We start from the raw sequence: 63,167 nt of genomic DNA on the forward strand, positions 1-63,167 counted from the left end.
CCCTCCCTCCATCCCTTCTCTCTCTCTCTCTCTATATATATATATATATCACCTCTCATGCACACACACACACACACACACATCTCAATCTCTCTCCCCCTTCCTCTGCCCCTTCCCCATGCTCCTAGTACTCTTATTTTTCAAGATTATCCCCTTTTTGAAGATGATGATTATCTAATGGGTTTGATTTTGATGAAAAATATTTAGCAATATTTTTCTAGGAGGCTAAGAAAGTAAGCAAAGAACCTCTGTGAAGCAAAAGGAACTTTTTATAATTGCACGGTACTGAAGACACGGTGGTTGCAGTTGAAGACCTAGTAGAGAGAAAGGATTGGATGGACAACTAAAGTTCTCAGTTGAAACCTCCAGGGGCTCCACACAAAGGCTCCAACTTCTGTTCAGTTGGATTCCTGATTTTACGAAGGCAAGTAAACCCCACTGCTCCAAAGATGACACTCAGAGCCACCGCAGTTGCCCATGTACAGCGCCTGTATTTAAAAACAAGTACGAAGCAAAAGACAGTTGTAGTGATGAAAAGTAATGGGGAGGAAAGAAACGGGTCCATAGAGCCAGAGTCATGGGGTCTAGCTAGTGGAGTGATTGGGGATGTGAAAATAAGGATAAAAATGAGTGCAGGTGGATAGGAGAAAGATAAATGAGGCTAGATCAAAATAGAGACCTTGGCCAGAAAGCTAGAGAATTGGAGGGTATGGAGGGGAGGAAATGGAAACACCAGAATGGAAAACTACAACTACAAAGTAGGACTTAGGTTTTAAAAAATTAGAATATTATAAAAAATTAATAAGTTGAGAAGTAGCACCTACCTTTGCCCTGCTCGTGGCCTTCCAGAGGGAGCCATTGCTCCAAGGACAACAGCAGAATAAAGCGGGTCTCATTTCTGTTCCACGAAGGAGCTATTATTTTATTCTCTTCGACCAGCCCTACACACACACACACACACACACACACACACACACACACACACACGTGTCTACATAGGGCCTCTAGATGGTATCAGAGAACCCATAGTGGTAATTGGTCCTCTGGAAGCTTCAGGACCTCCTGAGGGCAGATGGGTGGTCTTCAGGGAGAACGACCACACTCACTCTGCTCTTCAGAGACTCAGAAGTTGGGAGCTGTCCCCTCCACTGACACTGAGGCCTGGGGCCCTCTATAAACTGCTTGGTCTTGACCATTGGAACGGTAAACTACCTCTCTCCTCATGTTGCTTCAAGCTGTCTCCTCACTCGCTGACCCCAGTGCTAGTAGATCCCAGGCCCTTGTCCACAAATGAGGTTCAGACTTCATCTTCTGTGCTAACCTGCTGCCTCAGTGCTGTCCGATACCTTAGCAGGCATCCACCTCTTTATAGATTGTGCTCTTGAATCGCTGTTGTCCCACATACTCCAATAGCTTTCCACAGAAGAGTTTTCCCACCTCTTCCCCGAGACAGGCATTTGGCTGGGAGATCTTGCCTCTCCCTGTCAAAGTCCTAGGGACCTAAGCTGGAGCACTGTCTTTGCCAGCGCCCTTTCCTGCATAAAACAAGTCCAAAATAGGTAAAAACCCTTGACTTTCTTCGTCTTCCTTTCCTGTCTAGTTGACACCCAGGGTGACTTCTAGGGTACTAAGACATCGAAATGCCAATGACTAAAGAATAAATCTGATTTGAATGATTTCTTAGAGGGACACAGAGCATTGAATATTTTTTAGCTTTACCAGTGCACATTTTTTAATTTAAATAACATTTTTTTCTTTTACTTTACACACTAGCTAGTTTCTCCTCCCTCCTCTCCTCCCGCCCCCTCCCCTTTCCCACCCACCCCCTCCCCATCTGCTCCTCCACCTTCTCTGCTCAGAAAAGTGCAGACTTTCCATGGGCTTGTGCAAAGCATGGCGCATCAAGTTGGGGCAGGACTGAGCTCCTACCTTTTGTCGAGGTAATCGGGCATGGACAACAGGTTACCAAAAGCCAGCTAAGCACCAGGGGGTGGTCCTGCTCTCACTGTTAGAAGCCTTACTAAGAGACCAAGCTACAGGATTGTCACACACCTGCACAGGGCCTTGCCAGTCCCATGCAGGCTCCCTAACTGTTGGTCCAGCATCCTTGAGCTCCCATGGAGCTCAGGTGATCTGTGGTTGTCCTGTCATGACCCCCTGGGTGGTACAATCCCTCCTCCCTTTCTTCTGCAACTCTCGGAGCTCAGCGCAGTGCTTGTCTGTGGATCTCTGCCTGCTTCATCAGTTACTGGATAGAGCGTCTCTGAGGGCAATTAGGGAAGTCACCAATCTGCTTACAGAAGATGGCCAGTTCAGGCACTCTCTCAACTCTTGCTAGAAAGCTTAGTTGGAGATCTTCCTTGTGGGTTCCTGGGGGTGTCCCTGAAGCCAGGTTTCTCCCTGACCCCTAAATGCCCCCATTAAGATGTCTCTTTTGTTACTCCTGAACCCAGCCCATCCAACCTGCTCCCTGTAGTTCCCATCCCTTCATCCCCCCCATCCCCACCCCTGGTTTGCCCAGGAGATCTTTTCTAATTCCCCTTCCCAGGGAAATCCATGTATCCTTTTTTGGCCATCCTTGGTATCTAGACTCTCCAGGGCTAAAGATTGCAGTTTGGTTATCCTATGCTTTACTCCTAATAACCACTCATGAGTGAGTCAATACCATGTTTGTCTTTCTGGGTCTGGGTTGCCTCACTCAGGATGATTTTTTTTCTAGTTCCATCCATTTGCCTGCAAATTCCATGAGGTCATTATTTTTTTACAGCTGAATTGCACTCCACTGTGTAAAGGTACCACATTTCCCTTATCTGCTCCTGGGTTGGGGGGCATCTAGGTCATTTCCAGGTTCTCACTATTGTGAGTAATGCTGTTCTGAACATAGCTGAGAAAATGTTCTTGTGGTATGGGTCTATGTCATACACCCACACACACACACACACACACTGCCATATCTGGAGCTGCCTTTCCTGTTATGATAGATTGTAACTCTGAAACCAGGAACCAAAGTAAATCTCCCCTTCCTTATACTGATTGTTCTCTGCCAGGTGTTGTGGTCACCAAAAAAAAAAAAAAAAGTGCAACTAATATAGAAAGTATCCTGGACCTCCCCAGCAGTCTTCAAATTGGAGAGAGGGAGGCAAATGAGTTATGCCAGGGAAACAGTGCCAATTGGCTATTACTAGCTAAGGAATCAGAAGGGGGACTGATTAAATAATTTTATATTAAGAAGGAATTGAATGGATTGGATCCAGGTAGCTAAACAATGGCTGTCTCACACGGGAGCAGCCAAGAATCCAATAGTTGCTCAGTTCCTAAGGATGGGTGTCTCATCAGTCCCAATCTGGCAAGAAAGGCCTGGAAGATTCCAGAAGAGCTGCTGGTCATCAGTCAACATGGGAAGCCCATATTAGAAGCCGGTTCTGATATCAGCTAAGTAGGATTGCTGGACTAGTCAAATTTCCTTCTTCCATGTTGTTTTATCCGGGCTGCCACTAGATGGCGCTCACATTTAGGGTGGGTCTTTACATTTCAAAGAATTTTACTGGAGAGAAAAAAAAAAAAGTCTTTCACAGCAGTGCCCAGAAGGTTGCATTTTAGTTGATTCCAGGTCCAGTCAAGTTGACAACCAAGACTGGCCATCTTGGGGACTTTCTCAAGGAATGAGGGCCGTTTCTGTAAACTTTAAAAAGAGAACAGACTCTGCCAAGGAACGTAGTCTTGCTCACATCTTGAGACCCAATTCAGACTTACAATCTCCAACGCTGGAAGAAAGTAGATTTGCATCATCGTAAGCCACACACTGTGGCAATTTCTTAAAAGAGCAATAGAAGGGAAGGGACAGAGCCAAGGTGGCCATGGCACACACAGCTCCTCTGATAGACTAGCGGTGGAGATCGAGTCTCCCCGTCACGCTAGCTCTGGGTATCCTACACAGCCCGCAGCTGATGGCTGATGACCCCCAGCAGCCATTCAGGCCTCAGTGCACGGGTGAGAGACACCACTGCCAAGACAGTCCATCACCCCCCCACACACCCTCCATCTGATGGGGGACTTCAGCCAATCACATGCTGCTTAAGGTGTGTCCCCCTGGGGCCACACTTAACAGATAAAAACATCCACGAGCGCTTGCTCCTCCTCTCTTTTGGTTCCCTGAGCTCCCAGTGTTCACGGGATCTTTGGTCGTGTAAGTTTTTTTCTTTTTCCTCAATTATTAAAAACTAAATCTTTTATATTGAGCTGGTCTGGTTATTTATCAATCGACCACGCCCCTTCATCCATCAGCCTATGAAACCCCAAGTCCAAGCCATAGTTCTGCCCTGCTGCAAGAAGGCGTCTACAGAGCCTGCTATATCTCTGGAATAACCACAACACAAAGGCAGGTCTGATGGGAAGATGCTTTTTAAAAGTGGATTCCCAAATTGGAAGAAAAGATGGTGGAGTAGATGCTTTTGCCTGAGAACGCGGAGCTAGAGACGTGTTGGGGAAGGGTATGGGAGAGCATGGCCCCAGCAGATAAAAACGTGCCATTAGTAAATGCCAGCACGTAGAATGGAGCCGCCCCTGCTGCTCACCATGCTGGGAGGAGAACACAGACCACAGTGCTGCCTGAGGCCCACTTGGAGGGGAATGAAAGAATAGAGAGTGGGGGGATGGAGGCATTGAAGACATGGGGGACATCATGGAGCCACTACAACTGCAGACATGTTGCTTGCCCTTCCGGGAAGATGGGAGCATGAGTTTGAGGCACTGCCCACAAGCTGCACACAGTGCCTGGTGGGCTTCTGGGCAGCCAGCACCATAGACAGGTAGGTGCTGGTGGCCTGGAGCCGATCTTGTCCTCAGATGCACTGAGCAACTAAAAGACCACCCTGACTGGGCAACAGCAGGCTATCTGAGATGAATGTGGGCAATGGTCCAGGATTTATGGTGCTTTAGAAGCTAGAAACCTTGAACCAGAGCTGTAAAGCTGATCAAAAACTATACTGTGTGGCATGCTGCAGTTTGCAATGCCAATTTAACACATATGCATGAGATAGAGAAGTGGGAAAGATGGAAGAACAGAGCAGTGGGTGGGCGGTAGAGAGAGGCAGAACAGAGGTAATAGGTGTGGGAGAAGGCTGCGACGGATCAGGGTGCATTACGTGGAAATTGCAAATAACCAATAAAAATAATACATTGAAAAAAAAGAGCAGTAGAAAACAAATACAGTAAATTTTATAGAAAGTACATATAAAATAAAAGAAGTATACTCGTCTTAAGTAAACAGCTTAAATTTTCGCCTTTTGTCCATTAATCCACAGATGTATCTAGCTCAGGCTATGGAAAATACATAAAGTTGGTTCTCTCCTTCAGCTTCCCAGGTCACAACCCCTATAAGAAGAAAAGGTGTTTAAATCTGCTTACATAAAGCGCTTTGACAACTGTGTGGGACTTTCCTTCCCATTAAGTCATTCTGTAGACACTACCTGTGCCCTACAATTATGCTATGCTACCAACCAACAGTTAACGTGGACTCCATGAATTAGTGGTACACTCTCACAAGAACATTTTACAAAACCCAGGAGAATGGCTTCTGTGCAAATGCCAGTTTGTTATGAAAGATTCCACTCAAGAACAAGGAGATGGAGAGAGGCATAAGGCAAGGGAGGAGGACTCTAGTGGCATCCACACTGTTCACACAAAAAGACAGCTCTGACCTTCACAGGAATAAGAGTTTATTCTAGAGTCAAATATGAGTGACCATGGCTTAGGCATATGAACTGAAGTTAGCCCCAAAACTGTGCTACAGTGTTGTAGCACGTACATAAATTTTTACTGCAGAAGAACAAAATCACAAATCAAGAATTTTTTTTCAAATACATTGGTAGAAACGCCAGATAGGTTATGAGGTGTTGCATGACTAATAAAAACCCAAAGATAGATATTAGGGTTCAAGCTGATCAGAAATGCAAACCAGTCAAGCCACAAGAGAGCTCTTACCTCTACGAAAGCTTCAGACTGAAAGAGAGAGTTCCTGTCTCATCCTGTCTTTTATTCCTCTCTACTGCTGGGAATAAAGGCCTGCACCACGGCCGCCTGGCCTCTATGGCTAACTAATATGGCTGCTGGGATTAAAGGTGTACACCACCACTGCCTGGCCTGTATGACTGACTAGTGTGGCTAGCTTTGCACTCTGGTCTTCGGGCAAGCTTTATTAGTTAAATCATAAACAAAATATCACTATGATGAGGATTACAGGAAGGTAGGGAAATCTCTATTATGGGTATTAGATTTTGTCAGAGGACATTCTTAGACTATTAGGCTCACAGACACCAGAGGTCTTTTCAGAAGGTGATTTGATAGACACACTATGTCTATTTAGCAAAACAATAGTAATAGCCTACCTAGTAGGGTCTATACCCTGCCCCCGACACAGGCATTTGATCAAGTATAGTACCGAACATGGATTTTCTGCTGTGCAGTGCACCTCAGATCCAACCAGAAAGCCATTGGTTACACCCCTGATAGTCATGGCACTACTCTACCAGTAGGTTCTTATTACCCTCCCAGCTCTTTGCTTGCTTTCTGTTTTAATATAAGATCTTACCAAGTTTCCCATCTGACTCCTGAATTTTAGGAAAATGAATGTGTTTGACAGGTTAGGTCTTCTTCATGCCATGACAAAATACCTGCCAAGACAACTTAGAAGAAGGGTTTGTTGTTGTTGTTGTTGTTGTTTGCAAAATTCCAAGGTTTCAGTCCACCGTGGTTACTGAGGGGGGTGAACCAGGGCAGGGTAAATTATGGCACACAGGAATCAGTGCAGAGTGGAAATAAGGAAAGGCTCAAAGACATAACCACATTGACCCACTTCCTCCAGCTAGCAGAGTTATACCAGCTCCTGATGTGGGAAGTTCTTCTGTATATGTGTGTCTGTTATTATTGATTGATGAATAAAGCTGTTTGGGCCAATAGACCGGCAAAATATAGCTAGGTGGGAAGTCCAAACAAAGATACAGGGAGAGAGAAGGAAGAGTCAGGGAGACACCATGTAACAGCCCAAGAAGAGAGATGCCAGCAGCAGCCTAAGGAGAAAGATGCCAGAAGAGAGACAACATCATGGTCATGTGGCAACACACAGATCAGAAGAAATGACCTGTTAGAGAGCTAGCCAGTAATTCCCTGGGTCATTGGCCAAACAATTATATTTAATATATGAGCCTCTGAGTGATTATTTCCTAAGTGGATGCTGGAACCCAGTGGGCAGGAGAGAAGCCAGACCAGAGGGACCAGGCAAGACAGAGAAAAGCTTCCAGCCGCAGTCTCCCAGCAATCTTGAATCTAGCATGGGTTAAGCTATCCATTCATCTAATCAGAGCTATCATTAACTAATTAGCTCTCAAAATCCGCTAAATGAACATATTTACAGATGTGTTAAACTGATCCCCTATGCTTTGGGCATCTCTCAATTTAGTCAAGTTGGCATTATTAACCGCTACAGTTCAGCAACATTGTATCCCATGGCACAAGCAACAGCGCAGTTGGAGATGAGCTGAGGTTTGGAAAATAAGCAGTATTAACTATTGAAGGGACCTACATTTCATATGGGGTTTCGGGCTCAAATATATATATAGTAGATTGGTAGTTGTGAGGTAGGAAAGCCTATTTGGAGGCTCTTGAAATTATTCCAGACAATAAATGGTAGAGAACACAGAAATAGAAATCTCTAAGAAGAATGGTCTTAACATGCATTAAGATTGGGTGACTAGTGAGCTCAAGGAGATCATGTAATCGAGGGATGTGCTAGCAGAAAGCTAAACCTGATTTATGGCTCTAGTTCCTCATTTTCTTTTCTCACCTGGAATAACTCTCTAACTAAATGTTAGAGTATGTGGACACTTCGTCTATAATTCGAGCACTCTGAAAAAGAAAGCGAAATCTGTAGCTAGAATCAGAGTCTGTTCTTGCAAGGACAGAACATTCAGAATGACATGTGCCCAGCTTACCAAATGACTTGCTGATCCACTTAAAGAATGCCACACAGTGCTCAGCACTGGGCTTCACGGCTCACATGCTGGACCCACAGAGGTGGCGATAGCTCCAGCAGCATTGGAAAGCAGAAGCCAGGGCTGTTGTCCCTGTATGTGGGCTCTATATCCACCGCTGTGACCACCTCATTCATGTTCCCTTTGTGCTACTGCTGTGGGAATTTCAGACAAGGGCCGACTCACACAACAGGCCAAATGATTCGGGGGTGGAAGCTTCTGGGGACATTAGGATGTGACACACACATGTCTTCACACTCTACACCCATTCCCTGATGTCCATGCATATGCGTCTTCTCTAGAATCCCTTGGCTCTGATCCTTCAGTCTGAACAATTAGAGACCGTTCACTACAGTTCATGAGTTCCTATCTATGTTATCACCTTGGCTCGCTGCTCCACCCAAGACAAAGGACCCCAGACACTGCTCAAAGCACTGCCAGGGGACGGTGCCCTTAGTTATTCTTTCTAGGGCAACTCTTGTTAGATTTTAATCGGAATCTCCTCATCCAGTCTCTACTTCCTTGCACTTTTTGTTTGTTTTAGTCATGACCTTTCCCTTTCTCAATAAGCTTCTTTCATACCTGTTCCTACCTTGGAATCACCTCCTCTAAGAGTCCAGCTGGCATTCCTGTCCATGTAGAGACGTGACGTTGAGCGGAAGGGAGGAAGAGCAGAGGTAGGCTGAGACTTTACATGGAATGTTGTGATAGTTATTTTATTCAGGGGGCAGTGATAAGAAAACCGGAAGGGGAACTCAGCTTGAATGATGATGAAAAGCTCAGGATGGAAGAGCTAGCTCTCTCCAACCTTGAGAATTTTTGGAAAATCTGTGATATCTCCAGACTTCTCATGGAACGTTGTATAGGCACAATATCAATTTGAGTGCTGGGGGAAGAACAGCTCTACAAGGCTTGCTACGGAGAATATTAAATAAATGGGAGATTAAAATAATACACCCAGGAAGCACGAGAGGAGAGTGAAGGCAAAACACAGTGCCAACTGAGAATCTGGAATCCAGCCTTGAATTCCATCTCCGTCGATCCGGTTGCAGGATCTTGGCCAGTCAGATTCACCTTGATGATTTGTGGTGTCCTCATCTGCCCAACCATAATAAAAAGGGTTAGTGTGAGTATGAAATAAAACAATACTTAAAACAACATATCTAATACAGTTCTTGGTCCAGGCTACATAGCCTGTAAATAGCCGTCAAAAAATCTCAGGAAAACATGACGTTCCTCAAGTGATAATAATTGTGGGTGTTTTCCCCAAGAAGACTTGCCAGCAATTCTATGCCCATACAAACTATACCATCTTTACCCTTGCAAACAAACCATCCAACTCACAAATGTTTTTGCCTTTTTTTTTTTTTTTGAGTTTTTTGAGTCAGCTTTTCTCTGTAGCTTTGGAATCTGCCCTGGAACTAACTCTTGTAGTCCAGGCTGGCCTCAGATTTACAGAGATCCACCTGCCTCTACCTCCCAAGTGCTGGAATTAAAAGCATGCGCCACCACTGCCTAGCTAACAAATAGTTCTTAAGAAGGCAGGCAGATTGGAAGCCGAGCATTGTGACTCAGGCCTTTAATCCCAGCACTTGGGAGGCAGAGGCAGGCAGATCTCTGTGAGAGTGAGGCCAGCCTGGTCTACAGAGAAAGTTCCAGGTCAGGCTCCAAAGCTACACAGAAAACCCTGTCTCGAAAAATAACAAATAATAATAATAATAAAAGAAGAAAAGAAGGTAGCCTGGGTCCTTCACCATTCTCTCACACATAAATACAACATTGTTATATTTCAAGTGCCACCTACAGACAAACTTTGAAAAGGGGCATATTTACCAAACACATAGGTATGTAGTATTTTGACCCTACACGTGCCTGCCACCTGACACATTGATGCTGAGCACTTAGGATCATCCTGTTCACTGCTCACTTAAATCTACACCTGTGCCACAACCAGACTGTGGAGAACCTCAAAGTTGTTTAGCTTCTATTCAAATGCAGTTGGAGGAAACTTGCATTTACAGCCTTGACTTTGGGGCTTCTATTCACAACTGTGTAATAGCAACCACAATCACATTGGTGCCATAAGCACGCATAACAAAGAGACACGCATAACAACGGGAAGCACTACACAAGTAAAGCATATGAGACCCCTGTAGACTTTTAGATTTCACGCCAGAACCCATATCTAAGCACTTACATATTATTCCCCTTTGCTAAGATCTCAGTTTCCATACTCCAGATTGCAATTCAAGGTAAGGGATGTCTCTTGCTGCCTTTGAGCTTGGCATAGCCATGCAGTCAACCAACAAAGACTCAGTTCTCCCTAGAAGAGACATCTTTCATTTGGTCCCTACCATTTATTTAAGCCTATTTAAATGAGTCAAAGCATGTCATATGTAAGCAAACAACCCCTCAATCCTATACAGCTACTGCTCTATATAGAAATATGATGAGAAGCTGATGAACAATTCACTCAAGAAACAACAGTGACTTAGACCAGACAAGGTCTGTAAGAGTCCATTTAGACTATATGTTGGCGGCAGTCTTACTAGGATGCACTAAGCAATCCACACGTCTCCATCTTCCTTCCTCAGCAAATGGTTCCAGTTTTCATCCAATAATTAGGATAACATGCAAGAATCACTCCATTTGTCTTTCTTCTCACTCATGCCTCCCACATGACTCACTGTGTCCTGTTAATGAGACCGCCACCAGTATGTATTCCAAATGGAACCCCTTCTTACAATTGCAGGATTACCTTGTCTGGCCTAAGTCATGGTTGTTCCTTGAATGAATTATTCATCCGTTTCTCATCATATTTCTAGCTTCACCTTTTACCCTCTACAGTCTATTCTCCCTGCAGTGGCCAAAGAGACTTTGAAAGATCAGCCAGATAAGGGAAGAAGGCACACTGCCAACCATCTAGGTCAGTCACCAAGAAAGACAAGAAACAAATGAATCAACTGGGTCCTGAGTCTTCTGCTCATACGCTGCCTTGGGTGTAACCCACAAATAAAACAGGCAAAAAAAAAATTCCCTTGTATGGTAATACACTGACAATAAAAGAAAGATCCGCAGTAGCATGCCACTTAGTCATGTCATAGCATGCCAGGATGTGCCATAACATAACATGTCATTTCTGACACTTAACTGGACCCTTAACAGGATGGTAAGATGGGATTCTGTTTCTGATAATGCTGTCTAAGTTATTGGACTTGAAGATGCAGAATCTAGAAGAGAAAAATAGGGTTCAATGATATGTCAAAGAGCAAGATCATGAGTTTATATCTGTTCCCTTACTTCTTACAGAGTGAATGAAGTCAGCATAGTTAGGGTGCCGGTGAGGTAACCATGACTGCAGACTACCTCATCATAAAACGGAGTTTGTTTCCTGCTCACTATGTCTCCAGTGTGGGTTGATGGCACGCCATAAACCGTGATTTTCTTATCCCCGCTTTAGGAAATTCCCAGACTAACAGTACAAGGACTATGAGAAGCAGCATTAATTTGTTTACTGTTCTTAATAATGCAAAGGAGATGTCTTTATCTCACTGTTACGGGTTCATATGCAGGGCTGAGGGAGGCTTGGCCTGTTTGGTGGCTCTAATAACTCCCTGCTAAGGTGAAAATAGAAAAATTCAGAATCACTTTAAAAGCTTCTGCTTCCCAGTTGATGTGCAGTTAGAAGTGTGTCGCCCCGAGAACTGTGTTTACCCATACCTAAGCGAAAGCAGAGGGGGATTCCTGAGTCCTTGAGCTCACCATCCCACCCACCTCACTGACTTCTTTCTGGTCTTCCCTGAGCTTGGTCAGCTTCATGAGTCTACACACATCTGGCCATCTATTTCCTGAGATGCCACTCAGAGGGAGCTTCTCCAGGTAAAAGAAACTGAGCCAAAGCTAACTGACCAGAATTGTCGAATAAGAAAACTCTTTTCTGCATTCTAATATCAAAGTAAAGAAGCAGTTCACAGCAAGGCGTGGAAACCTGAGGAGTTTTGGGTATGGGTTGTCTTAAAAAGCAATTTTTTTGGTGGTGCTAGGGATCGAGCCCAGGGTCTTATACATGACACACAAGTGCTTTATCACTGACTCATACACATGGGCCCGGAAATCCACTTCCTTCCACGTTCACCTGTGTCCTTTCTATAGTAAGACAAAGCTCTTAGTTGGTAAAGACAGCCTCAAATGTCCTCATATGGCACTTATGTAGTTAGGAGCCTAGGCTGACATCTTTTGGAAGGCTGTTCAGTCAAATGCAATGGTGAGGGGGGCATCTGATAAATATTAAAATACAAGAACTCTCAGCCTGAACATCACACTTCCAAACGTCCTGGTTTGTGCACATCTAACCCTCAGATCTTCGCTACTTCAAAGGTGAGCAAGGGTTCTTCATATCCTGCTGGCTTCCCCCAAGCCACTCTCTCAAGAATGCCAAGTGTAACATGGGAGAGTTGGCAAGGAGATTCAGGGGTGACTACTCACATTGAACCCAAATTGAATACAAAGTCTTCTGACACACAGCAAATGACACAACACACAACTTAGCACGGGCCGACATTCCTGTGTCCCTGCAACACTAACAGCCATCTAGACACAGGTATTCATTCCTCGCAAGCATGTGCTCCTTCCTCTGTGCTTCCTTCTGCCCACTCCTTTCTATCCTCTTCCTCATGCCCAAATACCCGCTGACCTCTCTTCTATCACTACAGATCAGTGTGCACTTTCTAGAAATTCATGACATTGCAGTTATACAATATATACCTTTCTTCAACAAGCCAACTTGTTTTGTCGTTTACCCTTGCTATGCATGCCAAGAGTTCACTTCTTTTTTATTGCCGTGTAGTGTCTTATTGTATGGATCTATACACTGTGCTTTTCTATTAACTTTTATTTTTGGATATCTGGGGCATTTTTTTTTGTTTTGACAACTACAAATGATGAACACTCATAAAAGTTTTGTATGGATGTAAGCTTTTATTTCTCCTGGATGTAGATCAAGGAGTGGAGAAGCTGGTGTATGTTTAATGGTCTAAGTCCCCCTCAAGCTGTTCTTCACAGTGACTGTACTATTGTACTTTCCCCGTGCTATGTAAAGGCTCCGGTTTTCCATATACTTGTCACAACTCAGCCCGCTACTCTGTTAGTAAATGCAACCCACCAGGTCTCTAGTCCTGTCTTGCTGTGACCTCAGCTAGCATTTTCCCAATGGCTAATGATACCAGGCATTTTTTTTCACGTATTTATTTTCCAGTCACAGAACTTTGGGCAAGTTCCCCCATCTTTATGTTATTTTTTTCTTATTATGGAGAAAACTCGGATTTTATTCATGTAGAGTTTTTTCCCTAAATATGTGTGGACACTTTGAAGTTTAAAACATTTTTAAGTACACACATGAGTACACAATGTACGTGTGTATAAATACATCCTAATTTGTCCACAAAAAAAGAATGTTTTGCAAGAACATGTCAGAGAGTAGACTCTCCAGAAAGCTCAAATCCAGAGCCCATGCTGTGGAACCTCTTGTTTAGTTATATCTGACCATAGAGGTTTCCCTTTAGGCAACGGAAGCCCAGAACCTAGAGTCAGGGCTGGCTATGTGCTAACAGGAAATGCTGCTGTAACTGATAAGACAGGAGCCATAACACAGCTTATAGGGTTTCTGTGGAAACACAGGAGAGGTACCCGAAGCTGGCAAGAGCCAAGTATATCCACTACAGGACAGGGAGCTTAAGTACATGGATTCAGAAGTCAGACAAGCTGGGCTTTGAATCGCCTCTGACTAAAGGCCCAGGGATCTTGAACAAGCTTTGTACAGAAATGTTCAACGAAAGAATTCTAGGCATTCTGACTTAGATTATAAAAGCTGAAAACCATTGCACGCTACCTTAGATTGCCATGGAAGCCTTCTATGGAAGAAGGGTGAAAGGAGGGGTTTGTAATGTCCACACAGGCCGGCTTGTTTACACATGCTGCCTCATTTGGTCCTAATAGCAACACCAATTCATTTTAGCAACCAAAAGGCTGCCACAGTTTGAATTGGACGGTCCCCAAAGGCCCATGTGGCTAAGTCTTGGGTTCCCGTGTTAGGAGGCAGAAGACTTTGTAAGAGCTCTAATAGGTCTTCCCATCCCTGGAAAGATGCTCTTGGAGAGGAAGCCTCCTTTGCTTTTCTCTTCGGTTCCTGGAAGCACCCACAACCAGAACCTGCTCCCCACTAGTGTGAGATAGTCACCAAGAGCCCCAAACTGGAGGCCAGCCAGCTGTGGGTGAAAATTGTGAGCCGAAAGAAACCTTTCTGTCTCTAAGTTGATTTATCTGAGGTATTTGCTACAGTGTTGAAAGGCTGACAAGCACAGAAGCTGATTTGGAGAGGCTGTGGCTTCCCAGCCCTGACCCCAGGTGCATGGCCCACAGACTAAGCCTCCCCATAAACATCCCTGTGTGCTTCCCCTCAGGGCGGCTCCTCCCACCTGCTCTGTCTCCTCCCCAGTGACTTCTAAATTTTTGTTTCCCTTGGCTGAAACTGAGCCAAACAGAGTGAGGGTGTAATTTCACACGGCTTATTTTTAAGCCACTTTTAACCATTTTGAACTTCCTCCTTACTTTCTTTTTCCACTGCCCTTTCCTCTGCTTCTCCTAACACATCCGGCCTGGTTTTTTAAACCTTGTGTTTAGGGAACACAAAATAAGATCTGAAACTTTTCCATTTTCTTTTGCTGCCCGAAAGGTCAGGGACAGACACATTTGGGCAGAGGCAGCGCCAGCCCAAAACCTCTGTTTAGCTTTCTTTAGTGTCTCCTGACAGGTGCTGACCAACTGTTGATGTCTTCATTTAAGTAGGTTCCTCATTCTGTTTTGAAAGTCATTTGTTATGGTGCAGTTTCAGCCACTGTGTGTGTATGTGTGTGTGTGTGTGTGTGTGTGTGTGTGTGTAACTAAACATTGATCCTTGAATCAGAACTGTGTTCTATGCTGTAAGATTTAAACATTTTGACTTCCAAACATGTTTTAGTTTTTTAGTTGATGTTTTATTTGCCTTACTCCCTGTCAGTCATATGACATGTTCCGCCTTTCATTATCTTTTCCTCCTTTTCTTCTCTTTCCTTCTTTTGGTGATTTTTGGACATGGTCTCACCATGTTGCCTAGACTAACCCTAAACTCCCAATCCTCCTGCTGCGACCTCACAAGCTCTGGGTCTACATATATATGCCACCAGACCTGGCTAATGTATTATTTCTTAATACCTCTATGGTTGGTAATCAAACAACTTCTTGTCCTCCCAGTTTAAGTTAGAAAACTGAGTGAAAAACTGGTCAGTCTTTCTTGCCAGCATCCATTGTCCTACAAGAAGAGTCATCTGCTCCCACACCCTCTACACGCATCGGGTGAGGGCAGTGGCCCTTATAACAGAGTTCAAATCATGCCTGTCATGTTATTGATGTATCCAACAGGGTCTGAGCTTTATTTGCAAGGCAAAAGTTGTTCAAATATGAATATCACATTTACCTATTACCTGATTAACTGTCTCGTCAAGAGACAACTTCTCCTCAAGAAAAGGTGATTGCTTACATTAGGAAGCCTTTACTGTGCAACTGAAGTCCAAGGAAAACAGTCGCTTGGTGACAGTAGAGTTGGACTTGCAGCATGCTTAGCAGCCCTAAGGAAGTAGACCTTTGTGTGAACCCAGTGGGTCCTTCATTTGTCTGAGGATTCTAAATGGTGTGTGTTAAAACAAGACATGCATTCTGCCTTAAACTTCATCAGTGTGGCTATGCTTTTATTATACCCTACAGTAAACTGACTTTTTAAAAAGATGTATTTATTTTTCTTTATATGTATGAGAGCTTGCCTATATGCATGTATATATTCTGCATGTCTGCAGTTCCTTTGGAGACCAGAAAAAGGTGCTGGATTCCCTGGAACTGTAATTACAGACAGTTGGGAGCCAGTGTGTGGGCCTGGGCACTGAACCCCAGTCCTTTGCTAGAATAGCAACTGCTCTTAACTGCTGAGCCATGTCTCCAGTTCCTGACTTCTGTCTTGTTTTAAATGACAAGTGTATGCAAATGATTTGAGAAATAAAATAAACCACTACTCAGAAGATGAAAGTGCACACAGGGAGAGCAGTTCAAGAGAGGCAATCACCCCTAAGACACTGAGCTAAATCATATATTTCAAATAATATTTCAAATAAATCAATATTTCAAAACAGAAGGCTGACGCTATATTGACAATTATTTGAAGACAAGCTGTAAATGAACTGCTGTGTGTATTTTACAAAGATGATGTGCTGAGGAGTCAAAGAAAAGGATAAAATAATCTGGGACTAGGCAGAGCCGCATGACCAGTGCAGCGGAGTTGACAGCATGCAGGGACTAGGCAGAGCCGCATGACCAGTGCAGCGGAGTTGACAGCATGCAGGGACTAGGCAGAGCCGCATGACCAGTGCAGCGGAGTTGACAGCATGCAGAAAGGAATTATAGGATCAGCAAGAATGTTTTCTCCTTTCTGCACTGAGCCCACAGAACTAAACCTGGAATTAGAAAAATATTCCCAGGACTGGCAAGATGGTTCAGTGTTGGAGAACACTGGCTCCTCTTCCAGAGGACCTCGGATTAATTCCCGGCACCCACATGGGGGCTCAGTCAGCCACAACTCCAGCACAAGGGGATCTAACGTGCTCTTCTGGCCTCAGCAGAAGCCAGGCTTGGCACATGGTACACATACACACATATAGGCAAAATACCCATGCACATTAATAATGATGATGATAATATAATAATTTTAAAAGAAAAATACACCTTTGCATGGGTACTTTGTTTTATATTTTGCAGCAGGAATGATAAATAGTGATTAGTCAGAATGAAAAATTACAAACAAGTTTCCGTTTTAACAGGGCCAGGAAGCTCTCAGAGCCCAAACGGAAGCTGCTTGCACTTAAGACTACAGAACTACGTAGTATTGAGCCTAAGGAGATTTGAAGGAGTTCCGTGGCTTTGACGGCCTCCACCACAAACTGCAATAGATTCCGGGCCTTCGGTGCTGACATTGTGTAGGTCTAAAATCTATTCAGCTTGCCTTGCAATCCAGTCCCACCCACTCTGCAGATGGGAGAGACACACTAGCCAGACAGCTGCCCAGGCCTCCCACACATTCAAGGATCCTGCATGGACCACTGTTCTGTAAACCTCAAGAGAAACTCCAGGGCTTAGGGGTCGCCTTCTACTTCTAAGTTGCTGTGGGATTCCCTTCTGTATGCTATGAATATGTTTTATTACCACTGGTTAATAAAAAAGCTATTTCAACCAATGGCTTAGCAGAGCAAAGCCAGGCAGGAAAGATAGATAGATAGATAGATAGATAGATAGATAGATAGATAGATACATAGATAGATAGATAGATAGATAGATAGATAGATAGATAGATAGATAGATAGATAGATAGAAGGCAGAGTCAAAGAGATGCCATGTAGCCACCTAGGCGGGAACCTTACAACAAAACCTCATGGCAAAACATAAAATAATAGAAATGGGTTAATTTAAGATATAAGAGCTAGCTAGCAATACAATAAGTGATTGGCCAAGCAGTGTTGTAATTAATATAGTTGATTATTCAGGTTTGGGCAGCCCGGAAACAAACAAGAGGTCTCCACCTACACTAAGTGATGCATAACACTCTCGAAAAGAACACGGGGAGACTTTCAAACCTTGACCTAGGCAGTTGCAGCACCTGGAAGACCCTCAGCTGCCCCCGGCATCCTTGGGGTCATTTCTCAGACAGCCACTGAAGAAAGGAAGCTGCTCTTGTGACGTGTCTGGGTGAGCAGACAAGAGAGCAAGCATGCTCCCTCATTACGTCACGTAATCTCAGTCAAGAGCAACGGCTAAATGACCAGGGAACAAAGGCTCATTCTCAGTGTTCTCAGTACACCTTGGCAACAGTGTCAAGGACAGGTAATGTCTAAAGACTGGCATGAGAGAGCTAAGAGCCACAACTTAGTCCAGAAAGGACACCAACAGGACAAGTGGAGACAGTCTCACTTCCATGGGTCTTATAATCATACTGCATTATGTATTTGTTTGCTATTTGGCTTTTTTTTCCAACTAGAAAGCACCTCAGAGATGACCTAATCCATGCCTTCATTTTCCACAAGAGGCCCCACGGCCTGGAAAGCCTGTATAGTCTACTCACACAACTCATTATATGCCTTGTGAGACAGGCAGGGGCAGAGAGACTGGAGTGAGCAGAGTGCCGCAGGTGACATTAGATAGCACACAGCTAGTGACACGCAGGAGAACACTTCCCACTCCCAGATCTTTCTGGATGAATTGTCACAGACATGGACAGGTCATGGGCTAAGCTTATATCCACACACGTGGGCTTCCCTCGGGAGGGGATGAGTACTTGAACACTGGCCTTACTTCCCAGTCCGTGAGACGGTCTGGATAGCCTTGATCCACTCAGTACGCTCCTTGGGAGTGGCTGCCTGCAAGTAATAATGAACTTCATCTGCTGTGATGATCTCAAAAAGGTTCTCCTCGTCACTCTTCTTGACTGGGGGGAGAGAAAGTAAAGTAACATGTGGGTAACAGAAACTCAGCAGTCCACCAGTCCACCACCTTCCCAGAGTTATGGAATGTCTGGTTCTCCATGTCCTAAGGAAAATCTACACTCGTATTAACTGCCTAAGAATATATTGGGTATTTGTAAAGATAGCCGTGTAGTATGAGCATTAAGAAACACGTGCAATACTCAAGGAGAAACATTTTCTTTCATATGTGTAAGTAAGCTAAATGTCTTGCTTTTGCATACCAAAAGCAGCTATTGAGTAACTTCTACTTGTGTTGAAGGAGGGCCTTTGTTTGGCTCTAAGCCAAGAGCCAATCTCAATATACACTATATTAAAATGCACATGTATTTATATCTACAACCACACATATATAATGAACCCAAGCCATATCAAACATTAGTCTTGTAAATATAAGCTAAACTAAGAGATAAGTCTGAGCTCTTAATGAAAGCAGAAAAGGCAAATAAACCCAAAATGTCAAGACGAAGCCAGAGTGATTACATGGTTTGCTCCCTTTCAAACGGCATGCCTTCTCTTGATTCAAGATAAACTATCAAGAGATGAGTATCAAGACAGACAAGCACACATCAAACAAATTATTGTTGAGTGATGCCTGTTGAAATTTGATAATTGTCACATGCTTTTCTCTATAATTTTGTATTCAAAAATATGAAAAAAAATAGTCTGACAAGTGACAGGGAAAAAAAGACAGAAAACAGGGCTTGAGTTGTGAAAACCACCTCTCCAGTGACCCCATCCGTCCTCAGCACCTGACAAGGCAGTGACAGCCAAGAGGTTAATCCATGAGTCAGTCCTAGGCATGTGAGTGCAAGGGAACAGAAGTCATCTGGTGCAGCCCCTTATTTTCAGAGCAGGGACGGAGATGCAGCGGGTGGCGTGCTCACAGGAGGCTGTGTAGCAGACAGAGTTACACAGACCCAGCCAACTGTACTGGGGTAGTTTTCCCTCTGTTCTAAGCGCTTTGCCTCACAGTATCGGTACTCCGTTTACTCTGTTTATTGCAGAACACTTCCTTAGCTGGACAAGGGCATGATCTCCTTTAAGGAAATCTGCAGCATCAGGAACTGACATCAAGCTCTTCGTAGAAGCCAGATTGGAGGTGATGAACTTTTCTAGTATTGGCATTAGTAGTGACACACTCAAGGCATCCACAAAGCCACCCCATTGCCCAAGTCCTAAAAGGCAGGCCAGCTCTTCGAGAAAAAAAAATGACACTTACTCCCTCCAAAGTTCTCAGACAGTAAATTGATGCAGGTTTGTGCCTCATGACTGACTGATTAGCTCAATACACACAGGAGGAGAGTACAGTAGACACGTTTCCCTCCCACAGAAATGCCTTCTTACCATCGGGATTGCTCTCCACTGACGTCACCACACAGCCCCTCAAGTGAATCGCTCCCAGGGGATCTTCACCCTGGAAGAGAGGGGGGCTGCTGAGTCTCCAATGTACACAGTGTGGACCTGCCTCGCCCTGTTGCTGCAGACAGCACACAGGCTTAGACAGGCACGTGTCCGGTGAGAGCACAGGGTGGGTGACAGAAAATCCTTTTCAAAATGTCTACCCTCCACAAGCTGCATGAGAAGATGCAAGCCGGTCTAGAGCTGAGACGTAGAGGAGGAAAGAAGTGGAGAGTTGGAGATGCCCAGGTCGCTACAACCCACTGAAGAACTGCCTGTTCTCGCCCTTGGCATAGCATGTCAGTGCTCACAGGAGTTAGTCATGGGACACCATGTGTGTGCAGCGCAAAACCTCAATCCCAACAGTTGACACGAGCATCTTTTTTCTTTTGAGCCAGATCTTTTTGTTGAGGAAAAAGCCTCTTCGTCAGTCAACAGCCAGAATTGCTGGACCTAGAGGGACTGTCCAGGTGTCCTGGAAGATGAATTATCTATTTGTGCATGTTAAACCATGTGTATGGTCTTGGACAAAATGAGTTGCTACAATAATATCAAACTGGAGACTACCTTGGGGGAATAGGGTGGACTAATAGCTGCTTTCTGGCAACCTAGTAAAGGTGAAAATTAGAATAAGAAGAAGTGGACATTACTCTGACAGCAAAGGAGAGGCGGAGCTTTGAAAATTCACAATGGTAGTGACAGAGCAGGTAAAAGGTGCAGAGAAAATACAGGAGACACAAGTAAATGACATGAACACCAAGCTTCACTCGGGGGCTAGAGAGATGGCTCGGTAGCAAAGAGGGCTTCCTGCACTTGTATGAGGACCAAATTTGATTTCAGCACTAACGTAACACCTGGATATGTCCCTCCACATCCCTATAACCCAAACCTGTGGAGACAGGAGGATTGCTAGGGTCTATTAGCTTCCAGCCTAAGGAGAATATGGCCACAAACTAAACTCTAGTTTCAGATAGAGAATTTACCTCAAAGAAATAAAGGAAAGAGTGATAGAGGAGCATCTGACATTGGCACTCTGGTCTCCACACACGTTTACGGTCACACACCTGTAACAATCATGTTTATAGAGCATACACACACACACACACACACACACACACACACACACACACCATGGAGAAGTCTTGTCCAAAAGCACTTTGTTTCCTCCAGTGTAAGCAGTAACGCCCTCGACAGGCTGCTCAGTAAGATCGTCCTCTGACAGAACCAGCACATAAGTCAAGAAAGGCTCACATCGTAGCACAAGAACCAAAGCAGTAGGACTCCTACTCCGAAAGACGATCTGAACCCCTCACGGACTGAATTCCGAGAAGCTGAAGTAGGAAAAGGTTGGATGAAGACTTACTAGTCAAACGATTAGTGACCTCAGATGGCTCACAAACAAGCAGATGAATCTGATCTAAGACCTGTGGAAGAATATCAGCAACACAGAGGAAACAGACAGAAAAACGGAAAAGCGGCAATGTAGACTGAAAAGTGACAAGGAAGAAAATTCAACAAGATAGGATGTTGAGAAACAGCAACCAAAAACAGAGTCAACTAAAGAAAAAAATAGAGCACAAAGTAGCACCAATGGGTTTGACCAAGCAAAATAAAAATATCAAGAATGGAGGAGATTGGGGACTGTGACATCCAACATCAATTAGTATAAACAAACAAACGGACACACAAACAGAACACAGTGCCCAAGAACTCCAGGATACAGTCCTAAGACTGAACCTAAGAATCCACGGCATAGAGAGAGGTGTGGTGGACACTGAAGGTAGATAATCTATTTGACGAAATCATAGCAGAAAGTAGTGCAAGCCCAGGGAAAGGAAAGAGCATACAAACACAAAGGGCATTTATGATCGAAGATTGCATACCCAGAGAAGAACCTTCCCACAACACATTATAGTCATGATAGTGATAAAGCAGAGACAAGAAACAATATGAAAAGCTGGAAAGGAGGTGCAGGTATGTCTGCGGTGGGCTGTGGAGTCTCGTGGGAATGCTGGGAAGCGATGCAGCTGGGTCAGTTCGTAGTTCTCCTTTGAATTATTTGAGAAAACTCCATGCCGGTTTCCATGATGGCTGGACTAGTTTGTACTCTCATCATCCTTGAGTTTTCAAAGTTTCTCTTTCCTCAATAGCCACTCGGAGTGGAGTGAGGTGATGTCTCAAAGTAGCTTTATGATGACAAGGGATGTTGGACACTTTGTAAAAATACTTATTGGCCATTTGTAATTATTCTTTTGAAAACCATCTGTTCATTTCTTTAACATGTTTGTTGATTGGCAGGGTTTTTTTCCATGTTTAATTTTTTTCAGTTCTTCAGAAATTCTGGATATTATCCCCCAACTGAAGTATAGCTAGTAAATACTTTCTTCCAATCTGCTGGCCGTCTGTTCGCTTTGCTTACAAAGTTGCTTTTGCTGTGTAGAGTTTTTTATTTTAATTTAGTCCCATCTGTTGATTCTTGGATCTAGTCCCTGTGCAGCGGGAGATCTGCTCAGAAGTCATGCCTAAACCTGTGTCTTGATGTACATCCCTTCTGCTTTTTGTGGTTGGCTTCAGCGTCTCAGGTTTTAAATACAGTTAATTTTCTCACAAAGGGCGAAAGATGCTCGAATTCCGTTCAGCACATCAAGAGCCAGTTTGTCAGCACCATTTGTTGAAAAAGCTGTCTTTTTCTTTCTCCTACGTGTTTCTTGTTCCTTTGTCAAAATTCAGGTGGCTGAAGCTTTGTTGGCTTATTTCTGAGTCCTCTCTTCCATTCCATTGGAATGCCGTGTTGTATAATTTAAGATGGAGTGTCGTGATACCTCCAGGCATGTTCTTTCTCCCTAGGACTACTTTGGCTATGTGTGGTCTTTTGTGATGTCATATGAACTCTTGACTGACTTTTGCTAGTTCTATGAAGAATGGCACCGGTGTTTTGATGGGAGCTTCATGGAGTGCGCAGTATACTTTTGATAGTATAGCCATTTTCATATATTAATCTCACCAATATACCTGTGGGAGGCTATAAATAAGGATAAAACCTAAAAATTTAGAAAATGATTTGCGAGAGGTTAAAATAGGTAACGAGGATGGGGGATTTCAAAAGACTCATGAAACATGAAAGAAGAAATGGGAGGAAGCTTACAATGGGGATCAGAGGTATGGGGTAGACGGCTGAGGGGTAAGGAGGATCTGCTAAAACACACTTTGATTCAATATTTGTTTGAAAATATTGCAATGATATCTAATACCTTGTAATTTGAAAAGGTTTAAGAATAAAGCAACCTCTCTTAAGGCAGGCACATAGAACAACATCAGCTCTCTATCAGTATTCTTAGAGCCACGAGAGCATGGAACGATGTTTCAAAGGCTGAAATGTGCTAACTGCAACATGGATTGCTACATACAGCCATGCTATCCTTTAAATCTAATGGAAAATAAGGACATTTAAGAAAATCATAAGCCAGTTCATGGTGCTCAAGCCAGCACTGAAAAAAAGATTCTTTTTATCATATTGTATTTATTCTCTCTCTGTCTCTGTCTCTGTCTCTCTCTCTCTTTCTCTGTGTGTGTGTGTGTGCGTGTGCGTGTGCATGTGTTCATCTGTGTACTATGGTGCATGCATGTAAGGTCAAGGAAGCACTTGCAGGAGTCAGTCCTGTCCCAGGGACTAAACTCAGGCTCAGTGGCAAGTGGCTTTACTCACTGAAACATCCCAACCCTAGAAAAGTTTCTTAAAGGAATAGTATAAACCATGGAGAAAGAAAGACATTCTCGCTTGAGGGCACAGGACAGAATAAACTCCAAGTCATGAAAAAGAAAGAAAATCCAGACAGGATCCATCATGTCCAGCGCAGTCCACCAGGAAGGCCCTGATACGACTATGAATGAAAGAAAATGGCAAATACTTGTACAACCAATAAGAATGATCAACAAAACTGCAGGAATGAGAAAACATCTCTCAAGAATGAATTTAATGGTAAATGGCTTCAACTGCCTTTAGAGGCAGATCGGCTGGCTCTCTTAGCAAACAAGAGTCACCTCTTTATCCTCTCTAAGAAATGCACATCACTAGCAAAGTCAACAATGGACTTAAACTCAAAGGACCAACTCAACTAGTAAGGTTAAGAGTAGCCAGGAGTAGTTAATATGGAATCTGACAAGGAATTCGAACCAATTTTTGATAGAAGAAATAACATACCAATAAAGTGAAAATTCATCAAGAACAGTAATAATTATAAATATCTATTCCAAATAACAGGGCTCCCAATTTTGCAAGGCAGATATTAATGGTTAAATAATAAGAGGCTAACCACGGTGAGTGACTTCAGTGTGCCTCCCTCCTCTGTAGAGATGCCGTACAAACTAAAAACCAATGAAAGAAACCCAGACTTAACTTAGCTCAAATGGTCTTAGCAATATATGCAGAGCGTTCCAACCACAGAATATACATCTTTTCACAGCCTATCAAGTGCTTTTCAATATGTCTATCTGTGAACCTGAATAGACTTTACAAGGCGGGCTGCATCATTAAACCTCCCATTTACTCCAGTCTGTTCCCAGTTGTCCTTTAAAGGCTTGTTAGCCCCAAGGACAGAATACTGGGTGGAAAATTTGAACAAACCCTCACACAGATTTGTATTTTCCAGGATCTTTCAAGGCACAAATTAGAGCTCTGTGGCTTTCCCTATTATGACCAAAAATAGAGAAAAAAAATGGATGTCGTTGGGGCCCACTGGAAAAGTAGCATTTATAAGTTGGGGAAAGCTTCTCTGTGGTGTAAGAGGACATCCTGTAATCAGTTTTCCAGCACCTTCGGAGGCCTTCATGTGAGGCCCAACACCAGTGTCGCTGACCCCGCTGTCATCTTCTCCTTTGATATTGCAGCCTGGAATCTAGAATTCCTGCTTGCGACCTGGAGCCAGAGAAACATGGCGCTTGTGATATCCAAACTTTGAACGGAACGTCCATCCTCTGCAGGTTAGACCAGACAGCCAATACAGTGAGGACTTTTTCCAGTCCTTGCCTTTGGTGCTAGGGAGACGGCTCAACACTGTCTTGATCGAAAGCTTTCTGCGGTCCTTCGGGGTGCTTGGTGCTGGAAGTCTGTGTGCCATCCTCCTCCTGTTCAATTAATACTTCCTCTTTTCTGTGTATCCAGTCTTACCAGGCAGCAGGAGTAGCAGAGAGACCAAATACACCAGAAGGTAAAGGTCACAATAAATCTCTTCACAAAATTAGGGGGGAAACCCTAAAATTCACGTGGAAATACAAAAAAGACCAAAACTCCTAAACATTAGAGACAGAAACAACCATGGTGGAGGTCTCAAATTCTCTGGTTGCACTAAAGTCACAATAACCAAGGTAGGATTAACTCAGATAAGGGCTACACAGGCCCTGGGGGTAGAGCAGAGAACCAAGAAATGCACCTCAAAAATGTAGCCAAGGGGTCGGAAACAAAAGTGTCAAAAATACACATTAGAAAAATGGTGGCATCTTCTACTAACAGTATTGGGGAAGCTGGATACTCATAAGAGAACTGAAACTAAATACACAGCTCTCACTCTACAGAAAGTCAGCTCGGAGTGGATACAAGATCGCAGTGCAAATCCTGAAACAACACAGGTGAACTGTTTCAAGATGTCGCTGAGGAATACGATTCCTGAAGAGGATTCCAACAGCACAGAGAAAAACAAGAACTGGCAGATGGGCTGCAGCAGATTGAAAGCCTGCCTTCCCCACCCCGGAGGAGCAAAACCGACAGAGTGAAGAGTCCGTCTGCAGAAGGGAAGAAACTGCACCAGCTTGACACCAAAGATGATATTAATATCTGTCATAGGTGAGAAACTCCTAAATAAAATACCAACCACCAAGTTAAAAACTGGGCTAGTGAAATGAATTGACCAGTCCCAAGAGAAGAAATGCAAGCAGCCAAAAAGTATTTGGAAAAGTGTTCAGTGCCCTTGGCCATCATTGAAATGCAAATCGAAGTCATGTTGAGATTCTGTTTTCATCCCAGTCAGCATGGCTGTCATTTAAAAAATAGTAAAGGCTTTCAAAGATATGGAGGAAAATGAACACTTCCACACTGTTAGTGGGAATGTAAAGTTTGGTAGCCACTGCTTAAATCAATGTGGAGGGGTCTCAAAAGACTAAAAGTAGGAAACACACTATAATTCAACCTAGAACTCGGTTAGATGGCTAGGTAGTTAAAATGTGTTACATATACAGATATAAACAAAACAAAATATTGATATGTGTAGGAAAATATAGGGAACTATAGACCATTTTGTTAAAGCAAGATTAGCCAGACTCAGGAAGATAAACAGCCCACATGGTCTCTCCTATGAAGAAATTAGAAGGCAGGATATGGACTACAAAGGAGGAGGAAGAGGTACAAAAGGAATGAGGGAGAGGAGTAGGTGACATGAAAGATGAAGCGCTATTCGAGGGAAGAAAGGATCAAATTAGGCTCAGAGAAGACAGGAGAAGGGAGGGCAGTGGGGGTAGAGGAATGGCAGCCAAGTGACAGCAGATACAGGTGTGAAAATCTCACAAGAAAACCCATTATTAGAATGCCGAGAGAAGCTAAAGTGGTGATATAAGACAAAAGTTCTACTGAGTTAACCAAATACATATAATGCACTGATATTTTCTTCCACTGCTGAGTCTTGGCTGGTCTAAGGGGTATGAAAACTCAGGCACTGGCATGGGAGGTGGTAGAACAAAGTGACAGAGAAGGGGAAGCAAAGATGAAAGCCATCAAAACAGAGGGGGCGTGGCCACAGCTCACACACACTGCAAAGCTTCTCCGTGAATGGACTTAGCAACCAGGGAACCTCACCCCAGCAGGGTCGTAGTAATGCAGGTAAGCTGGGTCTTCTCTCAGGATGAACTTTCTCACTTTCCAGTTTTTCCTCCTGTGCCCCTGTATCAAGGAACAGAGAAAGGAAGGGTGAGTTGCTAGCATCCCTCTGTACACACAGCGTACCAGGTAAGAAGTCTGCTGATGTCCTGGCTCATGTCTTTCTCTGTGAGATCGAGCCAAGGCCAATTAATGAGACAGATGCTGTTGAATCACCTGGGTGAGTTAAATTATTTCTGCACTGTCTTCCAACTTTAGAATTACGTGAAATGGTTCTACATATGTGACATGTTAGGCAGTGCTGGGTACATAACTTGGCTCAAGACATTGTCCTTTATTTGAGGAGTTGATGATCCATATGGAAATAGACAATGACAAAATCCAGGTAAAATGCTCGATAAAAATAATGGATTTCAAAAGAATTAAATGAGAGATATGTGATTGTAGACATGAGTTATCAAACAAAGCACAATAAAGATGTCTGCTTTGGGTTCTGGTGATAGAACACAGATTCTTTTATNTGGGATTAAATGTGTGCCTTAATATATTCAGACTTAGAAGATTTTATTTTGGATAAAAAATTATTTTATGTGTATGGGCATTTGCCTGCATTTATTATATGCACCATGTGTGTTCTTGGTGTCATAAGGCACTGAGTTCCATAACCCTGGAACTGGGGTTAGGGATATCTGTTAGTTTCCATATGAGTTCTAGGAGCTGAACCCCAGTTCTCTACCAGAGCAGAGAGTATTCTTAAGCAGTAAGCCATCTCTCCACTTCAGAAGGACTTCTGAGATCCATCCGCATCTACAAATATGGGTATTTTCTTTGCCTTAATAACACTGCCCATGAGATATGAGCACTTAGGTTGCCTCACACAATTTCTTCTTTGTTGGAAGACGTGAAAGCCATGCTGTCTTGTGTGACTGTTAAGTGGCTACCACGTTATCCTGAGCTGATGGATCAGTCACCCTTAAGCAGGGGTCATATTCTCTGAAAGCCCTCTCCAACATCACAAAGGGGTTTATTGAAAAGTCTACTATAAGTGTCTGATCATCCTTCTTCAGGAATTATTTACTGAAGAATTTCAAGAGCATAATCATGCCTGGGTTTTCTAACAACTATTATCTGTCATCCATTGTATTTGATTTTGTTGATTGACAAGTGCTTATTATTTATAACAGAACAAAAAAAGAGTATTGAATTCTATGGCACAAACAAGAAAAGCATACATGATACATGTTTTTTTCCCCTCACAAACTCTTTATGTGACCGAAGATTAAACAGAAAGGTATTTAGCTCATTGTTATAAAAGAAAACTTATACATAAGGGATTAGACAGAATATAACCCATCCAATCATCCTTGTACTTGTTCCATTTACCAACTATAGTTTCTTCTGAGAGAGAAGTGGGAAAGAGGCAGGGGGACACAGTCCTCCACGTAGACACAGCTACTCCACCTGTGGAGTGTGCAACACAGGTATCCTTTCTCATGTTACACTTTCTCTATAGGCTAACCCTGGTAAACTTCCAGCAGTAATGGAAGAAGAGTTGATATTTTGAAGACCATAAAGTTGTTTTTAGTTTGCCACCAAGAGATTCTGGATATGAACAGAGTCACTCGGGAGGATTGAGGAAGGCATAAGAAAAACTCAGCAATCTATGACTCCTCTTGGCTTGGGCTACACACACACACACACACACACACACACACACACACACACCTCTTTCCTTACAATGCACTTGGCATCCTGGAATTCTGTCTTACCAGGAGCTACACAAACACCAAACCCATCCATTCAAACATGTCCTGAAATGCACGTGGGACAAAAGCAACTTGAACAAATTTGGGGTTCATGTGCAATAAAGTGAACATTTAGGGAAAATCCTCTGTCTTCTTATGTCTATAATTTTGAATTAATTTGATCAAGTTTAGATGTATGATGGAAAAAAGCCACATGTAATGAAGAAAAACTTACATAACCCAAGACCCAAGACTATTAGTCAAAAGAGAACCACCCAAATTACATGCCCTAGGAATTAACACACCCTCATTCCGGACTCCATGAAAAGGAACTGTGAACAGTAACCAGCAACCCTGGTCTCTAGTCTGCCTAGCTTGCTGCTTCCTGGTAGCATCTCCTGCACTGTTTCCAGCACTATCTGTTGAAATAAAGCTGCCGCCTTTCCACCTGTGTGCACTTTTTAAATAAGACGCAAGGAACTTGAAAACGCCCAGTGCAAATGCACGAATACCCACACACGCACATACACACACAAGCACCAAACTTGGTGACCCAGCAGGGAAGTAAGATTCTGATGTGACCCCATGACTACGGTAGCTGGCTGCACTAACCAGTTCAATCAGATCACCCCCAACACCTAGCCCATAACAAAATGGGGTGAACGATGATGAATGAACTCTCCTGGATGCTTCTACTAAGATAGAGACCACTAGGAAGTGGGAAAAGACTTCACAGCCAGTGCCTCCCCGAGTGGAGTTCAAAACAAACACAGCCAGTTAAATGGCATCGGTGGCCAAAGTGGTTAGGACATTGTGGATTTTCTCACCCTTTCCAATGCCATCTCTTCTCGCTGGAGTAGAGTCAGACTCTGCTGCTGCTGCTGCTTGAATCCACCTCCCTTCCCCCTTCATCTCTCCCTCCCTTCCTTCTCCCCCTCCCCCCTCTTTTTCTTTGTTCTGTATACGAGTCTGCATTACAGAATGTCACATTCTTAAAAGAAATAACCAATGTAGCAAGTGGTCTTAGACAATGAGTTTTCTAGATGAAAGAGAAGTCGGAAGTCTTTGTGAGCACAGATTAAACGAAACAGTCACAAGATACTATGGTATATTACCTAAAGTTATCCCATATTTTGAGTTGAGGGTGGTAAGGAGGATTCTTTTGCACTAATTTTGGGGGTTGGGAAGATAAGCCACCCCTCCAGTATGACTTCTTGCGAAGAGACCTTGTGCTTTCTTAACTCTTACCATCACAGCCCTGGGCACCTAGAACTGTGGAGAGCTTCAGTTTACCACAACCCTAGCCTCAAAGAATGATCATGAATATCTGAAATTGCACATAATCACACACACACACACACACACACACACACACACACACACCTACACTGTGCCTGTGCCCTCCAACAGGACCTGACCTTAGCCCACTATACCTACAGAGCTGGCCTCGTGCCATAGTTCTCCGTCTCACCAGGCTTCACCACAGTCTGGAACAGTACTTCCTTGTTCTTAAAGATTACCATATAGTGCGGCCCGTTCTTATTTTCTGATCACTTTGAAGTACTACATCATGAAATGTCTTTATCTTTTGACTGGCATCTCTTGGCCAACTTATGCTTCGCTATTAAAGAAAGAACAATATTTTCTTAAAATACTTTTCATCACCAGAAATACTTTTCTGGTTGGTTATTAGTCAGTAAACTAGCTTCTATTTAATAATGCCAACTTTTTTTTTCTTTTTCATTTGTTTCTTTTACCCTTTGGAGATAAAGTCTCACTATTTAGTCTAGCCAGGCCTTGAGCTTACTGCAATCTTTATGGTTAATTAAGCTTTATGAGTGCCGGGATTATAGATATACACCACCATCCTCAGCTCACGTTGGCAATTTTGGGGAAAAAATTAGAAGGCTTGAAAAAGGAGGGAGGAAAATAGTGATAGTCACTCACCTGCTTCAGTAAACATCCCTGCTTGATGATAGCACCCCTGAATTCTTCTCTCAGAATCACATCCTCATCACTGGAATTCTCTTCACAGAAGAATCCACTGTCCGGCTGTTGGGAAACCACACAGCAGGTTCTTACGGGTCTCAAGAATAATGCCATACCGATGTCTGTACCCGCTCCTGCCAGACACTTTCCCTCCATGCTGCTGAGTGTGCCATGACATGAAGGTTACTTCAAGGTTACTCTGGGTTTGCTATCTAAGCATCCCCCATTTTCCTGCCCCTGGATCCTGCTCCTTTTGTGTCTCTATCCCAGGATGATCTGGTCAATATCCTTTGATTTTCTATGATTCTCCAGGCTATGTCCTAAGTCTGTCTCAGTCTTCTTCTGGAGACATAGTTCTCACTTCTCATGGGACTTCAAGCCACATGTTTGAAATCACACTGGCAACACCTGATAAAACGCTCTCCGCTGTGACTTGTCACCCAGCTCCATCTCTAGCCCTGAGAGAACCAAGGGTGTGTGCGTCACCTCAGCCCCTGCGGTCAGGATAGTTGGAGATTTTCTGAGCAAAAAGAGAGTATCAAACCTCACAGAGGAGTAGCAGCTGCGGAGAGCTAATTTAGTATCCTTAATCTTTGTAGCCTTAATAAATGGCAATAAAAGATAGACCAAGGGTCTGAAGCATGAAAAGTACTGATTGTGGACCTCCCGCAGAAGTGAAATGAAACACTCTCTGGGCTGTTCACCTCGCTTGTGTAAGGAGGGTGGCTCTTCACATAGCTTTCCGAACTTCTACATTCTGATTCAAAATAGAAACAAAACTGTCAAAAATCCCCCTAGAAATCCACAGTTGCTGACATGGCCATGTGATGGCAACTTAGGCTCTTGTTACATAAGATGAGGTTTCGCAATCTCGGTAGGCATGACATAGGAGGCATGCAAGGCCATGGGGGAAACGCATGCAGAAGCACGGTGCCTGTTTGATTGTATACACAGACAGACAGCTCATCACATCTGTGATTTCATGGGCAGCCCTGTGAGAAGGACATCATACCAGGGCTGGCACTGTTACCTTGCCACTGCCGTGCTCCCTTTGTCAAGGACAACATATGCCACGTAGCTGCACACACACACCTTCCTAAAGGAATGATTGCTTAAATCAGAACAAAAGGCGCAAGATTTCAAAAGTGCCTTCAGAGACAACTACTCAAGTAAACAATCGCTTCCTTCCAGCCCAGTCACTTGAAGAAGGTAGCATTGAGGGAGCAGCTGCTAGGTCTAGAAAGTGCCAGTGTAATAGAAGCTTTATAGAACTGTGCTTCCGTAGCTTATAGCATTTGACTAAAAAATATATATATATGTGTGTGTGTGTGTGTGTTGATGTGAGTTTGACTATGTATGAGCATGTGCCTGCTTTCAAGTGGGTATGGAGGTCAAAGGACAACTTGCAAGAGTTAGAGTTGGTTCTCCCTTCTACCATGTAAGTTCTGGGGATTGAACTCAGGACAAGCACCTGCATCCAGGGAGCATCCCAGCAGCTTGTTATTAACTTTTTGACTCTGGCTGGCTTCTTCTGCAGCCTTCTCACCCATCAGTTCTGCTTTGGACCAAACATTCTGCTTGCATAGGTGGCGCTAAGCTGATATTCATAGAAAATCTATCCTGATCCTATGTCAGGAAAGTCAAGCAGGAAGTTTTTCATGCTTACAAAGTAGTAGAAAGCATCCGGGTTGTCCAGGAAGGGGTTCTCAGCTATTCCATCTGCTGCATTTTTAGACAAATCCCCAGCAGGCTGCAGGTACCCTTCACTGAGCAGTGATGCAGAAATCATGAGGCCTTCCTGGCGATTCCGGACCAACTTGTTAGAAACTAGCCAGTCAATGACCTCACTACCTGGATGAGGACATCAGAGGGGAAGTTAACTCTTTCCCAAGCCACCAGCCACTGAAAGCCAAGCACACATTTGCTCCGGTGCTCACAGGTGTTCCTCTTGTCTCAACTTCCCTGCTACTCCAAGAAGCAAAAAGAAAATTAATGAGACAGATACTTGGAAACAAAATGAATTGTGTAAAAGTTAAAGTACACACACACACACACACACACATGTACACACACATACACACATGTACACACAAACACACACATCCTACTTTTAAAAGAAACACAATTTAAAAGATCATTTTCACTAAGTTACAGATTTACTGAGCTTGTACAAAACAGTAGATGGGCAGTGGGCAGGTTCCCTAGTGAAAACGCAAGCATTAAAGTTAGAGAATTCTGCTGTAAGTCAGTACTGTGGTACAATGAATGACTGGATCCAAACAAAAAAGGATCTATAGAGAAAGTAACTGGGCCAAGAACTAAAATATGAGATTTGCAAGCATAGGAAATAGGGTCTGAGGCTCTGGCACAGGCAAGGATGCAGCAATATGGACAAGCTTGCGAGCACACTGCAGCCCCTGGCAGCAGAGATGGAGCTGGTGAGAAGAGGTCAAGAGGAAGCAGGAGTAGAAGGAAGATATGGGGCAGTGAGGAAAGACTGGTGACACTTTAAGAAATCCATCAAACCCCAGCATGGTGGAGCAAGCTTTTAATCCTAGCACTCGGGAGGCAGAGATACACAGAACTCTGTGAGTTTGAGGCCAGCCTGGTCTACAAAGTGAGTTCTAGGATAGCCAGGGCTGCTACACAGAGAAACCAGGAAGAAAGAGAGAGAGAGAGAGAGAGAGAGAGAGAGAGAGAGAGAGAGAGAGAGGGGAGGGAGGGAGGGAGGGAGGGAGGGAGGGAGGGAATCTGCCAAAGTGCCAAAGGGACACTTCAAATTTTTAATTATCAAATAACATAATAAAATATGTGTCCTAAATTAAAATTTGATTACACTACTTGTGTTTATTGCTGTACATTTTAAAGAATCTGGCATAGACCTTGAGCAGTCATTTTATTTAACTTTTACCTCAAGAGAAAATTACAGGGAATGGAATGAAGAGAACCTATCAGTTGAGTTACGAGCAAGCTACAAGTGAAACTTTGTATTTATAAAGGGCGTTCTTTTCAAGTTCAGCTGTGACAACCAACTTAGTAACCCTCTAGTCCTGGGACACTGGCGCATTGGGTACAGGACTCCTGAAAGAGCCATGTGTCCCTTTCAGAGACCGAGCCCTCCATGACTTTCACACATGAAGTTTTTTCCCCACTTTTCTTGCTCTGTGAAGACAAGCATTTCAGCTTTCAGCACTCACAGCTCTACAGGAGACAGCAGGAACGAACCCCACTGGGGTTTCAGTAACCTGCAGCTTCAGTTGCATGTCCAATTGCTGGACCTTCATTTTGTATGTTCTCACACTTGAGTCTGTGCTGAAGTCTGAAAGACCTCCGGCAGGTGATAGCGTGTGATAGTCAAGGTACACCATTGCATGTGGGCATTGACCGCTTCCTAGTTTCTGCCCACTTTGGGAGCGCACGTCATTTTACCTGTGAAGCAGTGATTAAAAACCTTCTTGTCCTTCTCCAGATTATGTTCCTTTATTCCTTTGTCAGTGTCTTTCATAGAGAGATACAAAGCCCTGCACAGAGACAAAAGCAGAGGTGAGTAAGGAGAATTTAGAAGGGTGAACCGCCTCAGGGATACCTCCAGTGTAAAGCATTTAGCAGATGCACTTAATATCTCTTCAGTTCAATACTCTCTTTGCTGATTTAATCCTGCTCTTAAGATGGAGAGTGACCCTGCTATGTGCCAAAGGTTAAGAGTTCCCAAGGTCAATTTTGCAGGAACAAAGATCTTTAAAGCCCCTGCAATAGTTTGAATCTGGCATGTCCTGCAGATACCAATGCTTTAAAGTCTTATGACCCAGCAACTTCATAGATAAAACAACCACTCTGTTGTCCTCTCTCTCTTTTCTTCATCCTCTCTCTCTCCTCTTCCTCTTATTCCTTCCCTCTCCTCTTTCTTCCCTCTCTCTATTCTCCCCTTCATTCTTTCTCAGGCATTTTTGTCCTCTCTCTTTCTCACCTCTATCTCTATTCTCCTCTCCCCATATACCACACACCTTTCTCCTCAGCTCCTAGGCGTTAGAGGGGCTGTCATCAAAGATGGCCAAAGGAAGCTTTGAAACAGGATTTCTCAGATCACAGAGGAAAGGAAACTCAAAAGGTGGCGAATGGCAAACTCAGAAAATTACCCCAAGTCAATGGTTTCTGGCAGACGAATGGACCTCCTTGTGGATTTTCTTGCGAACTTCTGGCCTCCTTCAATGCATTTGATGGCTTTCTTTATATCCCGAACCCAAGCATCTCTCTCCTCCAGGTAGGCTGCCTGGAAGAAGTGATCCTGCTGCTTGGTTGTAGTGATCTTAAACACAAACTGAAAATCAAAAGAGATCCCATTAGAAACGACCCCTTCCAAGGCCCCTTAAGACACATAGCAGTTGATACAAACAATTTGTCTCAAAGAGAGAGTCCAGCGCCGTACTAAGATGTGGATGTTGACAAGAGGAGACACTTGTTCAGAAGGCACTACTAAAATGTAAGTAGACTTCAAAGTCAGCATGTGACACAGACAGAGAGGCCCATAAGCTGAGCCTCAAGGATGGAGCAGGGAGGAGAGGGCCAGGAGGCAGAATCTGAAAAGGCCATCCAAGGTCAGCAGGTGACACAAGTGTCATCGTGGCTAGGGATTTGCACTCACCATCCTTTTGCCGAAGTCCTGACAGGGGCTAGTGAGAGTGCTTCCTTTCAGAGGGATCATTCCCTTGGGGCTGTTGTCACTTTTCTTATTATAAAACTCAATTCCATCTTCTAAGAGCACAACCCACATGGGCTTCCAGGAGCTAAAGACGCTTCCCTGTAATGACGAAAAAGAGCTAAGAAGCTGGGTAGACACGATGATTTGTATCTGTATTTTCCAATTAACAGAACAGATCCCTATCTTCTTGAAGTTCACTTTAAACATGTTTTGTGATAACCTCTGTTGACTCACCATAAATTTTCTCAAAGTGATGACTTCTTGGGACACCATTGCATTTCCTACCTTGCTGCTTGCATGAGCTGGTCGTATTCTCTATGTGCCCTTTTCAAGTTCGGCCTCTCTTTGACCTTCCTTCCCTTCTCCATCCTCAAGGCCTCATGGGAAAGACTTTCCAAACCACACTTTGTGGCCTTGATTTGAAGGTCACCTCCCACTTTTCTCACTGACTGTCCTTTGCATCCTAAAACTTTGTTGTATGCTTCATTTCAGAGCCAGTCTGGGTTATCTTTCTGCTACTGTGAAAAAAAAATTAAAAATAAATAATAAAAAAAAAAAAAACTGCCCAGAGCAACCTGCTCAGGAAAGGGTTTCTTTCCACTCGCGATTTACAATCCATCATGGAGAAAAGTCAAGACAGGGGCTCAAGGCAGAAGCCTAGAGACAGGAATTGAATCAGAGACCAAGGAGGAATGCCGCCTGTTGGCTGGCTGTCCCGGGCATGTTCTGCTGCTTCCTTTCCTATGTTCTCCCGTTCTAGACTGAGTTCTTCTGTATGAATGACCCAGAGGCCAGTCTGATGTAGGCAGCTGCTCAGCTGAGAGCAACTCTCCTCAGATATGTCTAGGTTTGTGTCAAGTTAAAATCTAACCAGCGCCTTTATTAAAGTTAAAATGCCACAGTGTGGTTATCTTTCCGTGGCAGAAATCTGCATTAGCGGGTCCTTTCTTTTGTTCATGTTACTGAGCACATAGCTCACATTCATTAAAATAATGACAAAGAAGACTTGTTTTCTAAGTTCCCAAATGCTGGTATCTAATACTCTTTACTGAGAAACATGGTTGGTCCTTCTCATGGTCTGCTTTGTCACCTAGAGCACCTTCCTCTGTTCTTTACCAAAAAAACCACACTCTTACCCTACAGCTATTTGTAGGAACTGTCAGCAAGTTTTTCTGTTTTATTTTTAAATTCGTGTGTGCGTATGCATGTGTGTGTGTGTGTGTGTGCATATGAAGTGTCATAGCATATGTGTGGTGGTCAGAGGACAACTTGTGGGGAGTAGTTAGCTCAAAAACAAAAATAAAAACCTTTTTAACAAAAATATTTATGACTGCTTTTCGTCCCCTCTCCACAAGACAGGCAGATAAATTCTTAACAGAAAGGTTTGTGAGGTGGTGCAGCCGATGAAGGCTCTTGCTACCCAGCCTGACGACCACAATTCAAGCATGTGGGAGAAGGAAGGAACTAGCCAATACTGCCTGGTTGGGCTTAAGGCACACTCTGTAGGAATGAAGGGTTTGGCTGGTACTGGAAATCTGACCAAGAACCCACCGTTGGGAAATCATAGGCTCCACGACTGAGCCTACTAATGTTGTTCTGCCAAATATCAAACTGCCTCTAGATGTGTCTCTCTTCCTGTAGATCAGTCTCTCAGACCTGAGCAGGGGGCTTTTTGTGCAGTGGACAGTACTTAATAAGAAAGACAGAGCTGGTTAAAGTGCAGAGAACACATGTCAGTGAGTGCTCAGCCACAAATGGAACATCTGTATCATACCCTCCCCCCAAAGCTCGGGGACCACAGTAGAAAAAAGGGTGAAAAGATGACAAGAACCTGAGGTCAGAGAGGACCAGAGGCAAACACTGCCCTCTGAACGTTACAGGGACCCTAAATTCAGGAACTCAACAGTGGTGGTTGCAGGCAGAAGATCTTCAAGCGATAAAGCCAGTCGCCATTCTAACCTACAGAGGGAAGAGTTCACAAGCCTCCGCCTCCGACTGAGGAGCTAGAGACACTGTGACTTCTCTGGAAGGGACAGTCAGCTTTCATTAAAGGTGTGGGCCCTGGTGAGTGAGCCACACTCTGGTGGATGGCTCCACACCTGGGAAGAAAGGGGTAGCACAAATTAGAGTTAATGGATAACAAAAAGAAAGAAAGAAAGAAAGAAAGAAAGAAAGAAAGAAAGAAAGAAAGAAAGAAAGAAAGAAAGAAAGAAAGGGACAGAAAGCTCTGAAGAACAGGCAAGGATGTAGATGTAGATCTGGTAGGCGTTAAGGGGAGGAGTAGGGAGGAATATAATGAATACATAGTTTATGAAATGGCCAAAGGGTTAGTAAAATTATGTTTTCAAATTCACCATTGTGCTAGATCAAGGAAGCCCTTTCTGGCCTCTGTGCTTAGACAGTTTAGAAAGGAAGGGGTAACTTCTCGGCCTATCCCCTTTGACTCACAGTGGCCCGCTGTTTTAACTACCACAGATAGAATTATCAACCATTTCCCAGCAGATCCTGCTGTGCATCTTGAAACACAAAGACCCCATAAAAGGATCTAGTTGTCAACAGGGAAACTACTTATGCAAAGAAGATAAATGTGGATAGGACTGTCATTTTGCTTGTTCAGATGCTTCCTTTATTCTTGTCCTAAAATAAATTTTTTCTGCTGAAACGCACAATCATTTTCAGCCCCAGAAGTAAGACAGGCCAGGCTAACAATGATTAGCCTTTTCCAAAAATAAAAACTATTTGACAATACACGAAATAAGTTTAATTAAATTCTTTCTGGTTTACAACTTCAATTATTTTAATTTACAATCCATATACCTTCAAAACTATTAAGTAAAAGAAGTCAAATGTTTTAAAAGGATAACAGCATTAAATGGGTATATCATTCAAGAAGACATCCAAAATCCTACAGAAAAAAAAAAAAAGATCAGCATCATTCTTCATCAGGGGAACAGAGATTCAGACCACAGTGAGATGGTGTTGTGTGTTCAGTAGAACACCCACCATTAAAAAGTGTGAGGAGAGCCTCACTGGGCAGGGAGGTGGAAAAGCTGGAATGCACACATGGTGTCCATAGACAAATACCTGGCAGTGTGTGAGAAAGCTAATGTGGGGCCTTTAGGACACAGAGGAGGCAGATCCTTTGTATGAAAGAGCTTATTGCTACTGCAAGCCATACTGCTCCTCCTAGTGGAATGGTGAGTTACAGTGAGACTTAGGGTCACTTCTCTGTCCTTTGTGCAACTGCTGCAAGTCACCAGTTTGTCACTCAGACAGCCTAATAGAGCACCTACTAGTGTTGATGCCTATATATTTCCCTTTCTGTCTTTAATCTTCTGTTTACCCAAAGAATGAACCTGATGTAGAAGTACTTGTCCTAGTACATTTGCCCAGTTAACAGAAATGGACACTAGAACCCTGGTCTCTTAACTCCTTATTAATGCTTTTTCTCTTCCCTTCAGATGTGATCTTCATTTGGGTTCTTGAGTGATTTTAAGTAATTCCAGAATCTGGATCAGTTTCTCAACTTAGTGATAAATAGGTAGGTAGGGAAGTAGGCAGATAGATAGATGGATAAATGATAGATGGATGGATGGATAGATAGATAGATAGATAGATAGATAGATAGATAGATAGATAGATAGATAGATAGAATAGGATAGACAGACAGAGAGACAGACAAACTGACAGGATGCTTCCAAAATGATGTCTGGGACCACCATTGCGCCAGACTTTTTTATTTTTTCAGGTTTTGGAAAACATATATTTTGAGAATGGAACCCAAAACTAATAGGAATTCAGTTGTGTTCCATACACACCTTATATACACAGCTAAACAGTAATTTAATATTTTAGTCACTTTGCACATAACACAGAGTCCTTCACAATAGGTAGGTTTTAGGTTATGAGTCATATTTGGAGTTCCCAGTGAGTAATCGGTCATCCTCATAGCACCTGATATAATGTATCTTAGTGCATACATAACACAAAAAAGTTATAAAGGATGAGATGTGATTATATTTAAAATGAATTTTTGTTTATTTTTTAAACACTTATAAAAACTGGAAATGAATTGAAGGTGCATGATATTGACAATACACCCTCATTGAGTTCAAGGTTAATGTCCTTAGTATGTACTCACTTATGTTAAAATTCACTAGAGTTAGGGAAAGACTTATGCACACACTCGAGTTTTTTAAACAGAGACTAATAAGAGCAATTGATTTTCAAAACAATTACCTAGAGCCCAATAAACAGCATGTACATTAATAGCAAGCCAAGGAAAAAGACTGAAATTGGGTAAGATAATCTATTCTAGTAAGACTTTTTTTTTTAGGTTTTGTAAAATATATTGAAGAGTTGGGTTATGAAGCCAGAAGAGTTTTGAGTCGCCACCCTTGCCGTAGGCTGTAGAGATAACACAGACCCTAAGGTAAAGAGGGGTATCTTCTTCTTAAATGTGCAGAGAGTATTTCTAAACCACATCTTGCTAAACAAACTAAAGACATAAATATAACATCTCTAAGACAGCATGTCTGTAGGTGACTGAAGGCCCTGAGCTGGTCTAGCTCACACCCAATACTTGCTAAAAATACCACTTAAGCACATTTATTTTTAAGCCTCTGGAAAATGGAGATACGAATATCTACTACATCTTAGTGATTGTTTGGCTATTTAATAAAATTACCCATATACGTGGCTGGACAAGCTATCTGACATCTAGAAACCACTGCTTAAATTCTGCCAAGTCTGCTGCACAATTTACAAGAGCCAGGTCAAAGAACCAGCCTAGATGACCATCATCAGCTGAATGAATAAAGACACATACAAAGTTTTACAATGGTGCAACCAAAAATGAAACTGTGACATCTGCAAAAAAGTGGATATAGCTGGAAAGTATTGTGTCAAGTGAAGTAGGCTAGACACAAAAAGTATCATGTGGCACCTAGATTTCAAGCTATATGTGTGTGTGTACATATGTGTCTGTGTGTGTGTGTACAAATGTGTATATGTCTATCTATACTTGTGTGTATTTCTCTCTGTCTCTGTGTGTATGTGTATATGTCTATCTGTCTGTGTGTGCCTATGTGTCTGTGTGTATGTGTGTGTCTGTGTGTATGTCTATATGTGTGTGAATTTCTCTCTGTGTCTCTGTCTCTGTAGATGTATGTGTGTATATACGTATCTGTGTATATGTCTGTCTGTGTGTGCCACTGTATGTGTGTGTCTGTGTGTGTCTTTGTGTATGTGTGTGTACTTCTCTCTCTATATATGTGTCCATGTGTGTATACATCTGTATGTATATTGTCTGTGTGTGCATGTGTGTGTGTGTGTGCATGTGTGTGTGTGTGATGAAATTAGAGAACAGACCATGAGAGGGAGGAAGAGATTGCATGGAAAATAAGAGAGTATAAGGTAAGCAGAAGAGTGAGCAGCTGGCAAGGGAGGGGAACCAGCAGGAGGGTGTGAGAGGGCATGGGGGAGGTGATGGTGGAGGAAATGAGTAAGGGCAAAGTGGAATGACTCATGTGTAGGGATGTCACTCATATGCCATTACTCTGCTAGACTTCAAAAAATCTATTTAGCCGGGAGGCGGTGGCTCATGCCTTTATTCCCAACACTCGGGAGACAGATGCAGGCAGATCTCTGTGAGTTCGAGAACAGCCTGGTCTACAAGAGCTAGTTCCAGGACAGGCTCCAAAGCGACAGAGAAACCCTGTCTCGAAAAACCAAAAGCTAAAATAAAAAATCTATTTAAAAATACCTGAGTATCAAGTGTTCATTAGTGTTGGGGTATGGAATACTAGATGAATAAGCTTAAATCAACAAAATAATGCAAATAGAAAGAAAAGAAACGTTTCAGGGCTGAAGAGATGGAGCAGTGGTTAAGAGCACTTGTCACTCTTCCAGCCTGTTGTTGTTGTTGATTTTACATACCAACCACAGTGTCCCCTTCCTCCCCTCCTCCTGTTTCCCCCACCCCTACCCCATTCACTCCTCAGAGAGGGTAAGGCCTCCCATGGGGAGTCAACTAAGCCTGGCATATCAACAAGGCAGGACCAAGTTCCTCCCCACTGCATCAAGGCAGAAAAAGGTATCCCACCAATGGGCTCCAAAAAGCCAGTTCATGTACCAGGGCTAGATCCTGGTCCTACTGCCAGGGGTCCCACAAACACATCAAGCCACACAACTGTCACCCATGCAGAAGGCCTAGTTCAGTTCCATGTAGGCTCCTCAGCTGTCAGTCTGGTGTCCGTGAGGTCTTACAAGCTCAGGTCAGCTGACTCTGTGGGTTTCACCGTCATGATCTTGTCCCCCTCCTCCCTCTTTTTGATTGGCCTCTGGGATTTCAGCCCAGAGCTTGACTGTGGATCTCTGCATCTGCTTCCATCAGTTACAGGATGACAGTTCTATGATCACAGTTAGGGTAGTCATCAATCTGATTACAGATGGCTGTTTCAGGTCCCTTCTCCGCTATTCCTTAGGGTCTTAGCTGAGGTCATCCTTGTGACCCTAGCACCAGACTTCTCCCTAACCCCATAATGGCTCCCTCTGTCAAGATGTCTCTTTCATTGCTATCCCTCTTCATCCCTCCCACAACACAAACATCCTGTTCCCTGATGTTCTTACCCCATCCCCTCCCCTCTTCTTCTGACCTGTCACCAGACTAACCCAGATCTTTTCTATCTCCCCTTCCTAGGGTGAATCATGCATTTACCTCTTAGGGTCCCACTTATTACCTAGCTTCTCTGGAACTGTGGACTGTAGTCTGGTTATTCTTTATTTTATTAGATGTTTAAAAAGCCTTCAACAAAATCCAATAACCCTTCATGATAAAGATCTTGGAGAGAGCAAGGATATAAGGAACATACCTAAACATATGTCGGCAATATACAGCAAGCCAACAACCAACATCAAACTGAATGGAGAGAAACTCAAAACGATTCCACTAAAATTAAAAACAAGACAAGGATATCCATTCTATACATATCTATTAAATATAGTACTTGAGAGTCTAGCTAGAGCAATAAGACAACAAAAAGAGATCAAGGGGATACAAATTGGAAAGACGTCAAATTTTCACTATTTGCAGATGATATGATGGTATACACAAGTGACCCCAAAAATTTTACCAGGGGATTCCTACAGCTGATAAACACCTCTTCAGTAATGTGGCAGGATACAAGATTAACTCAAAAAAAATTATCAGTACTCCTCGTATATACAAAAGATAAAAGGGCTGAGAAAAAATCAGAGAAACATTACCCTTTACAATAGCCACAAAAATATAAAGTATCTTGATGTAAATCCAGCCAAACAAGTGAAAGACCTGTCTGACAAGAAGAAAGAAATCGAAGACAATATCAGAAAATAGAAAAATCTTCTATGCTCTTGGATAGGTAGGATTAAGGTAATAAAAATGGCAGTCCTACCAAAAGCAATCTACAGATTCAATGCAATGCCATCAAAATCCCAGCACAATCACAGACATTGAAAGAACAATACTCAACTTCAAAGGGAAAACAGAAGTCTTTCTGAACACGGCTGAGTGAATATGTTGTTGCTTCAAAAACACATCAAATGATGAACCATCACAAAATTTGTCTCGAATCCTAGGGACATAACTTTAAATTTCATGTCCAATTAGCAGCGATTAACCATAGAACAATGGGATTTGAAAACTACATTAAAACGGATTGCATTAAGTATTTTAGGAAATATAATTAAGTAGAAAAAATAATAGGACAAAATATTAAAAAAAAAAACACTTTTAAAAAAGAAAACAAGCTCTGTCATTAAGTCCTAGGTCCTGTCATACCTTTGAAAGATGATTAAGTTCTTAAAATATCCTTTGCTAAATGTGCAGAGAATAATTCCAACTCACATTCTGCTAGGCAAACTTAACATGAAAATTTAAAGGGCTAATTGTAGGCTTGGTCGGGAATTAGGTTCCTACAGTTACATTCATCAGCCAATCCAGAAATGTCTCTCGGGGGCGGGGAGGGAGGACAGAGTGCTCAGAATGAAAATAAAGTCATGTTGGTCATGGTGGAACCTGATGGTCATCCCATCTGAAGCAGGAAGCTGGCAATTTTGAGGGCAGACTAAACTTCCTAGTGACGTCCTGTCACTAAAATTGTTCTAGTCCTTTAAAAGTAAGTAAACAGAGAGGCTGGAGAAGTGGTGATTACGTGTGGTCACCTGGAACTATCTTTTCTGACTTTGGTCCTACTTATGTTCCATGTATCATATTTGTTTCTGCTCCAGGCATATTTCAGGAACCTTCACACCAGCTCAAGCATACCGTCCCCTACATCAGTCAAAACTGAGATCTAAAAACAGAGAGGAATTGTAACTAATGGAGCAGGAAAGAATACAGAACACTTTGTACACAGATTCCCCCTCCCTAGGGCTATCAGACAGTGGACATCCCACTATTAGGATTTCCTCAAACATCAGATACTGGGGGCAGAGGGAAGGCTGGTGCTCCTGTGCCAGCTCAAAGACAAACTTGCCACCCTAGAAGAGATTTTGCACAGTTCTAACAACTTACCAGCTCATCTTCCAGGACTCCTGGAGCTCAGATAATAATGGACAGTGATGGGCAGGGTCAGCAATGATGCTTTATTGTGTATACTTTCCTATTTCTACTGAAACCTCATGTCAATGCGTGAAAACACAGTGGCCTGTTTCTCTTCCCAGTGTGCCACATTGAATGTATCACTTGGCTCTGCTTTTCCTAAGTATAGACTAATTGTGCAAATTCTATGCCTCTTGGGTGTCTTGGGGACCAATGTCTCATTCAGGGACCAGGACAGCTACAAATCAACTGGAATTGGTTCACAAGAGGATTCCCTGGTGGCACTATCTCTGCAGGAAAATTGGTGGAGAAATTGAATAGTTTTAGACCAAGGCAAAACAGAAAAGTATTTTGCTCAAATGTATTTAGTTTAATTTAGGGATTATTTATTGTTGGTAGTGGTAGTGGTTGCTTTGGGTTTTAGATTTAGTTTTGTTCCTTGAGATAGCTCAGGCTAGCCTCAAACTCACTGTGTAGCTGAGGGTGACCTTGAACCTATCATTGTCCTTTCTCCATCCCCACCTACATTGCTCAGGCTAACCTGGAACCTGTGGCAATACTCCTGCCTCAGCCTCTTGAGTACTAGGATGAGATACTACACTCAGCTTCTAGATTACTTGGAAGTTACAGTGGGTTAAAGTTTCAGAAAACATTTTTATTTGCACCAATCAGAGGAAAACATTAAATTTGTCAGCTCTCTGGCAAGAAAAATATTGAATATTAATTGATATATTGATAAAATATAAGGCACAAATCAGAAACTCAATTACATGTTTCAGATACCTTTCTACCCTGATGTCTACACATTTTTTTTCCGGTAGCACTGCTAGACCATAAAAATTCTAATACCAGGTTACCATGACAACCCCAGATCCTCTTCCTTAATGCAAAAGAAATAGTAACTGCTACTAAGTTGTGTTACGTGATCATATAAGGACTGCCTTAGCTAAGCCTTCTTCCCCTTTTTTGAATACTTTAAATGTTACTGCCTGACTGAACCCAGATTCTCTGGTCTCTTTTAACTCTATATGTTTAAGTCCATTTTAAGTCTCTTGTAAATCTACTATGATTGCATTTCTTCCATGAGGAAAGTTCAGTCCAGGAATGATGAGACATCTCTTACGTTTTAGACATGACCTGCATACCGAGAGTATAGAACTGAACACGATGGAGTCTCCATTCTCAGACACTTCAGAATGTAACAGAAGGGAGTGTGACCTCATGTTCAGTACGTCCAGCTGCACTGACAGAAGCCGGGACTGGATGCTCGGTGCTGAGGGACGCAGACTCTTGTGTTTAGAGTCCTCCCAGATACTTCCTGAAATGAAGACCTCTTCTAACTTCCCCTTTCCTTCAAACTTCTCGATTTACATGTCCATGCAGAGCTCAAATTCAAAGAATTCTGTGATGACCAAAACTACACAAGAAGTGTGCATCATTCAAAACTACACAAGAAGTGTGCGTCATTACACTACTCCCCCATACCTATGGGGCATTTTGTTTTACGTGAGGTTATATTAAATCAACCTTTCATTTCTGGTGCATTCTAAATCATATCATCCACATTGCGACTTGTACAACTTCTAGGAGACTTGTTTTACATGTATATAAACTTTTTCGAAGCAAGGGGACAAGCCTATCCAGCGTTATAGTCTTCTGTGAATAAATTCTCTCAGACTGTACTTTCCCTGTACTGTAATTTAAACAAGCTGGACAGAAAGGCAGTGATCTTAATAGCCTGATTTCCTGAATTTTAGATATGCGCTCATATTTCACCTTTGTCCTCTCCAGGTTCTGAGACCTTCAGCAAACTGTTCATTTTTTTTTTTTCTGAGCATCAGTGCCTAGTTCTCCTTACAAACATTAGAGGATATAATTCACTCAAATGAGGTTAGCACACTGTGAGCTTGTGGTCGGACCTGAGACACGGCCACAAGGTATACAGACAGGTCAGAGCCCAATTTTGTAAGCAATACAATATGAATAATTCTGGCCCCGGGGTTCCATCTATCAGAGAAAGAGATTCTTTGAAAAATAAGGTCACTGCCGTCTGAACCCGTGAGGATCACAGGGAAACTGGTTGCAGTGGTTACAAACAGCACTGGGCAATGCCGATGCTGTATGTACTGCGTGGATCCTCATCAGCTGTGCCAAGTTTTATCTTGGGGACCTAAGCAAGACCTTCTGCCTCTCTGTCCCTCAGCATCCACATCTGCGAGAATGGATAACTATATCCATTCCCAAGGGTTATCCTCGGAATGGTCTGTAAATGAATGCACCAAGTGCTTAGAGCTGCCCCTAAGGTGGTGAGCACACATGTTAACTACCGCCAGAAGGGAAGGCAAACTTTTAGGGATCATTTCATGCTGTTCAGAAGACAGCGTGACTGCAGGAACAAATTCTGGGATGAAAATCCAGTCTGTTCTGTGCTCTCATTAGCCCAGACTTGCCCGCTTCTGGTTCAAGTGCTTAGCTACTTATTCTTTAACAATATCAAACATATAATATACTTTGATCAACACCCCTTCCGCCGTCAGCCTCTCTTAACTCCCTGTTACCCCCACCAAACTCCTTTTTCCCAACACTAGCTCAACACTGGTCTCAACAATATCGACCTTGCCCTGAACTCAACAATATATATGTATACCTTACACCAGGCTCAACAATATACACCTTCTACCATAGGTCTCTGGAAGCCCACCCCCAGAACCCTGTCCTGATTTCTTGGGTTGTCTATCAACCTCTCAAGACATTCCAATCTTAAGCTACTGCTTGAGTCTGTTCTTCAGTACCTAGAGAGTGCTGGGTTGTTCTCATGGAAACTAGCTTTTAGCCATGAGAGACATAGCATGAAGGAATTCTCTCTCATTTTAAAGCTATAGTCATAAGAACATAATTCATAAGTAATCAAAAATAATCCAACTATTTATTTCTCAAAAATGAATCTCCTAATCAGAAAGAAAGAGAGCTGAATTGCTAAACCCAGTGTTATTTGCAATACACCTGTGCCTTTCAAAGCGCTCTGGGGACATGAGATGGGGGCTTTGCTATTAGGCGAGCCTGGGTTCGAACCCCACGTTATCCTCTCCCAGCTGTTTGACCACGAGCAAGTCACCTGCTTGCTGTGGGCTTTTAAGACTGAAGAAAGATCCACTTGGTCTAACTGTATCTACAGGGCCACAGATGCTCCTTAAAATAACCACAAGTGACAAACTCCGAGGCAAGGAGGGCAATTTAGAATGGAAGGGTTGAAAAATGGCAGTCGCATTCTCTTCCCCCCTTCTTAACCATACTCTCTGTTTAAGGATCTCGGCCAGGAAGCAAAAGAGGAAACACGCATTGTGAAATGTGGCCAGTTATCTCTAACAGAGGCCAAAAGAGAAACATGCACCCATGAGATGGCTCAGGAGGAAATGTGCTTGATGCCAAGCCTGGTGACTCGGGTCTAATCTCAGGAACCACATGGTGGAGGAGAAAAACGACCCGGGCAAGCTGTCCACCGAGCTCAATACACACACACCCTGGCGCATGCTGCACACAGGCAGAGAGAGAGAGAGAGAGAGAGAGAGAGAGAGAGAGAGAGAGAGAGAGAGAGAGAGAGAGAGAGAGAGAGAGAGAAAGAGGGGGGGAAGAGAAGAAAGAAAGAGGGGGAGCAAAGAAGGGACACATCACAGTTTATACCATTGACCGTCAACTCCAAGACTTGATAAAATTCCCACATGGGAATTTTCCAATGCTGTATTTTTCAAACCAAACTATTCTAACTCAAAAATAATTATTTCATAAGGCATAGGAGAAAGCCATGTTTAATTCCTACCCTGGAATCTTTAACTGAATAGAAGAGAGAAGCAAAGAGGAGGAAATCACTTCCATTATTATTATTTGTCAAGCTTTCATCTGAGCAGCCACACCCATGACTCCTAAAGTCCTCACAGAAGGAGATCCTCATGGTTCTTTCCTCAGGATTGTTTTGGAGCCATCACACATCTCACAAGTTGTAGAGAATTGTACTTGCTTGTGTCCATCTTCAATTATGTGGTACCTACTGTGGGCTGGGCTCCTTGATATGTAGATAGATGATAGATAGATAGATAGATAGATAGATAGATAGATAGATAGATAGATAGATAGATAGATAGATAGAAGGTGGTACAGTACATAGGTCAATACATACATACATACATATACATATATAGATGATCGATAGATTTTAACCCACATAGTCTATAACCGAAAGAAACATAAAATATAAAGAAGTTAGAAATTTTGATGCCTAATTAGGAAATCTAGTTTTAGGTTGACATCTACAACTGACAGACTATTTCTGAAACAAATAGTTCTATAAGATGCCAAATTAGAGGATCAGGGGTATATCTCAGTGGTAAAGGACTTTTGTCTAACCAGACGTGAGGCCCTGGGTTTGAAGTCCAACACTGAAAGAAATTTCAAACAAAAGTAGAGTGCCGACATTTTAGAAAAATCTTTGTATATTACAAAAAAAGTGTCTAAGTGTCCCTGAGGCAACGCAAAACAGCATGGAAAGATGCCTATTAGACTGAATATAATGCAAGCTTAAGTGTAATATTTGTGTCTATTTTCACAAAAATTATGGGAGACATACTTGTGGAAATATCAGTGTGAGGTTTCACTATATTCTCTTCTACTTAGCGGTAAAAATCGGGAAGAATTACTGTGACTGATTAGAAACTATTGAATCCAGGTGTGTCACAGTCCTAAACCTACCACCCCCACTTTCAAGGGAAATGGCCTCACGTATTGCAGATTGAATCATCGATATTTTTGTGGTATAGTGACTATAAAGTCTAAGCACGCACACTTTATAACGTCAGTTTTGTCATTTCGTATTAAAACAAGGCCTGGCCAGCAAAGTGACTCAGCGGGCAAAGGTGCGTACCAGCAAGTAGAGCGACCTGAGTCAGACTCCCAGAACCCACACGGGGTGGGGAGGGAGCAGAACTGACTCCTGCAAGTCGTCCTCTGACCTTTGTACACACACCACGGAAGATGTGAACCCGCGCAGACGCACAGACACCGAGAAACACACACACACAAAGTGAGATGATACTCAGTGTGATCAGGGAAGAGGTCAGTCAACCACAGTTCCTTTCAGTTCTCAGAGAGGGACGGCATGGGTGCCAGTTACCAATAACCTACACCCAGTTTTACTTACATATTCTTTTTAGAAAGGGTGTTTCAAAGTTCAGCTAGCCTAAGAGAAGACACTGAAGGCCCATGTATTCTCCAGCCCCAACTCGTAACTCTCGCCATCATAACAGATACACTGTGACCACCAATGGAGATTATCTTTGCTTCTGGAAAACCCTAGGGTGCTAAATAGAGAACTCACTGCCCAAAGTAAGAGAGGGGATTTCTCCTGACTCTGTCACGCCCACAAGCCTGGGCATCTTAGTCTCCTCACTGTTCCTTTCTAGCCCAAAGTAAAAATGCAACCAGATCATAATGTGTACCCTTCAGTGCCCTTAGACGAAAGAGAAATAAATGCAACTCTAAGGTAAAGTTACATTTATTTACTGTAATTAAATAAATTTAATTAATCAATAATTAAATTTAATTAGTGAATAACCGCAGCTGGATGCAGTTGTGGGTGTGGTTGTTCATTCCTGGAATCCCAACATCTGGAAGGCCAAGTCAGGATTCTTGCACCAGTCCAGAGTCAGCCTTAAAAACACATTAAGAGTGTAGAGTAAGACCCAATCTCAAAAACTGATTAACCAGCCAATTAATAAATTTAATTGGCTTTAAAGGAAAATAAGAGTCACAGTGCCTGCTTATTTGGCTAGGAAATTACTAATGGATTTAGTCAGAAGTCAACATTTCTGAGCGGCTGAACCCACTTGGCGTCATGTGAGTGTGTCTATATGCTCAGAGTACTGCCCACAGGATGCCTGCAGCCCCTACGTGTGAATGCGCCGTGCAAGAAACTTTCACAACTCAAAGCACACACAGCAGCAGAAGAAAGACAAGGAGCATTAACAAGATTCAATATCCCACGACACAAAACAGTCTTCAGTATTCGCACGCCTCCATTTGTGTTCTTTAAGGCGATATACATCTATCAGGTTGGCGATCTATTCTACAAATTCACTCAGGTTGTAAGAAATTGCAGCCCACACCCACCATCACCACATCCAACCACGCTCACACCCTTGAAACGGAAACACGAGGTCTTTCGTGCAGTAAGTCCGAGAAGGCCCAGGAACTTAGCTATGTTCTGTCAGTTTATCGCACCTACCCCCACCCAACCCACCCCTAACCCTTCCACCACCCTGCAGTGTAAATAAGAACTAAGCAGTCGGTCCTATGGCTAACTTCTCTTACAGAAGAATTTGAGGCTTTTTTTTTTTTTTTAAACCAAAAGGCAAAGTGTTTCAAATCATGAAAAAGTTTGCCGTCTGGATTTTTACATTCCACACCTGCCGTCTGGAATTCTCAGGCTTGGAGGGGCAAATGTTCTGAAGTCTGAGCTAAGTTACTTATAAGAATATATATATCGTGGGACGTGTGGAGACTGCCCCACTCCAACACACCGGCAGTATGATGCATTACTCTCTCATTCCAGCTCAATCAATCCAACATGGAACATCCCCACAAGGGACGGGCACTGTATGAAGCCAGCGCCAATCCTCGGCAAGCCCCTCTCTAGGTCCATCCACCCCTGTAAGTACTTTGCTACTTACCTTCTTCACCAGGTAGCCCTCCCTGATCCGCTTTGGTTCCATGCCTGACAGACAGACGCGCCGGACCACTCTTCAGACGTGTTCACCGAGGAGCTCTGTCTCCTCTTGAGAGCCGAAGTGCTTGTGGGCTGTCCTTTTTCAGGGAGGTCTCTTTCGAAATTTCTCTGCTGCTGATGACTACGTGATGACATCCTTTTCCCCTCGGTGGGGTGACAAGTCAGAAAAAGGAACTCGACCGCTGAACAACCCATGCTTTCCTAATGCTGGAAATGAAGTAGTACAACTGATTTAAATATTTACCAGATGTAAATTTGTATTATCATTTGTAAAATTCTTCTCCTAAAAATAAAAAAAAAAATGCTAAGAGATGAACAAGAACACTTTAATGGTTGACACTGCCCTGCTTGGGAATCATTCTTGAGGTTTTAAAAGTCCTTAATAAAAATCCCAGGGAGCTGTCTCCATCCCCACATTTCCATGTGCACCAGCCCAGCCAGGTGAGTGCTCAACCCCTCCCCTGTCCCCACACTCTTAAGAGGCCCAGGTGTAAAGAAAAATGAAAGCATGAAGCTTGCAGGTAAATGGAGAGAAATGAAAAACGTTATACTAAAGTAACCCAGTCCCAGAAAGACAGGTGCCACATGGCCTCTCTTGTTTTTAAATCCTAGCTCCAGATCTTTAGACGTGAAAATGTGACCTGAAGTAACCATAGAAGCCAGGAAAGTCGAATGGGATCATGGGAGGAAGGGGGACAATGCACTCTAGAGATGGGCTTAATAGGATACAGGTGTTGTGTGCAGGAAAAGGGGGTGGGGGAGGGGCTTTAACTGAGGAGATAAGAGGAGGGGTAATACAGAGGGAGAGAGAAGAAGGAAGGACAAATAACACACTGAGGATCTTTGGAAAGTCTTATGGAAAGCATTGTTTTATATGTTTATTTAAAAGTAGATATATGGAGTGTGTATGGCACTTACATTTTGGGGATAACCAACAACTGTCTAATTGGATTTAAGGTTCACTTTAAGAGGAGGAACTCAGACTTGGTACTGTAAACGTAGCCAACTGCCCCTAGCTGGAGAGATCTTAGATCCAGGAGAACCTAATGCTACCTTTTTTTCTAAGTCAAAATAGTATGGTTTCTAGATGTCCACTTGATATTTAGACGCTAAGTGTAGCTCTTGACTCTCATCAAATATGCTTCTCTTTTGCAGCAGAGTGAGATCATTCCAGAAATTCACAACTGGTCAAATGCAGAGAACGACCTACCATGCGGTTCCTGTCCCCAGCTGATACATCTACAACTCAACGTCTACCCTGAAAGCTTAGGGGACATTATGGAAGAGGACTAGAAAGATTATAACAACCAAAAGACCAGGATGCTTACTGCTAGATAGTATCTTCTAGACAGGACAGTGAAGCTGTAACCATAAAATCTCAACCGTATGGTTGATTAAATATGACCTGTATAATGAATGACACCACTTGATAGACCAACATGGGGGGGGGGGGAAATCTCACGAGATCATACCCCTAGATGAAGAGCTACAATCAATGGTTGCTGGGAGATGGAGAGTCAGTTTTCTCCAGGGATAAGCCCTCAGAGATTATCCAATCCCAAGTGCTCAGACCTAAACAGTTATATACAAAAGCAACACCAAACATACTAAAGCAACCCCATAAGATTTTATGGATTTTTTTGTATTGGGGTTGTTTCTGAAGAGTAACAATAATAATATAAAGGAAGGCATTGTTAAGTGGAGAGGGTTGAAAAATATGAGAGAAATTGGAAGGGGAGAAAAAGGAGTAGAAATTATATAAATAGTATTCATATAGAAAATATTCTAAAAATAAAAATTTAAATAAAAAAAACTGCCAGGAAGTTCAGAAGCATCTGGCTAGCGTAACAAAAATACCTCCTCTTAAGTGTTTGCCTGTTTCTACGCCAGACACTGTAGCGGATGTTGTTCAGCGGGACCCATTTAATTTACTCCCTTGAGAAATCCATGGGGAAAGCATAGTGTTTTCCCTTAGAAATAAGGAAACTCAGAGTCAAGAAGAGGAGTGGTTGTCTCAAGTGACACAGCAGATAAAAGCAAAGCCAGAAGGGAGGGCACCTGCCTCGGGGTTCTCCCAGTGGACTGAGGGCAGGCTGGCATTACTCCACCCCAGCTTTTACTGGAAAAGTGCCTTTAACAGTGTGTCTCAAACTTATTTGACTGAAGAACTCTTTTTGAGCAAGCCTTAATAAAACTTTGCTGTAGAACAAATTAAAGAAAGAATTCTAACAACCTAGTACCCCAGGATACAATGTATTTGGAAGCAGGGTTACCATAGATACAAAAGGGTTAGGGAATATGATGCCCTCCTTGTAAAGAGGGGCACCAAATGCAATATAACTGTTCCTTTAAGGAAAAGAGGCACACAGAAAGGAAACTCCATTGTGATTACAGAGGCAGAACTCGAGTCATGAGTTTAGAATCCAAGGGATGCCAAGGAACCAGCTAGAAGACATAAGCAAGGCTGTCTTTCAGAAAACATGGCATTACAGGCATGTAGAAGTATGGGATAAAATATCTCCGTGTTTTAAGCTACCCACTTGGAGACACTTGATTATAGCTGCTCCGAAAAATATAATGTAGTTTTAAAAAACTAATATTTTACAGAATAAATTTTCATATGACAATGGGACAGTTACTTAGTCACTCACCCTCAGATTTAACATCTATTCTACAGGGATCATAATACCTGTCTGATGAGGCCATTCTGAATATTAAATAAGATAATAGATGTTAGTGATTAGGACATTGTGTACAGTACAGTGGAGGTCTGTTAATGATAGTTATTCATTACCTTCAGACAAGTTACCATCGTCCTGAGACCAGTCCTTCTCTATAGTAAATTTAACAGAGATTTTATATAATCCTTTGGGGTGGTTTCTAAGGGATTAAAATCTTTATTCCACTAGATTAGTCCTGATCTCTCAGCTACAATCAACAGGCACCAACCTTGACTATTCTAGGTGTGAAGAAGTTGTGTCTTCAAAGACAGATGAACTGGTCCGAGCTGTAGTGGTGTGGATGAGTTGGGACATTACAAGTACAGAGAACCTAAGGACACCTCATCTTGGGCTGGCTTTCACTCCTAATATAGTGACACTTTGTCTGGAGCTAGCTTTCACGAGACACCTCAGCTTGGGCTAGCTTTTACTTCCTGTATAGCCATGCTGCTGCCCACCTCCGTGTGGGTGCTAATATCCTGTGACTAATAGACACAAACCTTCTGGAACTTACTATTTCCAACCAACCCCAAAGTTAAAAATGTCATCAGGGAGCATCTGAGACCCATAAGAAAGATTCCCCATCTTGCTCTGCCCTGCCTCTCTGATGTCTCCACAAATGTATTTTTGTGGGATTTTTTTAATTTTTTTATTGATTTTATTGAGCTATACATTTTTCTCTGCTCCCCTTCTACCCTCCCACAAAGTCCCCATGCTCCCAATTTACTCAGGAGATCTTTTCTTTTTCTACTTCTTATGTAGATTAGATCCATGTATGTCTCTCTTAGGGTCCTCATTGTTGTCTAGGTTCTCTGGAACTGTGAATTGTAGACTGGTTTTCTTTGCTTTATGTCTAAAAGCCTCTTATGAGTGAGTAAATGTGATATTTGTCTTTCTGGGTCTGCGTTACCTCACTCATTATGATGTTTTCTAGATCCTTCCATTTGCCTGCAAATTTCAAGATGTCATTTTTTTCTGCTATGTAGTACTCCATTGTGTAAATGTACCACATTTTCCTTATCCATTCTTCAGTTGAGGGGCATTTGGTTTGTTTCCAGGTTCTGACTATGACAAACAATGCTGCTATGAACATAGTTGAGCACATGTCCTTATGGTATAATTGAACATCCTTTGGGTATATACCCAAAGGTGGGGTTGCTGGGTCTTGAGGAAGGTTGTTTCCTAATTTTCTGAGAAATCGCCATACTGATATCCAAAGGGGCTGGACCACTTTGCACTACCATCAGCAATGCAGGAGTGTTGCCTTTATCCCAAATCCTTTCCAACATAAGTTGTGAGTGCTTTTGATCTTGGCCATTCTTACAGGTGTAAGATGGAATCTCAGAGTTGTTTTGATTTGAATTTCTCTGATGGCTAAGGATGTTGAACATTTTCTTAAGTGCCTTTCATCCATTTTAGATTCCTCTGTTGAGAGTTCTCTGTTTAGGTCTGTATTCCATTTTTTTATTGGATTATTTGTTCTTTTGATGAATTTCTTGAGTTCTTTCTATATTTTGGAGACCAGACCTCTGTCTGATGTGGGGTTAGTGAAGATCTTTTCCCATTCTGTAGGCTGTCATTTTGTCTTGTTGACCGTGTTTTTTGCTTTACAGAAGCTTTTCAGTTTCAGGAGGTCCCATTTATTAATTGTTTCTCTCGGTGTCTGTGCTGCTGGGATTATATTTAGGAAGTGGTCTCCTGTGCCAGAGTTCAAGTGTACTTCTCACTTTCTCTTCTATAAGGTTAAATGTGGCTGACTTCTGCTGAGGTTTTTGATCCATTTGGACTTAGTTTTGTGCATGGTGATAGATACGGGTCTATTTTCATTCTTCTACTTGTGGATATCCAGTTATGGCAGCACCATTTGTTGAATATGCTTTCTTTTTCCCAGTTTATATTTTTTGCTTCTTTGTCAAAAATTAGGTGACCATAGGTGTGTGGATTAATATCTGGGTCTTCAACTCAGTTCCATTAGTCTATTTTTATGCCAGTACCAGGCTTGATTTGTAACACTCTTTGTGCTATTACTGTAAAACTCAACAGAACTGCTTTTCCGCTGGAAAATTACACGTAGGGAGATCTACATTTATGTGCCTGAGTCATGGTCACTCATATTTGCTCCAGAATAGACTATGTCTTTAATCTTCTGTGTTGGGGGCTGTTTCTTTGGATGACAGACATAAGTAGGTATTTGATGAAGAAAACAGGAAGACTTACAAACTTGAAGGAACAATGAAGACTGACTGGCCTCGGAGGAAAGAAGGAAACATGGTAGCTGTGGGGTCCTAGTAAACACTACCAGAGTGTCGTTTTAAGATATCGAAAAGACAATATACCCACAATTACCAAACTCCACACAGTCTCCAAGCACCGAGATTCTGATGAGCCTTACTTGACCTCAGATTCCCTTCTCTGATCACAGAAGGGGCAGCATGTGGACTGACCACACTTGATAGATCCTGAACAGTGTAGAGAATGAACTTTTTTTCAAAAGTGAGCCCCGGGTGCTACTAAGCATGGGAGAAAAGTGAAAGGAATCTGGGAGCCTGAAGAGCTGAGAGGAAGCCAGCTCATAAGCTGGGAGCCTTCCAGGACATTCCCTGCCCTTCCCAGCACTGCTTCTCACAAACAGTTGATACATCTTTATTTTCAATGTTTTATACAAGTATTCGTCGCATAAAGTCATAAAGGGCTTGCTAACAGTTCCCCATCACACTGACTTTAATTAGAAATTCTTAGAAAATAAATGTGGGTGAAAGAAACAGCATTTGACGGCACCTGCACAAGTCAGAAACAGCTGAAGACGATGATTTGTTGAGTCCATATTCAGACAGACATTTTGCTCTAGAGAGAGACAATGGAAGGGACCATTCACAAGTTCACCCCTTTACCCACTCAGTTCAGGGTGGATTAGATGTCACCCCGCCAACCCTCCTTCTGACTTCTTAGCAACACCTGCTGGTCAGTAAAGGAAACTCTCTGTCATCATTCAAGTTTTCTCTTTCTCAAGGGAGTCTGAGTTTGAGCAAATGTTCCCTAGTAGACCTCACACCTAGACAAGATCACTAGAGGCCTCTTGTCCAGGCTTTTCTTCAGATCCCTTCCTGCAGACTCTCCCGCCCTCCCACACTTCACCAATAGCCTTGGGAGTGTGTAGGACTTATTACTGGTGTTGGGAAAACTTAAGGCTTTGGAATGAAGGGGGAAAAGATTACTATGGGTGTACAGTGTAACTACCAATTACAGTAAATCCTCTGGATTATGTGTTTCTGTAACTGTGTGTGTTTTTCCTTGTCTAGGGGCCTTTTTATAACTGGAAGTTGTGGATAACTGATGAAAACACAAATCCTAACATGAACAGACCGTATTTCAAAGCCTGCTTTCTTCCTGCACTTTCCATGGTAAAGCCAGGTTTTTGTCCATTTATGAATGGATTTCAACACTCCTCTACCCTGTATGTTCTTAATCTTTGACCTCTCCTTTAAACAAGTTGTGATGTTGAATCACTATTTTTTTATTTATTCTACATGAGAGCTGAAATCGTCTTCCTCTTTGAATTTTCCATTAGCACTAGTTACTCAAATAAACTTTAAATTTACCTGAGAAATATCACAAAATTGCTAATATTGATCCGAAACTGAGAGACAAGTTTTCTAACCCTGACAAGTCTGGGATTTTACCCTACTGCATGCTAAAGCTTACACTGCCAGTTTCGTGATCAACAGACTTGACTTCTGGACCTTTTGATGAGACACAGAACTTTGTTATGCATGTCCTAGTAAATCAGAGTAAGACAAACGTTTGTATGGACACTATCTGTCCCCGCGTGCTGTAAAGACCAGAGAGACCACCTCCAATGGATTGTGTGCATTGCACCTAAGAAACTTGAGCTCAGAAGCCTAAATCTTTTATAATAAGTCACAAGTAAACATGCCCAAATTTTGCCTCAGAGAGGGATAATCTTTATTGTTCTGAATAGTAAACAAATCTGCCACCTTCTCTGAAAGGATTCTCTCTCTCTTTCCTTTTTTTATATTTTGTTATATGGATAGATGAGATCGGTTTCTCTACGTCTCTGTCTCTCTCAGTCTCTCTCTTCTTTCTCCAGTAGGTTGTCATTGTCACTACGCAAATACCAAAAAAGAGAGTGCCTCTGTTTGCAAAGATCTTTACCTAAGATATTCATGGGAATAATCACCTAGCCAAAAAAAAATCCATTTCCAAACTCATTCAAACACACTAAAGGGTAGCTAATTGGTACTAAGGAAATAGGCTTCCAGTTCAACAGATGGGAAAATACACATGGAATTATTTAATACATACATAATGTGTAGGTAGAGGCATGTGATATATATGTCCATTTTTCTCAAGAGAAGCTTCCACATAGAAAGTTTCCCTTGCTTTATCATCTGTGAGAAACTGTTGCTAACACTCTTGTGGTAGTAACAAGCACCTTTGGTTCCCAGATCTTGTTGTCTAATATAATCTCCAGTATAAAGAGCTAGAGGTCCTTTCAGGGAAGTGGATACCTTTAGGATTCTAGTATGAAATACACAAGGTGAGCCAGGGTCACCTTGTAATATCAAAAATAAAGTGCTTTTAAGAAGTATTTAATTTGGGGCTGGAGAGATGGCTAAGTGACTAAGAACACTGGATATTCTTCCAGAAGACCTTGGTTCAATTCCTAGGACCAACATGATGTCTTACAACTGTCTTTAACTCCAGCTCCAAGGGATACAGGTAGCATCATGGTGTGCATACACGCTTGTAGGTAAAACATTGATATACACAAAGTAAAATTAAATTTAAAGTATTTTAAAGAAGTATTTAATTTAAAAAATTAATATATGAATCCACAATTATGTGTCATGTCAAAAACAAAAAAATCTGAAAGAGCACCCAGTGGCCAAAGCTAAAACCATTTGAGAAACAAAATATTAACTCTCCATCTGCAGGTGCAAACAAGCATTGAAGGAAAATATTCAAAAAAATCATACCTATATGAAGTATGACAGGTTTGCCATTTGTATAAGTGCTATAGCATTACAACTATTTCCACAACATTTATTATTTTATGGTCTTTTGGCTACGATCAAATGTAGCACCCAATATTCCTAATGCATTAAGTTTTATAAGCAATCTAGAGATAATTTTCAATATATAAGAACATACAAATAGGTCATATGCAAATACTATGAAACTTTGCATAAGGAACTTGAACAACATGAAGCGAATCCCCTGTGGGTGCCCAAGAGTGACTATATTACATTATAGATCAAACTATGAAGTTAATAAATGATATGGAGAACATAAAGAAAAGATACAACCATTCCAGGAATTTCAAATAATTTATGCAGCTAGACTACCCAAGGAAATTCCCCATTTCTTAATCTTAGCACTGTACCTACTGACTTCCTTTTGCCAAACAGAGAGGAGGAAGAAAAAAACAACTTTATTAGGGAGGAACCTGATAAACACTAGCTCAGCCAGAGCCCAGCGGAGAAGGTTTTAATAGAGGTGATTTGAGTTGGTGATGATAAATATTTTGATAACTAATCATCACTCAGTAATTAAATAAATCCTTAATTGAGTTACATTCTGCAAAACATCTGTCTAAATTTTTCAAAAGTGTCAAGGTCATAAAAAAGAATAAGGCACTTCTGAAAAACCACCAGAGCAAGAGGAACCGAAAAAAGACATGATAACTAAATGTAGTGTAAGAGAGAAAGAACATGTGTACCTGGTAATGAAAACCTATCATTAGCGTCTGTCTGGTTATGATGAATGCAACATATTAATGTAAATATTAACAGTGGAGAAACTGGTTATAAGGTATACAAGAACTCTGTACTTCCTAATTGCCTATGAATGTAAACTACTCTATAATTAAAGGTTCGTTTCCATAAAAAGAAAGCACTTATGATCCATATTCAACTCCATTTGATCATGTGTAACAGGAGGTTTTGATACAAGCGTCTGTATGTCGTTCTTCTCATAACTTGTAATTAAGCGAACCTGATTTTTGCAATAGGAACTATGGACATACTTCTTCAACACATAAGAGGTGCTGAGGCATAAATGAGCCTTTAATAACTGAGCCTTTGCCAAGTTCGAATTTTTAAATCAGAAAAAATAAATTGAAACTGGGGTCTAACCCTCTGACTGTCATAGAAAAGAGCATCCAGCTTCTACACTAGATGCTGAATGGCTCTTTTGCTCTTGTCTGATAGTTCTGTGGGTTATAATGACAGAGAACAAGGCATCCCACAGGGAATGGATAACAATGGCATCCTGGAGAAGAAAAATTAGAATGAGATTACTGATAACATCAGCAATATGAATTTAAAGGAGTCCATGTCTGAGACAGAGTTTCACGTAAATACAAAGGATTAACTCTAGCATATTTTCCCAAACAATAAATATGAATATTTAAATTTTGTTGCTTCCTTCCACAACACCCAGCTAACATTTTAGAAGTCACAAGAACAAAAGCAGACATTCAGTTTGAACTCTGATGAAAAAGGAAGAAGTAATCCTTGAATTCTCAATTCAAAGCACAAAATAGACGGGCTTACTCACCTACCATTTTTATACATCCCAGACTCTCCTTCCCAGAGACGGCACCACCCACAATTGGTTAATACATTAATACAGCAATTAGCAGCTAAGAAAACGCCCTGCAGACGTGTTCAAGGGCCAATCTGATGGTGTCTGTACTGGCTGCTTTTGTATGTCAACTTGACACAAGTTAGAGTCATGTAAGAGGAAGAAAACTCCTACCGACGTAGTAGGGTATTACTGTGACAGAACTGACCAGGTTTTTGGAAGGAATGTGGAAAGACTTTGGAACTTTGGACTAGAAAAGCCATTGAGGGGTGCACCCATACACTGAGACAAGGGGGATGTTCTTTCGGGAACCCACCAAGGCCAGCTGGCCTGGGTCTGAAAAAGCCCGGTGATGTGGGAGTGATTTCTTATTAATAAAGAAACTGCCTAGGCCCATTTGATAGGCCAACCCTTAGGTAGGCGGAGAAAACAGAACAGGATTCTGGGAGAAAGAAGCTGAATGAAAGAGTCGCCTGGTTCTCCCACTCCAGACAGACGCAGGTTAAGATCCTCCCTGGTAAGCCAGCTCGTGGGCTACACAGAATATTAGAAATGGGTTAGAACAATATGTAAGAGCTAGCCAATAAGAAGCTGGAACTAGCCGGGCCAGGCAGTGTTTGAAAGAATACAGTTTCCGTGTAATTATTTCCGGGCATAAGCTAGCTATGCGGGTGGCCGGGTGCCCGGGACGCAGCCCTGCCGCTCCTAATGCAACAGCCCGGGTTAAAACCGGTCTCGCTGAACATAGTGGACAATGAGGACTACTGAGACCTCATGAACAATGGCAATGGGTTTTTGATCCTACTGTACCTATTGGTTTCGTGGGAGCCTAGGCAGTTTCGTGGATGCTCACCTTACTAGACCTGGATGGAGGTGGGTGGTCCTTGGACTTCCCACAGGGCAGGGAACCCTGATTGCTCTTTGGGCTGACGAGGGAGGGGGACTTGGTTGGGGGAGGGGGAGGGAAAGGGGAGGCGGCGGTGGGGAAGAGACAGAAATCTTTAATTAATAAATAAATTAATTTAAAAAAAAGAAAGAAAAGCCATTGAGTGTAGCTCTCTGGGATGTTCTGTCAGGACAGATAAGACTGTTAAGAGCAATGCAGAGGCTGGAGGTCTGGCTTGCGAGGTTTCAGAGGGAAATGTAAAGACTCTATCAGGGTCGTTTGCTATTTTGAATTAAAATTCTGTGATTAGGTGGGGCTGAAGAATCAACCGTGATTAACAAGATACCAGAACTACGAAAGCAAAGTTTTGCTTTGCTGGCATGGTTGATGCTGATTGGCAGGAGCTGAGGGCCGGCTCCCACCTTCTGACTCCGTGCAGCTCCTCACCTTCATCAAAGCGCTCCACTGCTCTCGCCAGGGTGTTCCTCTTCGTTTGGCAATCAGGGCATCTTTAATTATAAATTGGCTTGTTTGAAGCCTGAAATTTGGCATCAGTGGTTTTGGCTGTGAAGACTTTGAACATTTTCCTGTTCGTTTGTTTTACTGGCTCATGTTTTTTGACTTGGGGGAGAAATAAAAATACAAGCCTGGAGCCGGGCTAGGGTGGTGCACGCCTTTAATCCCAGTACTCAGGAGGCAGAGGCACAAGGCCAGACTGGTCTATAGGAACTAGTTGCAACACAGGCTACAAAGTTACAAAGAACCACTGTCTTGAAAAACAAAAAACAAACAAATAAAAAAAGAACAGAAAAGAAAAGAAAAAAAATACAAGGCTGCTGAATTCGTTTGAATGGAAGCATCCAGAAATGGGAAAATATCAACTTGCTCAGATTTATTATTCATTTCTAGATTGTAGGTTAAAAAGCATGAAGTTGGTTTCCAAGGGCTTCCAAACTCAACAAAAGTCCACCGCTGGGGTTGCTCCTGGATAATTATGTTGGTGCCAGGGCGCATGGGAGAATGGAAAACAATACCTGCTAGGCCAGTGGCTGGAGGCTGCTCCTCCACAGTCAGGTTTAGGTAAGAGAGGGACGAGCATCTGAACAAGGGGTGTCGGCTCTACATCCTTCATACCATGCTTTGCACAAAGCCAAGGTTGTAAAAGATGGCTTCTTTTTATTTTATTTATTTATCTGGTTGGTTGGTTGGTTGGTTGGTTGGTTGGTTGGTTGGTTGGTTGGTTGGTTTTTCGAGACAGGGTTTTTCTGTAGCTTTCAAGCCTGACCTGAAACTTGCTCTGTTGACCAGGCTGGCCTCAAACTCACAGAGATCTGCCTGTCTCTGCCTTCCATCTTGAACTAAGAAAGTATTTTACTGGAGCCCAGCTGAGAGACTTTGAATTTTAAAAGACTTTGAATTTCAAAATAGATTGGCCAACTATTTTAAAGGGACTGAAATGTTATTGGTTGAATATGTAAAGATTGTGGGACTTTTCAAGTTACTTAAGTTTTCAATGTGAGGAAAATTGGGGATAAATAAGAAAGGAAGAGTTGTGGCTTAATAGTGATGTGCTTGTGTGTCAAGATGAGAAGAGGTCAGTTATACTGGCTTGTTTTGTGTGACAACTTGTCACAAGCTAGAGTCACCAGAGAAGGAGACTCAGTTGAGGAAAAGCCTCCATGAGATCTGACTATAAGGCATTTTTCTCAAATAGTGATCAATGGTGAAGCTCCCAGCCCTTGGTGGGTGATGCCATCCCTGGGCTGATATCCAGAGTTCTATAAGAAGGTGGGTTGAGGTCTGGAGAGATGACTCAGAGGTTAAGAGCATTGCCCGCTCTACCAAAGGTCCTGAGTTTAATTCCCAGCAACCACATGGTGGCTCACAACCATCTGTAATGGGTCTGGTGCCCTTTTCTGGCCTGCAGGCATACACACAGAAGGAATATTGTATACATAATAAATAAATATTTTCATCCATTTGCATGCAAAATTCGAGAAGTCATTGTTTTTTACCGCTGAGTAGTATTCTAATGTGTATATATTCCACACTTTCTTCATCCATTCTTCCATTGAAGGACATCTAGGTTGTTTCCAGGTTCTGGCTATTACAAATAATGCTGCTATGAACATAGTTGAACAAATGCCCCTGTCATATGATCGGGCCTCTCTTGGGTATATTCCCAAGAGTGGCATTGCTGGGTCCAGGGGTAGGTTGATCCCGAATTTCCTGAGAAACCGCCACACTGCTTTCCAAAGTGGTTGCACAAGTTTGCATTCCC

At 42.6% G+C, this 63,167-nt stretch overlaps 1 protein-coding gene across 2 annotated transcripts; it reads right to left on the bottom strand.

Annotated features, from left to right (window-relative positions):
• Positions 1-8,674: 8,674 nt before the first annotated feature.
• On the bottom strand, positions 8,675-50,877 carry Plek (pleckstrin). 2 transcript variants are annotated; one of them, XM_050141267.1, is made up of 10 exons: positions 50,619-50,877; positions 35,262-35,417; positions 34,756-34,937; positions 34,049-34,140; positions 32,286-32,470; positions 30,578-30,682; positions 26,865-26,948; positions 19,967-20,036; positions 18,453-18,585; positions 8,675-9,125 (listed from the first exon to the last, which is right to left on the bottom strand). In XM_050141267.1, the coding sequence occupies exons 1-10, from the start codon at positions 50,658-50,660 to the stop codon at positions 9,122-9,124; spliced, it is 1,053 nt and encodes a 350-aa protein (XP_049997224.1). In that variant the 5' UTR covers positions 50,661-50,877; the 3' UTR covers positions 8,675-9,121. The 2 variants fall into 2 exon arrangements, with proteins under 2 accessions (XP_049997224.1, XP_049997225.1); XM_050141268.1 differs by lacking the exon at positions 8,675-9,125 and having other exon boundaries at positions 18,449-18,585.
• Between the last annotated feature and the right edge of the window lie 12,290 nt (positions 50,878-63,167).

Source organism: Alexandromys fortis, unplaced genomic scaffold (genome assembly GCF_014885135.2).
Source record: "Alexandromys fortis isolate MF-2015 unplaced genomic scaffold, M_Fortis_MF-2015_v1.1 scaffold_7, whole genome shotgun sequence".
In the NCBI taxonomy this organism is placed as follows: Eukaryota; Metazoa; Chordata; class Mammalia; order Rodentia; family Cricetidae; genus Alexandromys; species Alexandromys fortis.

Excerpts from the sequence above, each read along its gene's own strand:
- Plek (XM_050141267.1), bottom strand. The coding sequence starts at position 50,660 with ATGGAACCAAAGCGGATCAGGGAGGGCTACCTGGTGAAGAAG. Across the intron at positions 34,141-34,755 it reads CCAGAAACCATTGACTTGGG|GGCTTTGTATCTCTCTATGA; the intron begins GTAATTTTCTGA and ends GTCTCTGTGCAG. Across the intron at positions 30,683-32,285 it reads CGGATGCTTTCTACTACTTT|CCGGACAGTGGATTCTTCTG; the intron begins GTAAGCATGAAA and ends GTTTCCCAACAG.